Here is a 70352-nt window from a genome sequence, read left to right as displayed (position 1 = left end):
CAGGAACCGGAACCGTCGGACCTAGGACGGGCCGGTTCAGGTTCACGATTTTCTTGAACCGGAACCGGCGGTTCCGAACCGTGAACCGCCGGTTCCCAAACCGTGGTGACGTCTACTCTGAACAACGTCTTCGTCCTCATTTTCCTCCTCTATGCTGTCATTTTCTTCTTCTCCTTCATCGTCATCCTCTTCTTCAGCTTGTACAGGAGGCACGATCTGATAATTCTGGAAGAATGAATCGACCGACACTCGGGCTCCACTCCATTGCCGCACGTCTTGGCTTTGTGAATATGGGCGACGATTCCAGTCGGGCTCAGGCTGTCTTGGAGAATACATGGGACGGTCCCACTGTGACTGAGACTCATGCGCCGGGTATGAAGACCACTGGGGTGGGTCATGCTCTGGATTCAGCGGCTCTGGTGCTACATAGTCGGGATGCGGCTGCTACATCCTAAACTGCTTTGTGAAGCCATGTCCCCCAGTCCGAACACCAGGCACTCCACGACGCCGTGGAACTACGTCTGGTTGATAAGGCATGACCACATCTTGATGTTGAGAAGCCGGGTACTCCATGACATCAGCGTTGTTCGTTGATTCGAGGACATTCCTAACAATTTCTCAAATCTAACGCATCCTTGGGTCCATTTCGTCTTCAGTAGTTAAATGGAAAACCTGCTGAAAACCCTTAACCTAGACAAAAAAAAATGATACAAATATCAATACGGAACAATCTATAACATATGAAAGCAAATAGTTTAATATAACAAACTTACAAATACTCTCATCGAAGAAGCCGACTCGTTCATCCCAGCATTTGGCCGTACCCCAGGCTGAGTCAGGTACGTCACTGTAATCTTGTTGTACCACGCCATATACCCGGGCTCATAGGAATATTCATAGACATCGGTGCGGCGTCTTCGATTGCCTGGAACCGCTCATACCTTAGGCCCCACTCCCCAATATAGAACTGGTGCGTGTTTTCCCAGTTGTTGCCCTTCTTACCACGCCGGTCATTTTTGCCCAAATGATCGGCATTCTTTAGCATCCTGTCAACATATTGAGGTATATCCTGATACCGATTGAACTGTCGCCGCACTCGTCCAGACTCATGTGCCTCGACATAGGCCCAACACACCAAGTAGGTTTCGCACAAAGAGCATCCATTCACATCACTGCAGTAGTCAGGCAGTATGCAATGTGCGTATGGCATCCAGATAAACTACAAAACACAATCCAAACGTCAAATTAACTCCATAATAAATTCAGAAATGAAGTCTAAATTGAAATAATATTCACCTAGCCAGGTCTAATCAGAGATATTTGGTCGCGGTAATGCTCAACCGAGTGTCTAGGAGCATTTCCTATCTGCGTTGTTACTTTCCACCTATACATAAAATTGATGTAAGAAAATAACCCAAGATGAATAAATAAATATTTAGATATATACCTTGCGCCACGTGGTATATATGGCTCGTGCACGACTGATCCTATGAACGAAGGCCTCAATGTGGGCATTCTTTCCCACGCCTATAGCTGCAGAAGGATCATAGGGCCGCCCAACTCTTTCCTCTTATCCATGGAAGCCTCGCGCAGATAATGATAAAGGTAGGGCAAAGCCGCACTTCCCCAACTAATAGTCTTCACCTCTTCCGGATCCTCAAGCGTATTCAACCACATAAATGGAACCTTACACCCCGTGGTGTCTGGTAGAATGAGACCTCCTAACAAAATTAGGGCATGGATACGTGCCCTTTGGATGTATACGTGAAGGGGTTGGCAGCGGAAGCGTGCATGAAATCGATCACATAAATTTGATCTATTTAGCAGATTATTTAGACAAATTCTATTCGCATAATTATCACATGTATCATGCTCATAACTTGAATTAAAACATGCTTTAGTATATAAAATCCCTAAAACATGCTCACTACGGAATTATCCAATTTACCTCGTTGATTCAATCAAGAATCGATGATGGCTTGCTCCGTCTCCACGTGAAGATCTTCAGTACTCGACCTCTGATCTTCTGATTGGTGTCCCGGACTATATACTGATATTTGTGTGGGAAAATCTCACCAGAATACTAGGACTCGAATAATGAAGACAAAACTCAGCTCACGGAGGGAGCAATTTTTGAATTCTCTCTCTTTCTAGAGGGGGGCGAAAATTCTCTCAATGATAATTGTATTTTCTGTCTCCTTTATTCTCCTATTTATATTAAGTCACATATTGTACTCAGTCAGGGATCTAAGGAAGAATTTGGACATGGCCTCACCAAATTAGCTTTTACTAATTAAATTGAACCCACAATTTAATATAAGCTTATATTGGAATATTACAAGCAGCTACTACAGAAGTAATATTGCACTACCTTTCCAAATCCGAAATTACAAGTATTTCGGGTTTCCTTTTATTTGTTTAATTCATTTCCCGCACTTAAGATAGAAACATCCATTAATTAATTAATATCTGCTATGGACTTAATTAATTAACATATTTTATTCTCCAAGAGTGGATTTAGCAAGAAACTCTTATTTATTATTCATAGAGTAATTAAACTCCAACTAGCTAGGTTCCTAATAATAAAACCTTGTTTTGAGCTCCTCTTGTGGATGTTATCAAACGAGACTCTCCTCGCGCACGATTCAACATAATAGCAATCATAGCACCGCTAGATAATGATCACTACTATCCAATATACCTGGATCGGTGGGTTACGAAAAACCCGCACCTTTGGTAAGTCAAAGTAGTAGATACCCAATATCGTATGCTCAATGCTAACGTACATTGTGTTAGGGTTTTGTATACTAGAAATCACCTTTCGAGTGATTGGATACTGTAAAACTCTAACTGTTATTTTCCAATAATGCAACAGATTATTTTTTGTCATAATGTTGTTATGTTTTACATTTAATGGTTGTTTATTGCATATTTAAATGTATAAGCAAACGTAACAAAGTCTAAGTCTTTGTTTTAGTAGACCGGTTGTGGGCGTCGTCCAATTTAAGGTAACACGGTCAGTTCTAAACAAAGAAAAATAAGAATTTCACAACCTAGATAGGCCTAGACTACCTATCGTGAAAGGTTGTAATGTCAGTCCGATTATTTCTAAGTCTTATTGAAATAAGATGACGTTGGTGTGGTATAGCACTGAATGGATCTAACAGCAAGACGAGTCTTTATGCTATCAACTGAAAGACGAGGTCTTGATAATTAATTTCTTAATCAATGTACGTTAGCATTGAGCATACGATATTGAGTATCTACTACTTTGACTTACCAAACGTGCGGGTTTTTCGTCACCCAACGATCCAGGTATATTGGGTAGTGACAATCATTATCTAGCGGTGCTAGGATTGCTATTACGTTGAATCGTGCGCGAGGAGAGTCTCGTTTGATAATATCCACAAGAGGAGCTCGAAACAAGGTTTTATTATTCGGAACCTAGCTAGTTGGAGCTTAATTACTCTATAAATAATACATAAGAGTTTCTTGCTAAGTCCACTCTTGGAGATTAAAATATGTTAATTAATTAATTCCATTGCAGACAATAATTAATTAATGGATGTTTCTATCTTAAGTGCGGGAAATAAATTAAATGCAATTAAAGGAAACCCGGAATACTTGTAATTTCAGATTTGGAAAGCAGTGCAATATTACTTCTGTAGTGGCTGCTTGTAATATTCCAATATAAACTTATATTAAATTGTGGGTTCAATTTAATTAGTAAAAAGCTAATTGGGTGAGGCCTGTTCCAAATTCTTCCTTAGATCCCTGACTGGGCCCAATATGTGACTTAATATAAATAGGAGAATAAAGGAGACAGAAAAGACAATAATTTTGGTTGAGAATTTTCGTCCCCCTCAGAGAAAGAGAGAGTTTGAAATTTTGCCTCCTCTGTGAGCTGAGTTATGTCTTCGTTATTCAAGTCCTAGTACGTTGGTGAGATTTGCCACACAAATATCAGCGTATAGTCCGGGACACCAGTCTGAAGGTCCGAGGTCGAGTACTGAAGATCTTCACGTGGAGAAGACGCAAGCCATCGTCGATTCTTGATTGAACCAACAAGGTAAATTGGCTAATTCTGTAGTAAGCATGTTTTAGGGATTTTATATGCTAAAGCATGTTTTAATTCAAGTTATGAGCATGATACATGTGATAATTACGCGAATAGAATTTGTCTAAATAATCTGCTAAATAGATCAAATTTATGTGATCGGTAAATTCATGCACGCTTCCGCTGCCAACCCCTTCACATTGATTAAGAAATTAATTATCAAGACCTCGTCTTTCAGTAGATAGCATAATGACTCGTCTTGTTGTTAGATCCATTCAGTTCTATACCACACCAACGTCATGATATTTCAATAAGGCTTAGAAATAATCGGACTGACATTGCAACCTTTCACGATAGGTAGTCTAGGTCTATCTGGGTTGTGAAATTCTTATTTTTCTTTGTTCAGAACTGACCGCGTACCTTAAATTGAGCGCAGCCCACAACCGGTCTACTAGAACAAAGATTTAGACTTATGTTATGTTCGCTTATACATTTAAATATGCAATAAACATCCATTAAATGTAAAACATAACAACATTATGACAAAAATAATATGTTGCATTCATTGGAAAATAATTATTAGAGTTTTACAGTATTCAATCACTCGAAAGGTGATTTCTAGTATACAAACCCTAACAATCTCCTACTTATACTCAAAACAGCTTTCGAGTATACAAAACAGTGTGCACACGTCAAATTTCTCCCACTTATACTGAAAGTGAGTTGAGGTCTTGAATGAGCCGAACTCTCATCCCTTCAACGTGGCCCTCGAACGGTTTTACCGCCAATGCCTTTGTAAAGGGATCTGCCAGGTTGTTCTCTGACGCAATCTTGACCACTTGTATGTCTCCTCTCTGCACTATATCCCTTATGATATGATACTTCCGCTCTATGTGTTTGCTCTCTTTGTGAGCTCTTGGTTCCTTCGAATTTGCCACAGCACCAGAATTGTCACAATAAACCGTGATGCTCTTGGGCAGATTCGCAACCACACCTAAATCCATAAGGAAGTTCTTGAACCATACTGCCTCTTTTGCAGCCTCCGAAGCGGCCACATACTCGGCTTCCATGGTCGAGTCCGCGATGCATTTCTGCTTCACACTCTTCCAAATTACGGCTCCACCTCCTAAGGTGAACACATATCCTGAAGTAGATTTTCTCGAGTCCTGATCAGCTTGAAAGTCTGAGTCAGAATATCCCAAAGGACAGAGCTCGACTGCATTGTAAACTAGAGCATAGTCCTTAGTCCGTTTAAGGTACTTGAGTATGTTCTTTACGGCAGTCCAATGTCCTTGGCCAGGATTCGACTGATATCTTGCCACCATGCCAACAGCAAAGCAAATATCAGGCCTCGTACAAAGCATAGCATACATGAGACTTCCAACTGCTGAAGCATATGGAATCATTCTCATTGCTTGTATCTCAGACGGCGTTTTGGGGCACATCTCTTGAGATAGATGGATGCCATGTCTAAAAGGTAAGAAACCTTTCTTGGCATCCTGCATGCTAAAGCGACTAAGTACTGTTTCGATGTAAGGTTCTTGAGATAAGCACAACATCTTCTTTTCTTGATTCCTAAGAACCTTGATTCCGAGGATGTGTCCCGCGTCTCCCATATCCTTCATCTCGAACTGGTTTGACAACCATGTTCGTACTGATGACAACATCTTTTTATTGTTTCCAATTAGAAGAATGTCATCTACATATAAAACTAAGAACACTACATTCCCCTTTTCAACCTTCTTGTACACACAGCTTTCACTTGGACATTTTTCGAATCCAAACTTGCCAACAGTTTGATCGAAACACTGGTTCCATGATCTAGATGCTTGCTTAAGGCCATAAATGACCTTCTTAAGCTTCCAAACCATGTGTTACTTGCCTTTTATGGCATAACCTTCGGGTTGTTCCATGTAGATGGTCTCCTCAAGACCGCCGTTTAGAAACACAATCTTAACGTCCATCTGTCATACATCCCAATCCATATAAGCTGCTACAGAAAATAGTATTTGGATCGATTTGAGCATGGCCACTGGGGAGAAAGTCTCGTCGTAGTCGACACCTTCCTTTTGGGTATACCCCTTAGCCACTAGTCTTGCCTTGAAGACTTTAACTCGTCCATCGGGTCCATGTTTACGTTTATATATCCACTTGCTCCCAATGGCAGTACAGCCTTCGGGTAGGACGGACAAATCGTAGACGTCTTTGTCTATCATAGATTGTAGTTCCGAATCCATTGCTTTCACCCATTCGCAATGATCGGCATCTTCCTGCGCTTTCGCAAAGTTCCAGGGATCTAATACATTGCTGTCTGAGGAGTGATCCATAGATTCCCCCAAACCAATGTATCTTTCGGGCTCATGTGAGACCCTCCCACTGCTCCGCGGCACTACAATTCTTGGAATAGAAGTTGAAGTTTCTGGAATTGTTTGTACACTTGGTACTCGTTCTTGGTTAATGGAATTTGTGACAGAAGTTAGCTCATCAAGAGCCACTTCACTGCTGGGTTTATGATTCATTACATAGTCTTCCTCTAAGAATGTGGCGTGAGTGCTCACAATAACTTTCTTATCTCGGAGGCTAAAGAATTCATAAGCTTTCGTTCCTCTGGGGTACCCTATAAACAAACATACCTCCATCCTTGATCCTAGCTTAATTGGATCATTTTCCAATACATGAGCCGGGCAACCCCAACTCTTGAGATGTGCTAGATTGGGCTTGCGCCCAGTCCACAACTCATAAGGAGTAGTAGATACGGATTTTGACGGTAAATTATCTAAAATATGGCTTGCAGAAAGCAAGGCATGTCCCCAAAATGAAGTAGGTAGCCGTGCATAACTCATCATCGATCGGGCCATGTTCAATAAGGTCCTGTTCCTTCTTTCAGCCACGCCGTTCTGCTGGGGCGTACCCGACGCATTCAGTTGGGATTCAATTCCCGACTCCGACAAGTAGTCCAAAAACTCAGCACTGAGGTACTCGCCTCCACGATCAGATCGTAGGCTTTTGATACTCTTACCATGATACTTCTCCACAAGAGTCTTAAAGTCCTTGAACTTATCAAAAGACTCTGACTTGTGGCGCATCAAATAGACGTATCCAATTTTCGAGAAGTCATCAATAAATGTGATGAAGTATCGAAAACCACCTCTTGCCTCAGTAGACATTGGTCCACATACATCGGAATGAACGAGCTCAAGTACTTCCTTGGCCCTATTGCCCTTAGCCTGAAAAGGCCTCTTGGTCATCTTACCTTCTAAGCATGACTCACATTTATGAAAAGGTTCGTCCTCTAGATCTTTAATAAGATCTTGTTGAACAAGAGAATGGATCCTCCTTTCATTGGCATGACCAAGTCTAAGGTGCCATAAGTACGTTTCGTTCATTGAACTTGAAGGTTCCTTTCGTTTCTTTGAAATTTTCGATGTTGTATTGAGTTCTGATTTGCGATTATTAAACTATGTAGATGTGATTGTGTACAGATTGTTTTCCATGATACCACGACAGATATAAGAACTATCTTTCTTAATAACGCAATTGTCATTAAAAGAAATCGAATATCCATCAAAAACTAATTTAGAAACTGAAATTAAATTTCTTCTAAAAGAAGGTATCAACAAAACATTCTTCAAAATAAAAATATGTCACTACTAAAACGCAAATAAATGTCTCCCACTGCTACGGCCGCCACTTTTGTAGCGTCGCCCAGCTGGCCCTCGATCTCACGATCATGTAGCAGTCTTGTCACCTGCATTAAGTCAGGATCAAAACAAATATGATCAGTGGCTCCAGTGTCAATAACCCAAGTGCAAGTAGACTTCGAAGCCAAACATGACTCGACTACTAAAGCTTGGTGCATACCTGTAGCCTTGCCCTTTTTAGGACAATCTAGTTTCCAATGCCCCTTCTCTCTGCACTTGAAACACTTCCACGTGGGCTTCTTGTTTGCCCCCTTCTTCTTCTTTCCCTTAGCTATCTTGGTCGGTCTGCCTGCCTTTTTCCCGCACTAGGCTTGAAGCCAGAGGAACGAGGCACCGAAGTCATCATGGCCGCCTTAGCCTGGACCATAAGGTCCTCCACCGACTGAAGTTCAGTCAACAGCTCTGCCAAGGTGTAGTTCCTTTTGTTCATCTCGAAGTTGAGCTTGAACTGCTGGAAGCTAGGGGGAAGACTTTGAAGGATAATAGTCACCTGGGACTCGGGATCGATCGTCCCTCCCAAGACCTCAATTTGGTTGAGGTGGCCCATCATCTCAAGGACATGGTCCCTCACAGACGAGCCTTCCTTCATAATCTTCGACATGATACTCCGAAAGGCTTGAGACTTAGCCGTTCGATTCTGAGTACCAAAAAGATTCTTGAGATTCTGCATGATCTCGGCGGCAGTTTCCATGGCTGAATGCTGATGCTTGAGTACTGACGACATAGATGCCAACGTATAGCACTTAGATTGATGTGTAATTTTTGAGTTTAAATATCAAGTGTAAAGCTCACACAAGTTTAATAAATTAACTCTAATATTACAACGATACTGCAAGAATACAGCGTCGAATGTGTACTTCGAGTGTCGAACCACAGGGAGGCGTATGATTATTTAAACTTACTAAAACATAAAAACTTAACAAAGGTTCGATTTTTGGTTTTGAAAGATGTTGACAAAATTACAACAAATGAATAAAAACGGAAGGATTTCTCAAGTAGAAAGACATGTCACTCCAAGTTGCTCAATAGACTTGAATCACTCTACACCTATATCAAAAGCACATATTTGGGATTAATTAATCAACCTAATCGCGTGCACTGAACATGTTTGCGACGTATAATTCACAGTCAGCTGAACACTTGTTCCATGAATTAACTTTCAAAGATATTAAATTCCTGCGAAAGCGCGGGAATAAAAGATTATCTACTATAAGAACTTACCTAATCCATTGTTAAATTATCCTCTGAACAATTCAAATTCAACAACACATCAATTGATTAGTCCATCCAAGTCCATGTTAAAGAGACGATAAACAAGGATTAAACATCTATAACGATAGAGGCCTCTAAAGTGATAGAATCTAACATTAAACACATCAACGATGTCAAAACGTGAATTCAAAGGTGCAGATACGTTCATACAAGTCTAAATCACAACTTGGAGCAACATAAAGAGCTTAGCCTAAGCACATGGTAATAATAATAATTAAAACCGTAGGAAGCTTGCTCTTGTTGAGTGGAATGGAGATATGGAGATGGATCGTCGGATTTTCTTCCTCCTCTCTTTCTCTCCTTTCTTCTCCAGCCGTCAACTCCCTCTCCCTATTAAAAAACGTCCCCTCAACTCCCTCTCTCCTCTCCTTTTTGTTTTCCACCCCTCCTTTTTCTGCCCACTTCTGCAGCATTTTCTCTTTTTTTCTTTTCCTCATGAAACTGCCTCATTTTCCATCATGAAACGCCCGAGAAACTGCTACCCGGCCGGGTAGAATTTTACAATTGCAAAATCACCCGGCCGGGTGGCCAATTTCTTGTACTTGCTGGAATTTTCGCACAACTTTTTCACCATCCGAGTTTCATTCCTTATTTCACCATTCATTCATCTTCCTACACCACAAAACATACTTTTGCAAGCATCAAACTATATAAATCATGTAAAGTTAGGGGAATAAAAATGTACAATTTGATTCACATCAGCCATCTCATTCGCCTTATGCCACCGTCTGCGTGCATCTCTGACTCCTACCGCAGCGTTAGCTGGTGGCACTGGAGGTCGCGGGATTGTGAGTACAAAGATGTACTCATCTGCTGTGAGAACGATGTCCAAATTTTGTTTCCATTCTATGTAATTTTGGCCTCGAGTTTGTTTTCTTTAAGTATTGCAGAAAGAGGATTGAACGACATATTGACGATTTGATTTGCACTGCAAAACATAATATTTACCATTTGTCATAAACTTATGTAAGAAGTTTGATTAGATTAACCATAAAACTTTTTAAAATCTTACAACAGTAAAATTAAAATTTTGTATCCTCCAGAGGAAGTTAATACAATACGCATTAAAATCTTACAATTTTTACTGGTCACAACACCGACGAATAGTCCAGAGACCACAGAGTGGCATGGCCGCCTAATGTTGCCTAAGCAAGACCACCGAATTTAGCATTACAGAATCTCATTTCTACAACACACTCCCATAACAATGCTCATTCGCTGCTAACAAGATCAAGCTATCACATAAATTCTGTGTGAACTTCTGAATCTCGTAGTTTCTTAGGATTATTGTCCCCACAGTGCAGGTGGCGATAATATTGGAAACCACATTCTAGGTCATACTATTTATATTTGAGAAGTCCGCCTTATGAACTCGCTATTTCCTAGGATTATTGTCCCCACAGTGCAGGTGGCGATAATATTGGAAACAGCTTCATAAATTACAGACCAATTGGTGGAGACCATATACAAACGTTGAGTTCGTAATTACAGCTTAGATATTTTGGGTTATGATTTTTATTCAATTATCTTTAGCCTTGAGGCAGATTAAGGCTTAATTAAATTCTGTTGGTATTTAATATGCTGGATAATTGAATCCTTTATATATAATTGGCGTCTTCCATTAAGAAAATAATGTTCCAGTATTTAATTCTTATTCATGTCTACTATAAGATATATCTAAAATAATTAAATTATTTAATTCTTAATGAGACATGAAAAATTAAATTCAAATTATTTTCGTGTTAAAGATTAGGAAGAGAAAATTTATTATTTAATGTATTCATACATATCTATCCTAATTAGGATTCTAGATATATAAATATTAGGAAACTATTAAATTATTCTCATCCATATCATCTAGGAATAAAATAATATTATTTATTTCCATAGATATAGATAATAATAAAAAAATTCCTAAAATCTAGATAAATATTAGGAAACTATTAAATTATTCTCATCCATATCATCTAGGAATAAAATAAAAATTATTTATTTCCATAGATATAGATAATAATGAAAATATTCCTAAAATCTAGGTAAATCTTCCAAAAAGATTTTATTTCCATTAAATAATAATATTTTAATGATATCTTTTAGTTAAAAAAATTAAATAATCATTAAAATAATCTTTCGTTGTTATCTCATCGTACGAGGTTCGCACGAACGATGAACGACGAAAATCCGACGAGTTCTTCGTCGGACCACGACGCACGAAGCGTCTCGGCCACCAGCGCGCCAGCGGCTCGTTGGGTGTCGCCAGCGTCTAGGCCAGGAGCGTGCGCGGAGGCGCGGCTCCTCTCGTCCAGCGGCGAGCACCCGTCACGGCATCTCGGCTTGTCGGGTGCCGACGCTTCTCGGCCAGGCGCACACGCGGTGGCGCGCTCCTCTCGGCCAGCGTCTTGACGCCCGTCTCGGACATTCGAGCCGTCGGGTGGCGCAAGCTCTCGGCCTGCGGCGCGCACGGTGGCGCGCCCGCTCTCGGCCAGCTCCGACCACCCTTCCTTCCTCCTAGGGCTCCAGCTCTCGGCGCCTAGTATCTCGGTGGTTCTCGGACGAACCACCACTTCGTGCCAGCCTTCAAGTCGGCCTTGGTGCGGGGGCCGCCTTGGGGTTACGGTCTCGGCCGGCGTCGCACTCGAGCCCACGCTCGTCTGTGCGTCGCCCCGTGATCGTGATCCCTCGGCTCCCACTCAATCGACAACCCTATTTCATGATAGCGCGTGGTGCGATCCGTCTCGGCGCGAGCGCCGACGGATCGCACGTCTCGTACGATCGAGTAATTCAAGTTCTTTGATTCGATAGTTCTTGAGTTCATCATGCATAATTAATTAAACAAAACACCAAGAACATTCTTCACAATCAAATAATACATACATACATGAATTTTGCAAAATTCAAATCCAAATAATCATAGCCAAAGACTGGCTCTGATACCAATTGAAGGGGTTGGCAGTGGAAGCGTGCATGAAATCGATCACATAAATTTGATCTATTTAGCAGATTATTTAGACAAATTCTATTCGCGTAATTATCACATGTATCATGCTCATAACTTGAATTAAAACATGCTTTAGCATATAAAATCCCTAAAACATGCTCACTACGGAATTATCCAATTTACCTCGTTGATTCAATCAAGAATCGATGATGGCTTGCTCCGTCTCCTCGTGAAGATCTTCAGTACTCGACCTCTGATCTTCTGACTGGTGTCCCGGACTGTATACTAATATTTGTGTGGGAAAATCTCAACAGAATACTAGGACTCGAATAATGAAGCCAGAACTCAGCTCACGGAGGGAGCAATTTTCGAATTCTCTCTCTTTCTAGAGGGGGACGAAAATTCTCTCAATGATAATTGTATTTTCTATCTCCTTTATTCTCCTATTTATATTAAGTCACATATTGGGCTCAGTCAGGGATCTAAGGAAGAATTTGGACATGGCCTCACCCAATTAGCTTTTTACTAATTAAATTGAACCCACAATTTAATATAAGCTTATATTGGAATATTACAAGCAGCCACTACAGAAGTAATATTGCACTGCCTTTCCAAATCCGAAATTACAAGTATTCCGGGTTTCCTTTTATTTGTTTAATTCATTTCTCGCGCTTAAGATAGAAATATCCATTAATTAATTAATGTCTGCTATGGACTTAATTAATTAACATATTTTATTCTCCAAGAGTGAACTTAGCAAGAAACTCTTATTTATTATTCATAGAGTAATTAAACTCCAACTAGCTAGGTTCCGAATAATAAAACCTTGTTTCAAGCTCCTCTTGTGGATGTTATCAAACGAGACTCTCCTCGCGCACGATTCAACATAATAGCAATCCTAGCACCGCTAGATAATGATCACCACTACCCAATATACCTGGATCGTTGGGTGACGAAAAACCCGCACCTTTGGTAAGTCAAAGTAGTAGATACTCAATATCGTATGCTCAATGCTAACGTACATTGATTAAGAAATTAATTATCAAGACCTCGTCTTTCAATTGATAGCATAAAGACTCGTCTTGCTGTTATATCCATTCAGTGCTATACCACACTAACGTCATCATATTTCAATAAGGCTTAGAAATAATCGGACTGACATTGCAACCTTCCACGATAGGTAGTCTAGGACTCTAGGTCTATCTGGGTTGTGAAATTCTTATTTTTCTTTGTTCAGAACTGACCGTGTACCTTAAATTGAGTGCAGCCCACAACCGGTCTACTAGAACAAAGATTTAGACTTATGTTATGTTCGCTTATACATTTAAATATGCAATAAACATCCATTAAATGTAAAATATAACAACATTATGACAAAAATAATCTGTTGCATTCATTGGAAAATAATTATTAGAGTTTTACAGTATTCAATCACTCGAAAGGTGATTTCTAGTATACAAACCCTAACAATACGTACGTAGGTAGTTCATCACCTAGAGGTATCCTCGTCTGATTGATCTGAGCGGCCATCAGCAAACCGCCTTGCTTTGTCTCTGTGGATGTATCCGGTATCCATCCCAACAAATCGCGGCACTTGCTAGTCCAATCTGGATAGCCGACATGATAGTCACGCCCTGTGAAAACGTGACCGTCCGCCCTCAAGCCCCAAATGGCTTGCACATCTTCCAAGGTGATCGTCGCCTCTCTGATCGGTAGATGGAAAGTGTGCGTCTCCGGCCTCCAACGCTCAATCAAAGTCGTGATCAGCTCATTGTCGACCTTCATCGACCTCCCACAATCCATCACGCCTTTGAAACCAAAGGCGTCAAGCCAATACCTAACATCCTCATGAATGTCGACGTCCCAAGTCTTACTTTCTGTCCTTCGGACTTTAAATACTTGTCTTGTGCCCTCTTTCATTAGTTTATTTGAAATGTGATGTTTCTGCATATATAGCACGGAGGGGTCTTCGGGTCTATATAATAATTGTCCGCCTGAACTTGAAGTCTCCATCTAATCTAAGTACATATTCACAGAACAACAATTACAAACTCACATTTATAGTACATCACTAATATTCAACATATTTTCTTAATATTTGCTGTTATATTTTCAAGTAGAAAAATACTAGTAGAATGGGGTTGGTACAAATTACAACTAAAGTGGCAACTTTTGTTGAAATTAAAATTATAAGTGGAAATATTGCTAATGCATCAAACATCAGGGACGTATTCCAAGCACTGTTAGTATTTTTCAGAGTGCCAATGGCAAGCTTCTATTCCAAACAACATTCTTGACTACAATTCTTATTTCCACAATATTCCATTAATAAAACAGCGACCAATTTGATGGAGTATTTGTTTTTACTCAACAAGTATGTTTGCAAAAATAGAACCAATTCATTCGAGATTAATTTGAATTCGGGCTACAGTTAGTTTAAATTTCAGGTTCAAAAATTGTGATAGAACAGAATGAATTTCACCAATAAAATCCATTACAATTAACAAAATAACAAAAGATCGGCTAAAATTGAGCAATTAGTTATAAACCCTAATTTACAAAATTGAGAGAAATCTAAACAAATATGCAAATTAACAACAAATAAGGGAGGAATGTTGAAAGATTGAAGGAAACTTACCGGAATACGAGGGGAAATCGTCGTATTAGTCGGAATCGCCAAGAAATCGCGTCTGTTTTCACCCTTTCTCTCTGTCTCTTGCGTAGAAAATGAAGCTACTGCCTCCGTCTGTCGAATTTAAGCAAATTAGAGACGCATGAGCCTCATGCGTCTCTCCTTAAGACTCATGACTCTCATGCGTCGTTCGTGAAATTAAAAAAAATAAGAGACGCATGAGGGAGATGCGTCTCTCCCTAAGACGCATAAGCGTCATGCGTCGTTAAAAAAATTTTGAAAAAATTGAGAGACGCATGTCCCTCATGCGTCTTTATAACAGACGCATGTCCGTGATGCGTCTCATTAAAAGGAGAGCATGAGGGTCATGCGTCTCTCCCAAACCCGAAATAAAAAAAAAAACTCCAGTACACTTACGGAATCTAAGTTTTGGTCTAGAACAAAAAAAGAAATATCCCCACAATTTGCACTTAATTTGAATTGGGGGGAAGCATCTTACACGAGGGAAAGAAAAGACTAGTCTAAAGTCGCCGAAATCCGGCGACGGTGGCGGCGGAAACGGCCGGACAAACACAAACGCAGAGAGAGAAAGAGGCTGCCCTATGTGTGTTTTTGCAGCGGGAGAAAGGTCGGTGCCTGCACGGTGGTCGTTGAAGGCGCGGTGGTCTCCGACTCGCCGGAGAAGAGTGATGTGTGTGTGTAGCTAGGTGTGATCACACATATTCTCAATTCCCATTTCGAAATTCTTTTTCGATTACTCATTCCGTCTTACCATAATTATCACCTTTTTTCCATTGTCGTCTGTACCACAATAATTGTCACGCTTCATTTTTACTATAAATGATACAAGGTCTCGTATTCTATTAATTCACTTAATTCGCATTTTATTATAAAACCAATATAAAAAAGTGGGTCTCACATTCTACTAACTTTTTCAACTAAATTTTTTTTACATTTCTTAAAACTCGTGCCCACAATAAGAATGACAATTATTGTGGAACGGGGGAGTATTTCTTAATTCACTTTTTTTTCTTTGATTTCACTTTTCTTCTAAATGATTATACATTTTCCTATTAATCCAACACACTAATTCCTACATTTTATTATTTGATTATGTATCCATTTATGTATTCTTCGGATTGTTACAATATAGTACAGTATATGATAAAAAGTTCGATTTGTATAATTGAAACTTGATTAGTTGATTTAGATGAACCGAGAGAATAAAATTAATATATATAATTAAATTATTTTTAGCAATCCAATTCGAATCCAATCCAATTCGAATCCAACACAAAAGTATTAGGTTTATATCAAATCAACCCCATAAGGACACGAGCTCATGTTCCAAACTCATTAACTTTGTACTGTTTGTGTCAGATTTTTGTATTGTATTCAAAATTGGCCGCTCTAATTAGATAGCAGTAATTATTTATATGAAATAAAATTTTTAATTTTTTAAAAATTAATTTTTTCTTAGATTGCCTAAAAAATCAAATGAATTACAAAATAAATGCATCTAGTTTATTAAAGTGCTGGATTGAAAATTAATTAAATTAATAATTTTATAATCTATTTGTGATTGTATATGAACGAATACTAATGCTAAATTTAGAAAAAAACAGAAAACAAAAAAAGTAAGGCACCAATAGATCTTAATAGGATGGATGAATGACGCCGCAAACAAGATGATGAATCGTTTGATAAGTCATGAATGGTAGAATGACGCCACAAACATGACAATTAACCGTTTGATAAGTCGATAAATTGAACTCCGAGCACAATGCTCAGAAAAGAGTTCAAATCCGCATTTTATTGATAATAAACTCTAATTTTTGCTAATATTGATGTGACCTTTATAAGCAAGTAAAATATACTTTTAGAAGAAAAAACTATAACTAGAGAGAAATAAAATCATGTTCCACTAAGAAACTTAGGTAATACCAAATTAAATAAAGATGATCACTACTAAAATACTAACATAAATCCTACTTTTTCACTATTCACCACCACCATTTAGAGCACCTTCGGATTGTCTTCGATCTACTCTTTTGCCATTAAAATAGAGTACGTACTACATATTTCAGCATAGTCTAGTAGTCAATTCGATCTTTTGGAAGCTTCAGTTTAAGCTGGAAATGTCGATTCTCGAACTGCATTAGATTATTAGATATTTACAAGTGTAAAGTTATGATTGTGAATTTCTGGAATGAAAAAAAAAATTTGTATTTCTAATAATTGATTGATCCAGCTGCTCTTCTCTCATGTCAATCTCTGTATTCAACAATTTCATCATAAACAAAGTAGTACATTTGTAGAAGAAAATAAAAAATTGTTAAAATGGTGATTATGAAAGTACAACTAATTATGGTAAATATCATCGGATAACAAGAAGTTGAGAATGAAGCCCATTGCCATCCCGATGAGCCCAACAAGAAGTGTAAATTTGACGGAGAGCCCATAACTGTTTTTACGATTCCTTCTCCTTTTATGTATTTCCTACATATCAAACAACTAATTAAGTATCATTCGATATTAATTAAGAAAAGTCCCATTTATAAATGTCATTCAAATGTCAAGATAAGCTATAGACCTTCTTAGATAGAAATCTCAATTGTTATTGAAAAGTTTTAGTACAAAGCTGATAATTTATGCTCCGTTTCCTCTACTTTCATTAAACAAACACGAATATTGTGAAATGATTTGCAACTCACAAATAGTGTGTATTGTGAACCACCAACTCAATTTTAATATCAAACGCTGAACTTTTAACATACTATATTTAAAGTTGAATTCAAGGCCTATTTTTTCTCGTTTTTGCAAATCTTTATTTGCGGGAATTGTTTCAGTTAGATGTAAATTTAAACTTGATATCTAGGTAGAATAATTTATTTCAATATGTAATTCGTGAGTTTTCGAGACATATCGAGGAGAATGTATATATTTTATAGTTACGTGCTTCATTGTTTGCCAAAATTTAACTTGGGATATAGAATGAAGTATGTATGGAGATAAGTTTAGGCTATATATTAAATTCAAGAGGTAAAGTTGGAAAACCTTAATATTTTGCATAAAAAACTCTATCTCATAATGGATTATTATTATGAGTTTATGACATATATAATGAAAAAGAATAAGTTAGGTGAAGTACTAACCACTTCTTTTTGTAGTTCTTGCAATTGTTTCATGGCGGCATCTCTTTCACTCTTAAGACGCTGATATACCTGCATTGTGAAAAATTTCATATATATTTGTCTGTCCTTACATTAGTTCTGATTTAATATAACTCTACGCCCACAAAATAATGTTTCATTTTTCCATTTCGCAACATCTATGTTCTAAAGTAATAATTTGTTTTTTTTTAATTTGGATAAATGAACCACATTACACTAAATCATTACACGCACATTCTATTATATTAGAGTTTATGAGTTAGGGTTCTTAAAACCTTCAAAGTTAGCCTCTTATTAGCATATGAAGAGAGTATTATTAAAGTGAGATTCATATTCTATCAATTTTTCTTCACCATTCTTATAAATATATATCCATGCAAATGTTGTTCATGGTGTTAAAATAGATTTACATGGATGTTCGATTTTGCACCATGACAACTCTAATTGGTCGAAAATATGAACCTTTTCATAATTACAAAACAGTATATTTTTTGTATGACATAATTAGAGCTCGTGTGCAAAATAAAAAAATATCGAATATCTGAAAATGAAAAAAAAAAATAGTTGAGGTGGTTGTGCATATAAAAATAAAAATCTCACATGATCTCAAGTGATGAAAATAGTAAAGAATAATAAGGGGGAAAAGTCATGTATGTTTGAGATATTCTTATTATTTAGTTTATTTGTCAAAATTTTCATGTGAATTTAAATGATACTCCCTTCGTCCTATAACAATTGTCATTCTTATTGTGGGCACGGATTTTTAAAAAAATGAAAGAAAAGTTGATTGGAAAAGTTAGTGGAATGTGAGATCCACTTTTTTATATCAGTCTTATAATAAAATGTGAGTGAAGTGGAATGTGTGACCTACTTATCATTTATGATAAAAATGAAGTGTAACAATTATTGTGGGACGGACCGAAATGGAAAAGAGTGATAATTATTGTGGGACGGATGGAGTAATGAAATGAATTATGAGTAATAAGAGTAATTGGTAGATTATGTGGTACTCACTCACCACATTGGAATCGAAATTCAGATGATTAGCATCCCCATTTGTGGCGTAGATGACTCTAAGCTTGCACTCTTGTAATGTGTCTCCAACTTCCTTGTTGAACTGTATGCAGAATCAGACATACTTAATTACTCCATAATTACTACTCTAATTATCATTATAGTAAGTGTTCTTACTGTATCTTGAGAAAGCTCATCCACGTGTGTATTTGGAGGTACAATTGTGCTTTGCACCAGAAATTTATCTCTGCATTGCATACTACGAGGATATTCCCGTACTGTTTGAAGGGTCACTAATTCCAAATCATTGTTATGTTAATATACATAACAACAAAATATCTCGTGCAATAATAAAAAAACATTATGCTACTACATAATTTTATTTCACTGCTTTATGATATCATCAAATAATTCAAAATTTCAATGAATTGCTAATTAAATGAACATTAGAGTAAACACCTCTTACAAGACAAGAGTCCCATGGTTGCATCACACCAGTGTTTGGTCGCACAAAATACTTCTTTGGAGACGTAGTTTTTACCTACAAAACCAAGTATTGGACATTAACATCTTTGATCAAATGCATATCATATGTGTTAGTACTAATTAATATGCATATCGATACTCACCTTAAATGCAATATCATGCTCCGTGTTGTTTATCACTTTAAGGTCACAATAACTATGTTTCTCTAGTTCAACTAAATCAACAAAAAATAAATGTCAAATCACGATGTTTTTCTAAATGAGTAATAAAATTTCAAAATTAAACCGTATATGTATAAAATACTAGGATATACTGATCTAGTAGAACAAACGAAGTTGAGAATACTTTTCACTATAACATGAATTTTTATAGGTCGAACATTTTACCAGAAACCATGGAGAAATAACAAGAATTACACATGCACAAACACATAAAATCCATTACACAATGTCATGAATTTTATATTTTTGTACATGTGTTTTCATTTCTCACGTGAAATCCATTTTCTCGTTTTTATTCTACCTATAAATTTTCCAATCTTCTTGTTTCTTCAACAATGTAAGAAGCTCGGGGTATGTAGACATAAACGAAAACCTTATGATATTCATAGTAAAATTGCGAAAATACTTTGAAATTTGAGCTCTTCTGGTTGTACAAAGATGAATTGGCGAGCAGCAATTGTCATCGATGATCTCACTTTTGATGAAGACTCGTGAAATGAAAGATGAGAACCTTCAAAATAAATGAAAACTATTTTAGGAAAAATAGATTTATTCATCCAAAGAGAGAGACTGTGCGGAAAATGAGGATCGCAAAGAGAATGAGTAACAAATTGGAAAAAGAGTAGTTACATCATTTAATTGAATGGTGAAAAATAAATGTGTCCCTCCCAATTCATTTTTCCATTAAGGTGTTTAGATTGGAATATAACTCCGTTTTAATTTGTCGTACCATATATACTCCATATTTTATTGGTAGTAAAATAGATCAAAAATTCAATATCTAGAAAAGTCTTTATGAAAACCTAATATTACAAACTAGGAGTAATCCAAGAAATTTCTCGGTGAAAGATGTTTGATAGCCAATCTCGATTAATCTTGCTTTTGTTGTTCGAATTCTATAATTTTCTTACTCTCTCCAAAATGGAATATGAATTTTCAATTATACGCTTGAAAGTCTCTATGTACCTTATAGAAAGTTGATTGAGATTTTTTAAAGATACTAGTAATTTCATCCCAAAAAATTGTAGTAATATTTTTTTACACTGATAATGTGGAGGATTAAACTAATTATACGATCCGTGTTGTATGCCAAGGACAGACTTTGCATTTCTCGCAGACCGTGTGTTTTGTGGTAACAATTCATGTTGTAACACTCTTTACTTAATTATTTAAAGACTAAAGTCTAATTTTGGTCTCTTACATTTGTCCTATAATTCTTTTTGGTTCAATACATTAAGTTTGTGACCTTTTGATCCCTAACATATTGTTTTGGTACATTTTGGTCCCAAACAAGGTCACAAACTTAATGTATGGGACCCGAAAAGAATTTTATGAAAAATGTATGAGACCAAAATTGAACTTTAGTCCTAGATTATAATTAAGTTATTAAATTAATCAAACATTTTGACTGTTAATTTTAACATAAAATGGTTATTTTGGACTAGAACAATAATTTTGGGATCAAAGGGTACCAAAACAATATGTTAGTGACCAAAATGTCACAAACCTAATATATGAGACTAAAAGAATTTTAGGGCAAATGCAAGGGACCAAAATTGGATTTTAGTCTTATTTAAAATCGAATAAGCGGTGTCACATTCGCAAACTTTGCGTGCAACTACTTATCACTTAAAAAACTTGCACGACTGTCCTCAAATATTGTTTATGACCATCATTGATTTTAGAATGGACAAGTATATCATCGATAAACATTACTCCCTCCGTCCCACAATAAGAGTCACATTTGTCATTTCAGTCCGTCTCACAATAAGAGTCGCATTTCACTTTCACTATAAATGGTAAGTAGGTCTCACATTCAACTAACTCACTTCACTCACAATTTTTTATAAAACTAATATAAAAAAGTGGACTTCATATTCAACTAACTTTTCCAATCAACTATTCTTTACATTTCTTAAAACTCATGTCCACATCAAATGTGACTTCTATTGTGAGACGGAGAGAGTATTGCAATGATGGTTGAAAACCCCGATTCATCAAATTCATAAAAGTAGCTGGTTATTCCTCAATCCAAAAGGCACGTCTTTGAATTCATAATGGTCATTACCAGTCCTAAAAGTTGTTTTAAGAACATCAACATCTTTCCCCTTTAATTGGTACTAGGTGGTAGCAACCTGATCGAAGAACCACCTTCAAAAGTATACTTGCTCCCTCCAATTGATCAAAGGAACCATCAATTTTTGGCAATTTGTATTTATTTTTTAGAGGGAACATCATTTTTGGTCAACGAACTTTGCCAAAGTATCATTTTAGGTCCGTGAACTTTGAAAATATCATTTTAGGTCCGTGAACTTTGAGTTAGTATCATTTGAGGTACTTTTTACTATTTCCAAGTTTTTTTGGACGAAAATACCCTCAATACCTTAAAGTGTATATATTTTTAATAAATTTATCATATACTCATAATTTTTTATAAATATCTTTACAATATTATTTTTGACAAATTTTCTAAATATAATTTGACCTTAAATATTATCACTTAATTTTGTGACATGCAAGTAAAATTGCTTCTTCAATTTTTTATATTAATTTTTTTTTTAAATTGAATAAAGAACTTATAATAAAAAATTGAATAAAGATATTTTCTTGCATGTCACAAAATTAAATGATAATATTGAAGGTCAAATTATATTTAGAAAATTTGTCAAAAATATATTGTAAAGATATTTATAAAAAGATCTTTATTCAATTTTTTATTATTAAAGAAAGTTCTTTATTCAATTTTTAAAAATAATTAATATAAAAATTGAAGAAGCAATTTTACTTGCATGTCACAAAATTAAGTGACAATATTTAAGGTCAAATTATATTTAGAAAATTTGTCAAAAATATATTGTAAAGATATTTATAAAAAAATATGAGTATATGATAAATTTATTAAAAATATATACACTTTAAGGTATTGAGGGTATTTTCGTCTAAAAAAATGTGGAAATAGTAAAAAGTACATCAAATGATACTAACTTAAAGTTCACGGACCTAAAATGATATTTTCAAAGTTCACGGACCTAAAATGATACTTTGGCAAAGTTCGTGGACCAAAAATGATGTTCCCTCTATTTTTTATAGTCATTTTGTTCAATTGGCGATAATATGCTCGGCCGTTTATGAAGGGAATATTTGATAAGAAACACTCAAACGCGAATAATCATCCTAGGATATTGTATAAGGGATATTGGTCTCTAAAACAATGAACTTTGGTCAAATTTTGATATTTTTCACGAACTTTTAAATTGGTCTAAAAAATCACAAACTTTACATTTTGTTTGTTATTTCCCATGGCATGTCAATCACCAAAACCAACCAACTTCCGTGCATATTATATCCTACTTGGCATTTTATCGTATTTGTCACGAACTTAAAAAATAATCCAAAATATCATAAACATTTTACGGTTGCCTACATATAATAAGATTTTTTCCGAAAATATCGTATATGGGTTGCCATGGAAAATAATAAATAAAATGTAAGTTTGTGACTTTTTAGACCAATTTCAAAATTCATGAAATATATCGAAGTCGGAACCAGAACCGGACCGTGAGGCTATTTCACGGTTCCGGTTCTGGTTCGAAAACCGCCGGTTCCGGTTCCGGTTCGGAACCGCCGGTTTTCCGGCGGTTTACACGGTTCCAGTTCGAAAACCGGCGGTTTCGCGGTTTGATTATTTTAAAAATTAGAAATTTGGACATATACAATAAATTGGAACAAGACAATGGATAATTTAAATTGAAATAAGACGAATAAGGTGAAAATGATATCAATTTTATTGAATTTGAGTTGTAACGGACAACGATACATTACAATTTACAATACATATACAAGAATACAACACACAATAATGTAATATAAATTTGAAATTTGGACTTATACAATAAATTGGAACAAGACAATGGATAATTTAAATTGAAATAAGATGAATAAGATGAAAATGATATCAATTTTATTGAATTTGAGTTGTAACGGACAACGATACATTGCAATTTACAATACATATACAAGTATACAACATACAATAATGTAATATAAATTTGAAATTTGAACTTATACAATAAATTGGAACAAGACAATGGATAATTTAAGTTGAAATAAGACGAATAAGATGAAAATGATATCAATTTTATTGAATTTGAGTTGTAACGGACAACGATGCATTACAATTTACAATACATATACAAGTATACAACATACAATAATGTAATATAAATTTGAAATTTGGACTTATACAATAAATTGGAACAAGACAATGGATAATTTAAATTGAAATAAGACGAATAAGATGAAAATGATATCAATTTTATTGAATTTGAGTTGTAACGGACAACGATACATTACAATTTACAATACATATACAAGTATACAACATTATATAATAGAAATGTAGAAATATGGAACAATATATATTTTTTTGTTTAAGCAATGAGAAAGAAAGACAACTTATAGAACTACGGGAACAAGTATAAGTATATAACAATGCGTAATAAGAGTAGCACTTGAGTAATTAAATGGAAGCACAATAGCACAAATGATAAATTGGAGACAAAGAGAGAGAATTGAGAGATTGAAGAGTGAAACTCTTATTAACACACGAGTGGGTGAATGTAAATGAAGATAGATTGGAGTATTTATAGATAAAAATGGGGGGGAAAATGGAAGAATTCGAATTTGAAATCTGAAAAAAAAAATTGAATTTTCGGAAAAACCGGCGGTTTTTTGGCGGAAAACCGTTGAACCGCCGGTTAACCGCCGGATTTCACGGTTAACCGCCGGTTTCCGGTCCAAAAACCACCGGAACCGGTCGGTTTTCACGCTCGAAAAGCTGTCCTCCCTGATGCCTTGGTTTCCGCGCCCAAACTGGCTGTTCCTCCGGTTAACCGGCGGTTCCGAACCGCCCCAAACCGGCGGTTCGGTGACGATTCCGGTTCGAAAAATCTTGAACCTGAACCGGACCGCGACCCGAATTGCGACGGTTCCGATTCGAGGAAATCGCCACGATTCCGGTTCGCCGGTTAACCGCCGGAACCGGAACCGGTGGGCATCTCTAATTTTGGGAACCAATATCCCATTACTTTTTTAGATACTTATTAGTATGATCTTAAGTAATTAGAGAGAGTTCATTCAAAAGGATGGCGGGAAAGCCTCATTTTAATTTCTCTATAAGTTGGCGCAAAACGCTCAATTTCCCGCCCACTCATCCCAAACCCTTGTGCCGATTCCCTCGAAACCGTTTTTGCTCGCTGCCTTTCATTTCATGTGAACCTTCCTCGATCTGGCAACTGATGGAGGCCCACCCGCTCAGCACTGACGCCGCCGCCGCCGCCGCGTGGCAGTCTCTCGGCCTTTTGCTCGCCCGGGGCCGCCCCGCCCATCCATCCGAGCTGGCTTTCCGTTCTACTCCAGATTTCATACGCTTCCTTTGCTCAATTCCCAACTCTCCTCTCACTCTAGCGGGTGATGACCTAGTCACTTTCTCGCAAATCGGAGTTGCCGCTCTCGTCGATTTCTTGTCCAATTCAGATCTGATTTCGAGATACTTGGATTTGCCACAATTTGTGCCTCGTTTGTTAGCAAATGTTAGGTCAAATGCCCTAATGAGGACATATTGTAGAAAAAGGAAGAGGGCGGTAGGGGAGAATGAGGAATTTGTGACTATGAAAAAAGAGAGGTTTTACCTGGATTTAGATGGTACACCGTACACATTATCTCTCTCTTTTAATTTTTCAGCGTTCTTTGTGGTTGAAATGAGCCATTTTTTTTATATATTTTGTGTTTCACTTTGTTTTCATCTAAAAGGGCGTATGATCTACTGTATATAACAGATAAAAAGAGCTCAAACCAGATGGCAATTACAATTCCCCACAAATTTCAGAATGTCATCACTCAAGTAAGTTTGAGCCGATAATTCTGAATTATTAGGAATTTGTTTATTTGGTCCGGCACTTTTGCTAATGCTTAAGTTGGGTAAAGGTTACATGTGCAACGTGGTAATAGGTTATAGATAGAATGAATCAAATGATTCATAATTTCAGTAGTCAATCATATTTGAGGATAGCAATGGAATTATTTGTTTTTTAAGGGAACTTTGGGGTTTGTAAATAATTTATTGCTCAAGGCTGTTTTATGGATTGCCCATTACTTAAAAGTTCCATTTGAAGCTTCTTTTTCATCGTCCTCTCAAATTTTATGTGCTTCACTTGAAATTCAGCACATACAGCTTGCATCTCATAGTTGGCTTGATCTATCATTGGTATTTGCCTGCTGGAACCTTTCATTGATATTCAATGACATTTTGCTGCATCACTTCTCAGGGTACTGAGACATTATCAAGCCTCCCATCACTCTCAGCTTCTGACTTCTGGAAACTTAAAAGAGACATGTTTATACCTGTAGCACATAGAGACTTTGAATTTAAAGCAGCTGAAATTCCGAACATGCTGATGCTTAGCTGTTTACATAGAACGAGTTCTAAGCCTTATTTTCTAGATCTAGGTAGTGTTCCACATAGACACCAAATAATGGCACAAGAATTATCAAATTTCATCCCTTCTCCTGACAAGCTATCACATCCATTGAGTAGTAATTTTGAAGAAGGTGGTGGAACTGGTATAGTAGATCCTGCATCATCCAAGTTAGAAATAGATGAGCAGATGACAGTAACACAAAAAAGAACCGATGCTGTTAATCAAGGTTGTGATTCGTTGACTGAAAGTGGTGCTGAGAAAAAAAAGGAAGTCTTTGTACATGATTCTGGTAGTTGCAAAGGACATATGGAGCATCAGCCATTAGATAAAACCCATAACCCTGAAAAGGCAGTGCCTAAATCCAATAACAAGGATCACATTTCCAGCAGACCAGGAACGGCAGGTCATCTACATAGCCAGAGAGACACTCCGAATCGTTCCAACAAGCATTCCTCTGCTCTCAATCCTAATAGGAGAAAAACTATCTGCCCAACCACAGAGAATCACAAGCGCCTTATTGAAAAAGGTCAAGAGCAATGTAAAAGAGATAAAAACACAGTTTCTACACAGCAAACGAAAAAGATAGACTCTGACCAGATTCTAAATGCTAAAGAAAAGAGGGATGCATCAGTTGAGAATAGGGAAAAGCTTTCCTCCATATCCAATGTAAGCTTTATGGTCTGACCACCATGGATGTATATTTGCTCCCTTATATGTATGCTTCAGAAGAATTAAGATATATACATGCTTTGCAGGATTCTGAGAAAGTATCTTTTCCGGAATTTGAGTCATTTATTGTGGAACAAGAAGAGGGTTCAGGTATCATTTGACTATCACCTCACCCACCCACCCACCCACATTTTTCATGTGTTATAGATCGCAATCTTTCTCTTAATTTTCGCAGGAGGTTATGGTAGAGTTTACCGGGCAAGGAGGAAAGCTGATGGAGTAATATTTGCCATCAAATGTAGGAACTTGCCATTTCGTTGTAGCCTTCTCTATTATTTTCTATATCTAGTCATTTACTTTTTCTTTTAAAATCATACGTCTTGCGTCTTATTGTGTGTAGTTTCTAATGTTGCTGAGCCTACTTTCTGCTCTTATTTGGCTATTAAAGAATTTTTTCAAGTGTAGTCATGCAAAACTAAATATTCTAGAAAATGGTAAAATTTTGCGTGACTGCTAGATAGTGCAAAAGCTTAAACACTTGTTGGTGATTCTTTCCCAGCAAAGCTTTGCCTTTCTTGTTGTCATGAATTGCGACTCTACTCTAGTATAGTAAGATGAAGTAGAAAAATACTTAGAGGTAAGAAGTTATTATTAGTGTATTGCTCTTGTGGTGTTGAAATATGTATTAAAGGAGCTTTGCTTTTAATGAGTGCTCTTAAAACTTTCACAGCTGGATACATGTTTGGCTACTAACTTTTGTTTACTATGGTTTTCCAGGCCCTCATGTCAACGCCAATAAACATTATGTGAATAACGAGATAAAAATGCTAGAGAGATTGGGGTACACGTTATTTGTAATATATTTAATTATTAGCATATCCAGGGTCTTCAGAAATTTATTTTGGCAGTGGCAGTGATTTGTGTATTATACCTAATGACAGGGGGAAAAACTTTGTGATAAAGTATGAAGGTTCATTTAAGAGTACGAGTGCTGATTGTCTTGTTTTACAACATGTTCGGCATGATAGACCTGAGGTATTCGTCACCACTTTAATCCTTCTTTTGTAATAGACCTTGTTCTCTTGTAACATTATCTCAACCTGCAGATCTTAAAAAGAGAAATGAATGTTGCCGACCTACAGTGGTATGGCTATTGTCTGTTCAAAGCCCTTGCTGGTCTACATAGGCAGGTCAGCAAATATGCGAAGATGCATGTATCATTATGTGCAATTGGATTCTTCTTGGAAGGACAAAAATGAAAATAAATTTTGGCCGTTCTTGTGCTTACAGGGAATTGTTCACAGAGATGTTAAACCTGGAAATTTTCTTTACTCCTGCAAGGACAACAAGGGTTACCTGATTGATTTCAATCTTGCATTGGTGAGTCATTGCTCCTGAAGTTTTATTGTCCTCTCCTCTCTCTATCCAACTTCTGTGTCATGTGTTCAACCAATTTGAAGCACTTAACCTGATGTATCACCTTTTAATAATTTTTTATTATATGATCAACAGGATATGCGCAAAAAGTATGGGACAGTCGGTGAGTTTTATTCTTATGCAATCAACTTGGTTTATAGTTTATACTTTTATTAACATGTCAAGTGTAGAGGACCTGATGAAAGAATATTTTTTTCAGTAACTTGCTGAAGGTTCAAATTCATTAATCTAGTTTTTGATTGAAGACTAGCTGGTGGACCTATAGGACATTTGAATTTTCCTTACCCCATATAATACTAAACTGTATTTTTCCTATCTTGTTCAGATAATTCCAAATTTGGCCAAAATTTGGATGATCCTGCCAGTATTGGGCTGACAAATTCTTTGTCGCCTGTGATAGATACGGCACGCATAAACACAGTAAACAAAAATGTTGGAAAACTCCGTAGATTCCTTTTACCTCCCGGGAACCTGAAGAGGAAGGTTGACAAAGCAAAGGTTATCACTGAAGCTAGCAGCAGGAATCTCATTAAAAGTCAGGGTGCTGATGGTTCTGGGATAACTTCTGCCAAGGATGCAACAAGCACTAGAACTGTGTCTGCAGAAAGGTTGAGAGAACCATTACCATGCCATTTTAATATTAGGAAGGAGCTGTTAAGCCTTGCTCAGGAAGCCGTGCAGGTTGGAAATCATGGATCTGCCGATGCTCCCAAATCAAAAAGAAAAAGAGTTGCTGCACCTGCCGGGGATGTAGGTAGAAAACTTTTGTATGTCACTCCAATGCCACTGCATGCTAGTGGAAATGCCATTTGTGGGGCTGGATTACTTAAAACCAAAGGTTCTCTGCCCCTTTATTTACTAATACATGTATTGTTGGTTGGCTTCATTAATTGAAATATCAGAGCTTTTAAACTGATGGCCTCAACTGATATTTATTTAATACTATTATTTATAGGAGATGGGAAGCCGACCAGAGAGGGTCCTTGTGCTGGAACTAAAGGCTTTAAGGCTCCAGAAGTAAGTTGCTTGAACTTTTTTCTTTTTTATTTCACTCTTTACTTACCCAATTGGGTGGTAAAATGAAGCTTACTTTTGTTACTTTAAAACACTTCCCTATGTCTTTATTTTGCTTATGCATCCACTGTCTTTGTCTGGGGAAATATTTAAAGGTTCTATCTTTTAAAACATACCAAACCTTAGGGTTAGTTTAAGCTGCCCCTACTTCTTTAATAAGCTAAGACCAGTGTTTAGAGAGTTGGATGCTAGTAAGAAATAGTTAAGTGAAAAAGTAAAAGCAGGTCTGAGTTAAGAAGTTCTTTAGCTAATCTAAGTTCAGTTTGAGGTGTTTAAACTTAAAATACTGTAATTTAAAGCTTATGCTGCATTAGTAAGTTTCCATTCTTATATTTTCAAGTTCAGACAAAGCCTTCACTGATTCATGCATTCCCTTAATAACAGGCTTACAGCCAACAGTTAAAATCTCATATTTCTTCAGTTTTCTCTATCCTCTCTCTTATGCCCACTGCTGGTGCCAACTTCTTAATCAACCCAGAATCAGATTCATTTCTTTCATTTCCTTTGATTCAGGGGTTATCTTTTTACAATAATTTAAATCAATTAGTATGGTAGTAGCTCATTTAAGTTTAAAGCACAGTCTCATATGAACTGATGTTACTCTTTCTTGCCAGTGAGTTGAATTGGGTTAGTTCAGCTGAATTTTTATGCTGTTAAGCTCTAGAATATCTGAATATGTGAATAAACCTACAACAGGAACTAACCAAAGCCGAAGATCTTTTAGCTTTGCACATATTTCCCTTTGAACTCTTATCATATGAAGATAAAAGGTGCTTTTAAAACATGGTTGTTTTATGATTTTATTGCATCACTACATGGCCAAATCTGTGAATTCACATATTAAGAAGCGACTTAAAAATATCATGGTGGCTAATAAGCCTATGATTTCTCTTCAATCACATGAGGTCCGGAGTATTTCTTGATTTTGCAAAAAGAAAATATATGCAAGTGCATTTAGTGATCATAAATCAGAGAAATTTGTCTTAGAGCAAGATAACACCACTAAATATAGAGGTATGTAGCCTTACTCTCCGCTGAAAGCTAAAAGACCATCATGCTTTCTAGGTATTATTCAGATCTCTACATCAAGGCCCTAAGTCTGATATTTGGTCTGCTGGAGTGACCTTACTGTACCTGTTGATTGGCAGAACACCTTTCACTGGCGATGCCGAGCAGTAAGAACTACGGAACGCTAGCAACTTAAACTTAAATTCATCTGAACTATCATTCTAACAGTTGCATGAACAGGAACATAAAAGATATAGCAACGTTAAGGGGCAGTGAAGCTCTCTGGGAAGTCGCAAAGCTGCACAACCATGAATCATTATTTCCAACGGTACAAATGTACAAATGACTTGTAAGTCTCTCTGTAACAGGACCAGCTCAAGACTTATACGACTCTTTCTGTAACAGGACCTGCTCGATGTAAAATACACGACCCCGATGTGTCTTCAGGATTGGTGTGCACAAAATGCACGACGACGGGATTTCTTTGATGCCATACCAAGTTCGCTATTTGATCTCGTAGATAAGTGTTTAATGGTGAATCCACGACAGAGGATCACCGCAGATGAAGCTCTTGCACATGACTTCTTTGCTCCGTGCCATCAGGCAATCAGAAAGCTGAGGCAGCGAAGGCAAGTACCGGCCGAAGCTTTGGTGAATCAGTAGGGGCATTAAAGCAACTTTTAACAGAGAAACTATAATCTAGTTACAATACAAAGTAGGTTATTAGTTTACATTTATTCTTAAAAGGCGTTGCTTTTTTGTGTAGAGCTTCTACCTCTGTAGTAGTAGTAGTAGTACTTTTCTTTTTCTTTGTTTTGTGCCTTGTAACAAAGGCAATTCCTTATTCATTGGAATTTGTATATATACACTCAGAATTATTCATTATTTCGACCAAATTAAAGAATGCGTCAGTAACCGTTGACTGGATGATGTGGCTGGTTTTGATTGGTAATTGTGCGTGGCATAACAATTGGTTCGAGCGCAATCTACAAGGCGTGAGCATTTTAATAGATATACATCTAGAAATTTCTAGGTGAATTTAGAATGAAATAACTCATCTTCATAATTAATTAAACGTTACATAAACTTTTTGTGAAAATACTAAATAATATAGTATTGCTTTTAGTTATCCCTTAATTTTTATTATGTATTTCTCACTTTTATTTATGAAACAACCTTATAGTAGTGTATATAATTCAGCATCATTATCCCCATTAGAAAGTTAAAAACTTCGTATAAAGAAATCAATTGGTCCCATAAATTTTTTCTTCTTGATTTCAAAAATATAAAAGAAAGACTTCCGAAATTAAAATGAAATGAAGAAGAGACTTACGACCTAAGAAACTGTATCTTCCAGGAGGTTACCTTCCCGCGATATATACACACACGTAAACTTACAATTTCTCTCATCAAATCAGAAAGCCACGACTCTCTCATCAGAACAAAGCTAAGCTAAAATCAATGGATTCATTTTCTTCTTTCTTCGATTCCCAATTTTCCTCGCGTAACCGATGGAATTACGACTCACTCAAGAATTTCCGCCAGATTTCTCCCCTTGTTCAAACGCATCTTAAACAGGTTTTGCTTTTATAACCGATTCTTTGTTTTACAATTGGTTCGTTTTCTATTTGCTATGTTGTTAGCTTTTTATGATCATAGTGTTTCGGTGTATGTACATGCTGTGATTAGGCAGAGACCTAATTAAGTGTATTTCGAATTCCTTATCCCTTTTCCGGAGATTAGGCTCATGATTATGACTGTGATTAGGATTGTTTAGAATCACTTTTGTTTGTCGACCTAGGTTAGTTGCAGTTAATTCCTTTTATCCTTTTTCATAGATTCAATGGTTGAAGATAACGTCGAATTTCGTCATTGTTGATTGCATTCTTATACCTTCTTTGACTGTTTACGGTTGTGCTATTTCATCTGTGGATGAAGTAGATGCTAGAATTTCAAATCATCCGCTGATTAGTAGTTTTGTTGCCAAGAAAATGTGGTGTTTTCACGGTTTCCTTTTTCATGCGAGTTCTTTTAATACTCATTGTGAAAAAGTATCTGTTGATGAATGTTACCTTAGCTATGCTTAAAGTTTTTTGAACATTCTATACTTGTTTGTATGCAGAAAAGAAAATGTGTTTTGGCTTATGGGGTTGCTTGATTTCTTTCAGGTGTATCTCTCTCTATGTTGCGCATTGTTGGCATCAGCAGTCGGAGTTTATCTCCACATTCTTTGGAATGTCGGTGGTATTCTCACTTCTCTTGGATGCATGGGCTGCATCTTTTGGCTGCTATCTACTCCTTTACACCAAGAGGTCTTCCTTTTACAGTCTCCTTTTTTTATGGATATCTTTATCCATTTGTTCATCACTCAAAAATTTTGGTTTAGGTTTTTGGTTCTGATCCTTGCTTTTGATGATTGACAGCAAAAGAAAGTCTCCCTTCTCATGGCAGCAGCGCTCCTTGAAGGAGCCTCAATTGGTCCTTTGGTAGATCTGGCCATTAAATTTGACCCAAGGCATGTATTTTCTAACTGTGCATTTGAGTTTGGAGATGTAGTTATGCCTGCTATGTTATTGGATACCACACATTTTTGCTATTTTCTGGCACTGCTTTACTTCTGTCATTGTTTATGCTTTACCACATGCTCCGTTACTGCATCAGCACTGCAGAACTGTACTGTGTTTGTGTAACTGTAATATGGATTGTTATGGCTATTGAATTGTGAATGTTGACACCTGCAACTTCATCATGTCTGACTGGATCAAGTCTCCTTCTTCTCCTCAGTCTCCAGATATGCAACATTTTATGTTTGACATTTCACCCTAACCTTTCTTCTAAAACAATGGTTTGTTGTGAAGTCACTCGTCTTTGCATATAGTTTTAATCAATTGGAAGATGCATATATGCTCCCTATGCTTTCTAGTTTTTAATAGGGGTCACAATGCTTTCATTTAATTAAGATGAAGTTCCTTTTGTAAAATTTGAGTCCCTCACTAAGTATGTACATTAAGTTCTTTTGGTACCATAGAAGCATGACTTAATTTTTAACGTAGAGAAGTTAATCTTTCTAGAGTCTTGCACCAAAATTTAGGAAAAAGCGAATTAATTTTGAAACAATATAGAGTACAGGTATAGTTTATTAAGGTTACGAATAAATTACAAAGATGAATTCTAAAAAAACTCGGAAAAGTAGACTTTACTTTTCCAGTTTTAAATTGCTTAATGATGCCTTTCCTTTGAGTTGGTACATGGTTTTCCATTATACTAATGTAATCAAAATTATCATCTGCAGCATCTTGGTTAGCGCTTTCGTTGGTTGTTCTCTGGCCTTTGGTTGTTTTTCCGGAGCTGCGATGCTTGCTAGGCGCAGAGAGTACTTGTACCTTGGTGGTCTGCTTTCTTCTGGTCTCTCCATCCTACTTTGGTTGCACTTTGCATCCTCAATTTTCGGTGGTTCCATGGCTCTATTCAAATTTGAGGTATTGAATTGTGTTGTGTATTTGGAGTGGATACAGAAGTTCATGCTTGTGATCCATTGTGAGTCTTAATTCCCTTCACGCTCCTTTGGTGTTGCAGTTGTATTTTGGACTGTTGGTGTTTATGGGGTACATCGTAGTTGATACCCAGGAGATAATTGAGAAAGCACACATGGGAGACCTGGACTACGTGAATCATTCTCTCACCTTGTTCACTGATTTTGTTGCTGTGTTTGTGCGAGTTCTTATCATTATGGTAAGTGTTATTTATGATATTAGTTTGATCTAATCTTGTTTATTTTTCATTTGCTTATCGTGGAACTTGGATGATTTGTTGCAGTTGAAGAATGCATCTGAGAAGGAAGAAAAGAAGAAGAAGAGGAGGAACTGAGTTATCACAGCTTGAAATTATAGGAGAGTAGCTGAACTGGGTTCTTCTTGAAAAATAATACTTTGCTTTTATTTTTTTTGTTTGGTAATGTAGGTTATGACATAGTATTACATTGAAAAAGTCTCAAGACTTGTGATGATGAAGCATGTGAAGTCAATGCCTCTCATCTTTCTCATTACTTGTATATTTTCTTCATTCGAATCAAGTAAGCAGAAACTGGTTTAAACTAGTTGCTCTGAGGTTCATATCTTGTTTAGCTTATGGTTGACATTTTCTTTAACTATGCTCGATTTATATTACAAAATGATTTACTACTATAAAATATTGAAATAAGACGACTTCATCGACATAGCATATGACGTGGTATTAAAGGTTCATTACTCAATGCGTTGTATAGTAATGGTTACTTTCTTGCAAGCTATTATGATGCAGAGGAAAAAGTCGATGAAGAAGTTCGGATAAGAATTAGACGTCACCACGGTTCGGAACCGCCGGTTCCGGTTGGCGGTTCCGGTTCAAGATTTGGATGAACCTGAACTGGCCCGGCCAAGGTTCGGCGGTTCCGGTTCGTGAACCGTGAACCGCCGGAACCCCGGTTCCGGGCAGGTTCGTCCGGTTTGGCGGTTTGATTTTTTTTTTTAATTGTAAATTTGAAATTCAAGTAAAAAATGTAAATATATTTGCATAAATAAAATTAGAATTAAACAATGTACAAATGCAATTTTATTGATACACATTACAATTTCAAAATTACAAATTACAACTTTAAAATTGCAAATTACAACTTTAAAATTACAAATTACAACTTAAAATTTACAAATTACAACTTTAAAATTACAAATTACAACTTAAAATTTACAAATTACAACTTAAAAATTATAAATTACAAAAGACCTAAAGTCTTGATTACAATTTACAAATTACATATTCGAAACAAAGGGGAGAAAAAAAAATAAAGGAAAAGGACTCGAGCTCAACTTAAATTTAAAATTTAAGTTGAGATGCCTACGTATCCTCAATGCTCAATTGCATTTTGGAATCAAAGTCCACGTAGTTCTCTTACCTTGCTTACCTATTTGGCTTGATCGGAGGAATTGGCGGCGCGCTTACTCTTCTTCGTCGGGGAAGTAGTCTTGGTCGGGTTGTACTACTTGATTGTTCCAATCCGGTTCTTGGTCTCTAATTTCGGCGGAGCACCAATCATCAAGTAACATGGTGGCTTCCATGTTTTGCCCGGTGAGTCTACTTCTTCTGTCGTCCAAGACGTTGCCTCCAACACTAAAGGCGGACTCGACGGCGACAGTGGAAGCCGGAACCGAAAAGATCTCCTTGGCCATTGATGCAAGGATGGGAAAATCTTTCTCGTGTGATCCCCACCAATCTAGTACGTCTATTTGTTGGGGAACGGGACCTCCTTCTTCCTCATTGAATGAAAAGTGTGAGTCAAAATATAAGTCTAACTCACTTGTCGAATTTGCCATCCTTCCTCCGCTGCTGAAGCCGTATAGGTCTGCCAATTGGGATTGGGCGTCGGGGTCATCAACTTGGAAGAAGCCAAAGTTATGTGTTTGATGAGGGGGTCTAGGTCTCACTTGGTGGGTACGGTTGTACTTGGCTTCGTAATCGTGAAAGAGAGCCCGCAAGTCGAACTCAAAACTTCTTTGGAGGCTTGGGAGGTGGGGGATGTTTATTTGGAATGTTTGGGCTAGGTTTATGTAGTTGTCGTCGTCCTCGTCAGTTTGCAAAGCTCAGAGTGGTTCAAGATCAATAGAAGCCAAATTGTTGTAATAAAATTATAAAATTTTGAAAGTACCAACTAGTTTCCACTTTGGATCCAAAACTTTGGCAAGCAAAAAAACCGTGGGGATCTCGTTGAAATACTTGAGCCATTTTTCAACCATATAATATAAAACACACATTAACTCAAGATTGTTTGTGGAATTTTTCATTGCAGTTTTAAAACCAAGTGATATGATCATGCAATGTTCTAAAACACGAACGGATGTGCAATAATACACACCCGATAACTCAATAGTGGCATTTCGAAAACCTTTGAATAACTTAAACAAGCTCATGCTTTGATCCCAACAAGAAGATGTTAGATATAAATCATCAACAGGGTAAGTTCTATAAAAATCAACTAAATATTCTATATGCTCCAATGTAGATTGCAACATATCATATGTGGAGTTCCATCTAGTAGACACGTCTAAAGTAAAAGTTGTGTGCCTTATTTTCTTCGAGTGGCAATACTTCTTCCACGCCTTGCCAATTTGTGGCTTCCAGTGGATCAAGGATACAACTGTAGTAATAGGTTGAATATGTCTTTGCCATAAAGACAAAGCATCTTGTACACATAAGTTTAAAATATGACAAATACATCGTTGGTGAAAATACTTACCACTTATCACCGGGGAGCAAGCCGCAATTAAATCGGCTATACTTGCGGTGTTAGCGGTTGCGTTATCAAAACCAACCGAAAATATCTTATTGCATAACTCATACTCATTCAAAACTTGAATAATTAAAGATGCAATTGCTTGTGCGGTGTGTGGGGAAGGAAATTGTCTAAAACCAATTAAACGTTTATTTAAAGACCAACTATTGTCTATAAAATGACATGAAATTCTCATGTAAGAATTTTAATGGAAAGAATCCGTCCACACATCGGAGCAAATATTAACTTTGTGCCCCAAGGTGGAGAGGAATTTCCCAACCTCTCGTTTTTTGTCAAAAAACTTACGGTTGTTAGATCTTTGAGCAGTAGAGGGGGGAATTATCTTTGTAGCAACATTAAAAGCAGTTTGCATAGTAACTTCATATTTTTTGTCATTAAAAAAATTGAACGGCAAATGTTTCATTGCCGCCCATCTTACCATAGCATCGGTAACATTTTTCGGATCATATTTAAATAGCGGCGTACCTGTTTGAGACGATGAGCCGGCGGGGAAGTTTATTTGGCTTTGGGACTTAGTATGCCCATATTCCACGGGGTGTTTTGACTTCAAATGGCGATGGAGAGTACCATATCCCCCACCAATAACAAATGGATAGACTTTATCGCAATAGTTGCAATATGCTTTGAACTCACTTGTCTCCACGGTAGTGGTCGGATCATTAGGATTTGAAATTACCACCGGGACCTTCTTGAAATGTTTGGTGAAAATCTCGGATTTCAACTTGGGAGGCATCTTTTTCTTTTGTCGTCCTGCGAAAGGAGGAGGATCGGCCTCCTCCTCATCATTGTCGCCAACTTGGCCGGTGCTAGAAGGAGGGAATTGATGCGATCCATCATCGCCTTCGTCCAACGATAGATTCACATCGTACTTGAAACGCGAAGCCGAATGTGAATGCCCCCCTTGTTGGTCGTCGTCGGCGAGGGCAAGTAACAAGGCCGCATTTCGATCTTCTTCCTCCTACGAAAATTATACAACTAAGTAAAAATACTAACACAAAAATAAAACACATAGACACATAGATGTTGAAAAATGAAATTATGAATTTAATAAAATGAATTAACAAAAAATTAAAACATATTATAACTTACTTGAGCTCGAAGAGCGGCTAGCCTTCCCACCTCCTCCGCAACTTGTGCTCTAGAAGGGGCACGTCGACGACGAGTATCACTTTGACTTTGATCTTGGGCAATTCCCTTGCCCCGATCACCACCACGACGAGATGAAGACATGATATAAATATTTATGGAAATTGAAAGTGAAGAATAGAGAGTAGTGTGATTGTGTGAAGATAATAACGTGAACAACGTGAGAGTAAAGTATGAGCGCAAATAACGTAAACAACTTGATAGAATGAGGATGGAGAATAGAGAAATTGAGATTGAAAGAGAAATTCTTATTAACACAAGAATGGGGTGAGTAGAAATGAAGAGGAGTGGGGTATTTATAGGGGAAAATTGTGATTAAAAAAAATTTAATATTTGAAAAAAAACGGCCGAACCGCCGGTTTACCGCCGGTTTTCGGTTGGAACCGGCGGTTTTTTCGTCAAATTCAAAATTCAAATTTTTAAAAAAGCCGTTGGAACCGCCGGAACCGGCGGTTTTTTCGGCTGAAACCGGAGGTTTCCGTCAACGGTTTCTGACCAAACCGGCGGCCGTAGGAGCGGTTTCTGAAAAGGCTAGGAAGTAGGCCTGAAAAGGTGTCGGGAGGTGTCGGGAACCGCCGGTTACGGTTCTTCAAATTCTGCAAACCTGAACCGGCCCGGCGGTTCCGGTCCCGGTTCGAACCGCTGCCGACGGTTCCGGTTCGGAACCGCCGGTGACAGTTCCGGGGCCGGTTCGTCCGGTTCGGTTCGGTTTGGAGACCTCTAATAAGAATGTATCAAAATCTGAAAAATTAAGTTTACTTGGGAATTATGAAGCATGGAAAATGGAACAGAAAGGTGGAAAGTCAAAAGTGGCATAGGATAGGAGACTAGGAGTTATAGTATGTGAGAATTTTCAAATGTAAAATAGTCAAAATTATATGACACGAAAATAAATTCTGCAGTTAAATGAATTATGGAAAAATAAGCTTGAGGCTGCATTCACTGTCCATTTCAATTTGGCAGTTAATAAATTCACACATCGCCGCCGCCGCGCATTTGAAGGTTGGTCAGCGTTCGTTTTATGTGTTTTACTGCTTTTGTTTGGTCAGCCGCACATCGCCTCCTCGCTTTCGTTTTTGTTCAATGTTTTTCAATAAGGCTATACATTTTGAAGTTATTATTTTAGAATTTAGAGAGTTAGTTCTATAATTATATATGGAGCATTTTAAGTTTAATAACTTTCTTGGTATAAAGAGATGGGAGAGATTGGCGCTGCAGTTCAGTTTTTTGGCACTCTAGCAGAGACAGTCAGTGCTTGGCAATATTTGTTCATTAATAACTTGTAATTTCAACATATAGTAATGCATTTGAAGCGAAGTAATGTGTTGGAGAAGAGGAGCAATAGTAGCTTGAAATCGGATTGGTTAATACAAATGCACTATTATGATATACCATCAATCTCTCGCCCTCAACTTTACTGCACTGCATTTTTCCCATCGCAGCTTCTGCACCTCTTGCTAATCCTTAAGACCAATACCGCTGCTGCTGCACCCTCTATTTTCTGTCCTAGATTTCTAATATTCTAAGCAAGATTTGTTAGTTATAAAAGTGGGAATTATTTGGTTTAGTTTCTTCCCCACATCATTTTTCCTGTGCCTTTTGTCTGGTGATTGGGCGAAGTCCCTGTTGATGTGAGTATAACTCTGTCATTCAGGAAAAAAAGTAACACATCTCTTTTAGAACATTGTAAACAAATTCAGCTTGTTCAAGACGTGTTTACATTACAGGGTGGGAATACAAGGAAGTTTTCTCGTTAATCAGGAATCATGGTTATAGATGAGGAGAATACTGTCCCTGCCTCAGCTGCTGATTCCATTTCACCTGCTGAGGACGAACCCATGGATTCTGCTATTGATGCAATGTCACTTCAAACAGTTCAGGAATACGAGATCTCGGAAGAGAGCAAACTGGCCAGGGAGAGACAGGAGAAAGCGGTACAGGAACTTCTGATGAAGCGTCGCACTGCTGCCCTGGCAGTGCCCACTAATGACAAGGCTCTCCGAGCTCGGCTTCATCTACTTGGTGAACCTATAACTCTCTTTGGAGAGAGGGAGATGGAGAGGCGTGATCGTCTACGGGCGCTTGTGTCAAAACTTGATTCTGAAGGCCAGTTGGAAAAGCTGATGAAAGCTCATGAGGATGAAGAAGCTGGAAGCACGGCGGCACCTTCTGGACCTGAAGAAGATATTCAGTACCCCTTTGTCACTGAAGGTACCCAAACACTATTAGAAGCTCGGCTAGAGATTGCAAAGTATTCTATTGTGAAGTCAGCACTGCGCCTCCATCGTGCAAGGAGAAAAAAGGATGATCATGAGGAGGATTTGGATGCTGAGGTAGATTGATCTTTGAAGCAAGCAGCAAATCTAGAACTAAAAAGCAGTGAGATGGGTGATGTTCGACCTCTTTCAGGATGCTCAATTTCACGTGACGGGCAGATGCTTGTCACCTGGTAAATTTCTACTTTCAATCAGCCAATTGGCTACTGCCTCTGCTGACAGGACTGCAAGACTATGGAATCTGGACGGGATTGTCCAGAGAACATTTGAGGGCCATTTAGATCGCCTTGCTAGGATAGCCTTCCATCCGTCCGGAAAGTATTTGGGTACAGCTAGCTTTGACAAGACTTGGAGATTATGGGATGTAGAGACCGGTGAAGAGTTGCTTCTCCATGAAGGTCATAGTAGGAGTGTTTATGGATTATCTTTCCACCATGATGGCTCCTTAGTAGCCTCTTGTGGACTGGATACTCTTGCTTGTGTGTGGGACCTGAGATCTGGACGTAGTATTCTTGCTCTGGAAGGCCATGTCAAACCTGTTAGGCTTGCTCTGTTTTGACATTACTTTTCCTTTTTCCTTTACGTGTTTAGCCTAATTTTGTGTAGAACTTTTAAAATGTATCTCTTTTCAGGTTCTTGGTGCCAGTTTTTCTCCCAATGGGTATCATCTGGCTACTGGCGGTGAAGACAACACTTGCAGGATTTGGGATTTGAGGAAGAGAAAATCTTTGTATATATTACCTGCTCACTCCAACCTGCTTTCTCAAGTCAAATTTGAACCTCAGCAGGGGTACTTTTTAGTTACAGCTTCATATGATACGACTGCTAAGGTTTGCTCATACACGCCTCGTATTCTTTGATTACGTTTTTGCCTATCTCACCCTTATCTGGGATCTTTCTTGTTAGGTTTGGTCGTCTAGAGATTTCCGGACTGTAAGGACATTATCTGGCCATGAATCAAAGATTACGTCGCTGGATGTTGTTGCAGGTCAGTTTTAGTCCGGAGGACTGTTGTTTGTAATTTTGTTTTATATGCTTTTCAACCAGTTAAAATATAATGGATTTGCTGATTTTTGGTTATGTCTTGGCAGATGGACAATACATAACAACCGTATCACATGATCGAACAATTAAGCTATGGTCGACTAAAGACGCTGAGAGAGAGAGAAAGGAAATGGAAGTTGACTGAACCCCTACTTTCTTGTGTGTGGTCGAAGATGAGAATGCGGTCAATCAGGATTAAGATGTCACTTGTTAAATTTTGTACACACTTTCCTTATCACTGGCAAAATGATGCTGCATTTGCTTGTGTTTGTTTAATCGAGATTATGTTCCTTCTGTAAAATTTGAGTCCCTCACTAAGTATGTATATTATTTTCTTTTGATACTATAAAAGTATGACTTACTCTTAACATCAAGTTAAATTTTTTCAAAAGTCTTGCACGAAATGTAGGATAAAGTGAAGTAATCAAAAATTTCTTTTGCAGCATCTTGGTTAGCGCTTTCGTTGGTTGTTCTCTGACCTTTGGTTATTTTTTTTCCGGAGCTGCAATGCTTGGTAGGCGTAGTGAGTACTTGTACCTTGGTGCTCTGCTTTCTTCTGGTCTCTCAATCCTACTTTGGTTGCACTTTGCCTCCTCAATTTTAGAAAAGAAGGTTGAGTGTGTTAAATAAATAGATAAAAAAGTAAGAGAGAGGAAAATGTAGAGAGAATAAAATATAAAGTGAATAAAGTAGAGAGAATAAAGTAAGAGAGAAAAGTAAGAAAGAGAAAAAAAATTAACATATATGAAAATGACTCAACTTTGAATGAACTTCCTAAAATAGAAAAATGACTTAACTATGAAGAAATAGACGGAGTATTAATTAAGAACTTGAGAATTAGTACTATGAGGCATGGAAAGGAATGATGGGAAGTCAAAAGTGGCATAGGAGTTACGTGAGATTTTTGAAATTTAAGTCAAATTGTATGACACGGAAATTAATATAATAGAATCTCTTTAGTTTATGATTTTAAATTGTACAAATAAGACAACAAGAAGGCATATTGAAATCTATCAATATCGGCCTCCCTTGAAATTTGTATATATAGTCAGAATTATTTATACAGGTACCTAATAAAAACACTGAGAACTGACAAAAGAGTACGCTATTTTTATTTATTGACAAATAAATATAAATTTTAAAGATTGTGATACAATTATACATATTTTGTTGGTTTGGGAAGTCCACCCCTTAAAGTTCTATTAAATTTTATAATATTAGGGAAGTGATTACTATAATCTTTTTGTTTATATTTTATTATAAAATTATTTCATTATTTTTTTATTACTTTAAATAAAAAAATAAAATCCAATTTTGAATGGTGGATGGAAAAAATTGAGAATCACTATTTCATCCAAATGTATTAATATGCTAGTATAAAGATACTCATATTTTTGTAGAATTATTTTCTACTAGTAAAAAAGAGTTGAATAGAGTAGATTATTATAGAAGTCGTACAAATGAGTTAGAGCATTTCTAATGGCGGCGAGCGGGCCGGCTAGCCAATTTCCGGCACTCGCCGGTCTGCTCGCCGAACCATTGGAACCGGCGAGCACCATTTCGGCGAGCGGTCGGCGAGCGAATTTTAAATTTTTTTTTATTTTCGAAACACTGTATATACGCGATTTGCACGTCATTTTCATTCACACCACTTGTTTTAACGAGTACTATCTCTATCTTAATTTCTGTACAAGATCAATAACGCGAAATGGAGAACAACAACGAAGGTACTCCTGTGACGAGCGGGTCTCAAACTCCCCCGGTACCCGTGGGAGGTGGATGGGGTCCGATGCCCGGGTACTACAACATGTACCCGTGGCAGCAGATGATGCCCGGGATGGCACCCGGGGGGAGTATGCCGGGGGATTTATCGGCTATGTCGGGGTGGACACCCGGGATGCAGATGATGCCGGGGTGGACACCCGGGATGCAGATGATGCCGGGGTGGGGTCCCGGGATGCAGATGATGCCGGGAGGGGTACCGGCGACGCAGGGGACGCCGCGGGGGATACCGGTGACGCAGGGGGGGAAACGTCTATCGCCTCAGTTTTGATTTTTCGACTGATTCTTCGCATACATCGACCCCAACGGAGGCGCAGTTCACGCAATATGAGACTTTCTCCTTAGAGGAGTTGGGGTTTGATCTTCTCGGTGTTTCGGAAACTCCCGTTCAAACTGGTGGAGTAGGGCGGGGTCATGGCCCCGCAAAGAAGAAGGGCAAGGGGAAGGACAAGAGGGTCGGCCAGTCGTCGCAGCCGGTCGAGGACGACCCCTCGGTGCGGAGGAAGTGGACGCAAGCGGAGAACGTCGCGCTTGCCAAGGCGTGGGTGAGTGTGTGTGATGATCCTCTGACTTCGAACAATAAGAGGATCGTCAACATGTGAGCCAAAATTGCTGCAGCCTACATGAGATTTTGCCCGGAGGGGAGGCAGCGCACCGGGGAGGAGTGCCGGAAGGGGTGGGACCGAATCAGGGCTGGAGTCTCGTGATTTTCGGGCTTGTACGCCAACGCCCTCCGCATGCAGAGCAGTGGCCAAACGGAGGATGACTGCAGGAGGATAGCGGAGAAAGCCTTCCCCCAGCCCGGGTTGTATAAGGAGTTCACCTACTGGAACTGCTACGAGGTGCTGATGGACTCCGAGAAGTTCCGGGCAGGTGTCGACGCTGGCTGGCCGAAGAAGCAACGACTGAACTATACTGGTGATTACAGCGGCAGCAACGGCGGTTCCCATGACCTCCCCGAGGATGCTCAGGAGCTCCCGTCCCCTCCATCGTTCGCTCGCTGAACTCGCCCGGTTGGTCAAAGGCGGGCGCAACGGGAGGCGAGGGGGGCGCCGGGGGGTCCCAGGAGGTACAATCGGCATCCCCCCTTGGCCAGTTGTCGGAGGATCTCAAATTATTCGTGCGTCAACAAACGCTCGCTCAGATGGCCAAGACGTTAGCCGAATGGCGGACGGAGACGGACCCCGAGGAGAAGAGTTTTCTTCACGCAATGCTCGTGAGCATGCGTGACGATTTGAAGACCGGGGGGCACCGGGGGGTTCTGGCGGATACGGAGGCGGCGGCGACAGTGACGGTGGCGAGGGGGGCGACGGAGACGAGGAGTGAGGCGGATGTCGTTTTTTTTTAATAATGTATTTTTTTAAATTAATGCATTTTTTATTGTACTTTTTTAATTTAAATAATATTATTGAATTTTCTCGTATCTGTGTCGTACATTTAATTCCGTATTTTGTGTGATTGTCAATTATTTGTTTTATATAATTAGGGGTGATATGGCTAGGCTATTGCTGAGCTATTTGCTTGTCCTGATAATATGGTAGAAGGATTTTTAGTAGTGATGATGTGGCAGGAGGCGTTTGTGGCTGGACTATGACTGGATATGGCTGGGCGAACAACATTGGAGATGCTCTTATGAAGAAATAAGGTCGAGGCTGCATTGATTTGAGAGCATATTTGAGGATCAAGTCCTGAAATAATATCCCAATTTATGCAAGTACTACTTCTCTATTTGTAGTTAGGGTTTATTAGCAATTGTTTTTTTAAACTTTTATCAGAACTCTAAATCGCATTGGCCCGCCCCTCCAATCTTCACTCTCTATTTTAATTTCTCCACCTCCGCCGGCCCCAATCGCCGCGCTCCTCCTCTCCTCAGCTCGCCTCCGGCACCGCACATCGCCGCCGCGCATTTGAAGGTTGGTCAGCCTTCGTTTTATGTGTATTACTGCTTTTTTTCGGTCAGCCATCGCACCGCACATCGCCTCCTCGCCTTCGTTTTTGTTCTATTTTTTTTTTCAATAGTTGCTATATACCTCTAACTGTTATCTATTATTTTAGAATTTAGACATTTAGTTCTATAATCATTTATGGAGCTGGTTAGGGCAATTTTTTTTAGCAACTTGGTATACAGCGGTGGGAGAGATTGGTGCTGCAGTTCAGTTTTTTGGCACTCTTGCAGAATGCAGAGGCAGTCAGTTCTTGGCAATTTTTTGCATTAATAACTTGTAATTTCAACAAATAGTAATGCATTTGAAGTGAAGCTGGCAATCCTCGTCTTTGTCAAACATTGAAGTAGTAATGTGTTGGAAGGGAAGAGGAGCAACACTAGCTACAGCGCAAGGCTTGAATAATACAAAAGCACCGTTATCACATATCAATCTCTCGCCTTCAATCTCACTGCATTGCTTTGCATTTTCCCATTGCAGCTTCTGCACCTCTTGCTAATCATGAAAATCATCCGCAGAGTGTTTACATAATTAGGAGATCGAAAAGTTTATTATTAACTTTTGACTGTCCATCATTTTTTTACAATACAAGAATTTTGTTAATGACCCATCGAAAAGTTTATTTGAACTAATTTTTAGTTTTAGACTTATTGGCATTTCATGTCATTAACATTCACAACGTATGTGTGATAACGCGTATGTTTATTATATACTCCGGTTTGACCAGTTGAATTGTGAACCGATAACTGTGCCGGTTTGTTTACCGGTCTGGTTTTTAAAACATTGGTAATTGCTGATTATGATTTATTGTTTTTTTTAGTTTTTATGGCTGCTCAGTTGAATTGAAAATCCTTAAGACCAATACTGGTGTACCCTTTATTTTCGGTTTTAAGTTTCTAACATGCTAAACGAGATTTGTTAGTTATATAAGTCGGAATTGTTTGGTTTAGTTTCTTCCCCCATCATTTTTCCTGTGCCTTTTGTTTGGTGATTGGGTGAAGCCCCTGATGATGTGGTAAATGGATGTATAAATCTGTCACTCAGGAACAAAACAAACTCATCTCTTTTAGAACATTGGAAATAAATTCAGCTTGTTCATGACATGTGTTTATGTTTCAGGGTGGGAATACAAGGAGGTTTTCTCATTAATCTGGAATCATGGACATAGATGAGGAGAATACTGTCACTACCTCAGCTGCAGATTCTGTTTCCCCTGCTGGGGATGAACCCATGGATTCTGGTATTGATGCAATGTCACTTCAAGCGGTTCAGCCTGTAATTGCACCCACTGCTCCAACCACTGTTATACCTCCTATTGCCCCACTACCTACTGTACCTCACTCGGTTCCAAGACCATTGGCTCCGATACCTATCCGCCCTCCTGTTCATAGGCCTCCTGTACCAAAGGGAGACTCAAGAACTAGTGATTCGGATTCTGATGAGGAAGGGTCAGGTATGAATCAAACTGCTGCTGGTCAGGAATACGAGATCTCAGAAGAAAGCAAACTGGCCAGGGAGAGACAGGAGAAAGCAGTACAGGAACTTCTGATGAAGCGTCGCACTGCTGCCCTGGCAGTGCCCACTAATGACAATGCTGTCCGAGCTCGGCTTCGTCGACTTGGTGAACCTATAACTCTCTTTGGAGAGAGGGAGATGGAGAGGCGTGATCGTCTACGGGCGCTTATGGCAAAACTTGATTCTGAAGGCCAGTTGGAAAAGCTGATGAAAGCTCATGAGGATGAAGAAGCTGGAAGCACGGCAGCACCTTCTGGACCTGAAGAAGATATTCATTATCCCTTTTTCACTGAAGGTACTCAATCACTATTAGAAGCTCGGCGAGAGATTGCAAAGTATTCTATTGTGAAGTCAGCACTGCGCCTCCATCGTGCAAGGAGAAAAAGAGATGACCCTGACGAAGATTTGGATGCTGAGGTAGATTGGTCTTTGAAGCAGGCGGCAAATCTAGAACTAAAAAGCAGTGAGATGGGTGATGTTCGGCCTCTTTCAGGATGCTCAATTTCACATGACGGGCAGATGCTTGCCACCTGGTAAATTTCTACTTTCACTCAGCCAATAACTGTTGAGCTACGCAAGTTCTCCTGGTTGTTAGCAGTTGCTGAAATTATCATTTATTGTGTTATGTCTTTTATAATATTTTTTATTATGCACAAACTCCATGGTGGAAATAGAGAAAAACTTTTGTTTTGTAAGTATGAGCACTTTTTTACTGAATAGCAAAGCTCAAGAAAACAGCATATAAGGTTTTTGTTTATTCTTCTCCACTTACCATGATGTTGCTGCAGCCTGCACTGTATTATCCTTTGCTGGCCATCTTGAAAAGATCCTTTTTCTAGAATTTCAGTTTAGTTTAATGTAGCTGAAAATGCATTGAGAGTTTAGCTTTGTTGAATTATGTACTCTATTTGCATCTTGTGGTTACATGCTGGGATTTATCTTCTCCCAACTTGGTCTCTTATGACAAGATCACTGATTTGTTCCTTCCCCATTCTTTCTTAGTTCTCTAAGTGGAGTTGCAAAGGTCTGGAGCATGCCAGAAGTAAAGAAGGTTTCAGCTCTAAAAGGGCATACCGAACGAGCTACTGATGTTGCATTCTCTCCAATCAACTACCAATTGGCTACTGCCTCAGCTGACAGGACTGCAAGACTATGGAACCTGGACGGGACTGCCCTGAGAACATTTGAGGGCCATTTAGACCGCCTTGCTAGGATAGCCTTCCATCCGTCTGGAAAGTATTTGGGTACGGCTAGCTTTGACAAGACTTGGAGATTATGGGATGTCGAGTCCGGTGAAGAGTTGCTTCTCCAAGAAGGTCATAGTAGGAGTGTATACGGATTGTCTTTCCATCATGATGGCTCCTTAGTAGCTTCTTGTGGACTGGATTCTCTTGCTCGTGTGTGGGACCTGAGATCTGGACGTAGTATTCTTGCTCTGGAAGGCCATGTCAAACCTGTAAGGCTTGCTATGTTTTGACATTACTTTTCCTTTTCCCTTTACGTGTTTAGCCTAATTGTGTGTAAAACTTTTTAAATGTTTCTCTTTTCAGGTTCTTGGTGCCAGTTTTTCTCCCAATGGGTATCATCTGGCTACTGGCGGTGAAGACAACACTTGCAGGATTTGGGATTTGAGGAAGAGAAAATCTTTGTATATAATACCTGCTCACTCCAACCTGCTTTCTCAAGTCAAATTTGAGCCTCAGGAGGGATACTTTTTAGTTACAGCTTCATATGATACGACTGCTAAGGTTTGCTTATAGATGCCTCTGTATGATTTGTTTACTTTTTTACTTATCCCATCCTTATCTCAGATCTTTCTTGTTAGGTTTGGTCGTCGAGAGATTTCCGGCCTGTAAGGACATTATCTGGCCATGAATCAAAGATTACGTCGCTGGATGTTGTTGCAGGTCAGTTTTATTCCGGAGGACTGTTGTTTCTAATTTAGTTTTATCTGGTTTTCAAACAGTTAAAGTATAGCGGATTTACTGAATTGTGGTTATGCATTGGCAGATGGACAATACATTACAACCGTCTCACACGATCGAACAATTAAGCTATGGTCGACTCAAGACACTGAGAGAGAGAGGAAGGAAATGGAAGTTAACTGACCCCTACTTTCTGGTGTGTGTGGTAAAGGATGAGAATGCAGTCAGTCAGGATTAAGATGTCACGTGTTAAATTTTGTACACACTTTTCCTTATCTCTGGCAATATGATGTTGCATTTGCTTGTATGCTACTGCCATTTAATCAACTTGAATTTTGAGCTTTTGAAAACATAAAAAATTGCACAAAACTAACTCAACAAAGCTCATGAGTTTATACGATGTGGTATTAAAGGCTGCCTGTCTTTCTGAGTGTTTTCTATTTAATTTGCACTGATAAATAGCCTTTTTATTCAAATACGGCGCACATATAAATATATATACACACACACAGATTGCAGAGTAGAGGTAAACACCAAGTAGTAGGTACAATATCAATATATATATTGTGTCTTATATAGAGAGGTTGTAGTAGGATTAGTTGAGTTGAATGGCAGCGTCGTATGTGAGGCCGGCCTTCCAATCGGCGGCGATCACACTCGAAAGCTGCACCCACTTCGCCTCTGCATTTGCAGTGGCCACAATCTGGAGTCGTAAGCTTATCGCGGCCCCCAGCGGTGGGCTCTGCGTGTCCCAGACTGCTCCGTATACCCTTCGCATTTCCCTCCAATCCTTGCAGTCTTCCTGCCATATTTGGAGCGCAGTGATATCGGTGGTTCCCGATTGGTAGATAGGTATGACGGCCAAGTAGTGAGGGTAGCTGCTGCGCTCATGAACTTTGATCACCAGGTTGGAGGAGTAACGGCATGGGACCCGCCGATACTCCACGTCCACCACGCCGTACGCAAACAGCTCCGCGGCCATGTTCGGCTTCGCAAGGTTAGCATAGGCGCGTGTGCTCAATATGAAGTCTGTGTTGTGCCCCTCGCCGTAATCAGTCGCCACCACCTCCGTTCCTTCGTCGGTGCAATGTGCTGCAATTTTGCATCTAACCTGGAAGCAATAAGCGTCTTATCAACTGAGATACGCTTAGTCGTAAACTAAATATCTTAATTTGAGAGAGAGAATTACCTGGTAGCAGGCACCACAGCCAGTGCCATTCCTGTAAAGCCTTGAGACTCCACTCACTTGCCCATTGTATACTGTTCTACCATATTCTCCGTATCCACATGCTCCACCTTCAATTTTTTTTTTCATTTCAGCATATAATGTAAACAATATTTAAACTTGTGTAATAAAAGTTGACGTAGATAGATAGATGGATGGATAGATACTCGGATTTCCGTAGCATTCAGGGCTTCCGTAGTAGGTTGCTCTTGTGCTAATGAAAGGATCATCAGCCAAACAGAAGGAGGCAGCAGCTACTACCAAAACAGCTGAAAACATAAAGTAGTAATGGTGTGATGAACCCATTGCATGCATCTAATGCCTATCAAATTTTGAAGCAAAAATAACTCTTTTTTTGTTTGATAAATTATTAATATGAGTGAATAAAATCCTTGGCGAGGATCCCATATTTATAGCTCAAATCAAGGTAGGGAGGAGAAGACACTTGGAAATTCAATTTGTAGCAATTGTTTATCAAGGTAGTGGAAATGAACCAAAGTGTGGCCCCTTGATTGGAGAACAGTTCATAAACATAAACACCTTTTTGTAATGACATATATTTAGTGCATTCACTAATCATGCTTGTATATGTATGATATATCTAAGGAGAATTGATATTTTGATGTAAAAGTAATGCTTCTAGGCCACTTTGTGTCCCTCTGTAGGGATAGTTTATTCCCCAATTGTTCTTCTAAATACTTGTTAAATACTAGTTCCATCATTACTTTGTATATCCAGCCTGTGGCAGCTAAGTTTAAGGTCACTCCAGAAAAGAATGCTTATGAAATCTAAACAAAGAATGGTAGATTGGTAGCTTATGGCTGATAATGGGATTGGGGGAAATGATATTAAGTGGATGAAGTTTGGAATTCATAGGAGATTGCCAAAACATAGTTGAATTGCTCGGTCAGCTTAACTATTGTAGATATATATGGTGGAACAAGGTTAAGTTGCCAAATCATACTTTAATTGTACTTCCTAGCGCAGCTCTCTGTCTATGTAATATAGGAGAAAGTGCAAAGCTGTGGGCAGTCCATCTCAATCCTGATCAGCTTATATAACATTGATTTTTGTTATTTTATGTTGTCAAGAACAGCCTCATTCTGTAAACTTAGATACAACATAAAATGTAAGTAAGTATATACTAAACTAATATACGTAATTACACTACAACTATACCTACCGTGATTTCCAGCAGTTAATACATAGTTTTATAGAAAGTACTCCTTACGTCCGCCAAAGTTTGTCCCATTTTACCATTCCCGTCCGTCCCACAAAGTTTGTCTCATTCGAAATCTTACCAAAAATAGACATTAAATACACCCTCCATCTCCTCAACGTGGGACCCTTATTTTACTACACACCTTCATTTAATACAAAGTCAAATAATTTCTTAAAATCCGCGTCGAGTTAAATTGGAACAAACTTTGGGGAATGGGGGAGTAATTGTTTTATCGATGAAATATGAAGAACAAAATAAAGAAAGGGGCCATTCACTAAAGTTTTCTCAAAAACCCGAGACTTTGGGGAAAGTTGAACCTTTTGCTTCCAAAGACACAATGAGTCAATTTGTCAAATTCTTAGGTATATTCAATTACCACTCACCAGCGACATGATCATTATCAAGAGATCTACATCGGCTTAGACTTATTCTGAAATCATGTAGAAATGAGTCGTTCATCCCTTTAAAATGTCTCATAAAAGAAGTTATCCAAGAATATATAAATAAGATTAGATCATATCTTTATCAGGTTGCTATGAAACAAGGATGAATATAAGTGGGGTTAATTATATTTTGTATCCCAAGCCTTCACAAGATAATAAATTGCCAAAAAAAACAACCCAATCAATCGGTGGTAAAATTGCTACTGCTAAAAACATTGCCCAATCAAGTTTAATTTTTCCGGAACTGTAAATTTTGGTAAATTTTATACAAACAATAAGTTGGTATGCTTTTGATATTACTACTTACTCCCTCCCTGTCCGAGAATAGGAGTGTCATTTTTTCATTTTGGTCCATCCGCGAATAGGAGTACTGGTTCATAATTACCATAAATGGTAAAGAGGTCTCACATTCCACTACTCATTTCACTCACATATTATTTAAAACTAATACATACAAGTGAGACTCATATTCCACTAACTTTCTTCCACTTATTTTTCTTAGCATTTATTAAAGCTCGGGCCGGAATTGAATGAGAGGTGTACTACTTAAAAAATAAAAATTGTTCAAAATTGATGTATGCAAACGCAATCACTGAAATAGATACGCTAGTACAGTGCACCGTACAGTTCCCCCTCATCCCAGCCTCTACTAGAAGATTTGGTCCAAACACATTTTTTTGTTGGGGTACTCCAATATTTTTAGATAATCGCAAATTAAACTTCAATCTTTAGAATCTCTTACAGATTAGAGCAAATATGACGATTCTAGCATATTAGACTCTTCAATATTTTACTCTTACTCTAGAATTGTAATTTATAGATTCATCAAATATTAAAACTATAAATTGATTGAGGACGTCTGGAATCATTGCTTTGGTTGTTCTCTCATATAGTCAATTTTGTCGCCGTCAAACGTTGAAGACGCAGTTCGAACTATCGAAAAACTATTCCTCCGCTGAGATCAGTTCACTTATCATAACTATACTCCCCCATAACGAATTAACAACATAAAAACACTAATCAGTGTTCAACTTTAAATTTCAATTTATATTAGAAATAAGTCACTTATCCCTTAAAAGGCGGGAGGGTTATTCATACTTATACAGAGATTATCAGTAAGTCGATGTGAGACAAGATTTAAGAGTTTTAACGCGCCCCTCACGTGTGGGCCGGAATGACACATCGGACTTCCATCACGTGGGTAGGTACCCTCACCCTTATAAAGCCTTTTAAAGAGTGAGTGGTCAATTTCTAATATGGTATCAGAGTGGGTTCATGTTGATGATGGATTTTATCTCTTTATTTCTTCTCTTGCCTACCCACATGATGAAAGTCTGATGTGTTATTCCGGCCCACACGTGAGGGGCATGTTAAAACTCTTAAATCTTATCTCACATCGACTTGGTGCCTCTATATAAGCATGGATAACTCTTCCCCTTATAAGACCTTTTAAGGGTGAGTGACTCATTCCATTTCTAATAATTTCAATTCCAATTTCATATAACCAAACAAAAAAAGGCTAATTTAAGTTCATATAGAAAGATTAGAATATACTCCTTCCGTCCCCAAATAATATACACTTTGGGATCGGCATAGGTTTTAATGTAAAATTAGTGAAGTAAGAGAGGGGTAGAGAGAAAAGTAAATAAAGTATTGTTAGTGGAGAATGAGTCTCACCTCATTAGAGAGAAAAGATTTTTCAAAATTAGAAAGCGTATATTTTTGTGGGACGAATTAAAAAAGAAAGAGCGCATATTGTTGAGGGACGGAGGGAGTAATAGTTTTTAATAGGTTAAGGTGGGTAGAAAAGGTAATAGTAGTTGAGCAACAATAATTGAGCAGTGGCACTGCAGTAGGTAGTGGGGCAAGTGCTGAAAGAGGGAGACACGTTTAGGAAAGCTAGAACACCCTTCCCTTATAAGCCCTAACCAAAGCAAAAAAGAGAGAAAGCGATTTGTCTTTCAAAAACTAAACACAGTGCTTTCCGTGTCTACGTGTGTCTCTGCTCTTAAACCTTACCTCACACTCCTATTAGGGAGGACGATGAAGCTCTATTGTGGTTGCTGGTTGGTCACATACTATTATGGCCATCCATTTGTTACCATCTTGAATAAACACTCAATCTCCACTTTCCTTTTCAAATCCATTTCACATGACACTCCCATTTTTTAAATGCTACTTCAAAATTTACTAAATTAATCACTTACCACTTCAGAAAATGGCGTTTAGGGATATAGCTCGCTAAACACGAAAAATATGATTGCTAAATGGCATTAGCAAGCACACATACTCCACAAATTTTGCTGCATTTATGTAGAGAGAAAGGCATTAATTACAATATGAATTTTGTTGTAATACAATCAAGTAGATAGGTAACTGTTTTTCAGTAACCCAGCAACAGACATTATCTAAATGTTAGCCTCTAAATAAAATATGAAAGAATGAAATATATATGACAACTGAGACTAGTTCATTACCTAAGAAGCTGTAAAAATCAAAGGAGCTCTAAAGCAAGGTGGGAAACTTGGCATCAAGAAAGTCTCTCAAGGTTTTGGCAGCTTTGTGACCTCCCATCAACACCGCTAGCTCCTCCGTTGGAAGTAGGGCAACTTCTGCCAAGCTTTTACACTTATCCATTATCAACCGATAATTGGAATCTGTTACCCCAGGAAGCCGTCTAAGGAACTCAACCGCTGATGTATTAAAATTTTCAGCTCTGACAAACAAGATCATACCCCATAATCATAACTACATCCCAAATAATGATGTAATCCATCCCTATTTTTCAAATTTATTAACTCTATTCAAACCTTTAGCAACTGTATCAATTCTATCTCAATCTTTCTTACTTGAATTTATCAATAGTTTTTGAGATAATTGTTTCTAAAAAAATTAAAGTGAAAGATGCTGAGGGTATAACTAGCAATAGCATGAATAGCTTACTAGGAAACTAACCAATAACAAGAACATAAGAATCTCACCTGATATCATCCTCGATAATACCATCTTCAGATGGGACACCAATTCTAATTGCCTTGGCCTCATCAGGTTCATCCTGATTCGCTTTGAGAGTAGCGAAAATTTCAGCAGTAGCATGCAAGCTACGCGACCAAACAATGCGCAGACGAGGAAAATGGAGAACGAGCAGCGACAACTTGGATATAATGCTTGTTGGTGTAACATCATCACTTATCTCATTTGCAGACTGCACATGAAAACCCACTGTACTTGGTAAACAAGTTCAAGCACTTTCGAAACGATAAGAGCAATCTTATTACTAAAAACCTGAAAGGAAAAGCTTTTATCCTGTGAGAACTCGATCAGGAGGACAGGTATACGATAGTAGCGCGACATCATTTCCACCTGGTGATACAAACGGCCGGATGAAAAACTCATAAAGAGATCTTGAATACTCTTACGCTCAACACATATCAGTGGGGACAGAATGTAATCTCCAACTTCCAAAGTCACTGGTATAATACGCATGCCTTTCTGGTGGAGCACATTTGGAAGGCTGCTCATAAATTCCCTCATGTCCACTATGATCTAGAAGAAATTGCAGAAAGTTATGGACTTCAACATGGGTTAAGTGAAAAAATAAACAAATGCACCTACCTGCATTTCTTTTTCTACTCCTTTCTTTCCACCAGCTTTTCTGGTAATCATGTTTTGGGCAGTGACTGACTGGGGCTCTAGGGAAGAATTTATCCCCAGAAACTGGTCGTCCTGAATCGTTATCAAAGAAACAATCAATTAACGTAAAAACCAACAACTATATCCATTTGCTAAGAGATCCATTTGTAACCACTAACCATTGAACTATATGACAACTATGTTGTCTATACACATATATAGTATACTTATAATATTATAGGTTTCTTACGGTTCTTTTGCTATAGCAAAGTTGCATTAACCCTAGAATCTCTTGTGTAATAGGGAAGTTCAATGATCATATATGTAAACAGAGGGATATCGGGGGTCTCATGGGGAAAGGTGGTGAAACACTAAGTTCCTATAATAGGTACGGGGAGGTAAGTCTACTCTAAGCAACAAGTGCAATGCAGGGATTATTGGAAGATAGGCCAAACACCTTAGTGTACTATAATTGTTGTTTAGCTACTACTTTTTGTTGCATGCACAAACTATCTGCTCCAACCACTCCTGAGTGTAGGAAGGAATGGATTAAGGAGCTACTAATTAAGCCAAGAGTTGAGTTCCTGCTACAACCATTCGGAAGTAAAAGTGTTAAGATCAACCTTCTAGGCAATACAACACTTTTCAGTATCACTCAAGAATTCTTTAAATATATAATTCTAAGCTATAGTCCATCATTCATAATGGCCCCTAAGGTGAGCTAGCAAAGGTAACTTCTCAATGTTTGATATATACTCAGGCCTAAGATATAAGCACCTGACTTAGCTAAGAAGATAATGCAGTCTATATTTTACAATTATTATATGACGTGCATGCAAATTTTCCTAGCAACAATCAACAAAAGTATCCTCAGTTTGCAAATGTAAGGAATAGAAACTTTGGATCCTGAAAGGCACAGCAGATAAAAGCATTTAACAGAATTAAACAATGAAGCACGAGTAAGACATTTTAGTGTTAACGGATCAGGGAGGAAATTAAGGAGTGCGTAATATCAAACCTGACCAACAGATACCATCATTAGAGACTTCTGTCTGATCAGTGATTCAAATGCTCCATTTTCCCTACGTATACTTGCCTCAAATTTCTGAACTTCAGTAGAATTTTCATAAAATAGAAAATAAACTTTTAACCTCTTCGAGGGATTCTCAGATTTGTACACTTCAATTTCTCTAACAAAAGCAATGTCAGGGTGGTAAAGAATTATGATAGAGGGCTGCAAAATATCAAGCATGTTCTTATCATTCTCCAGGGCGTGAAAAAACACTGATGATAGCTGGACATTTTCTGGTTCTTGAGCATGCTTTCGTAGAATTCTTCTGTCCAAACACTCACTCTCAGATGCATTTTTAAGAACATGACCAGCAATAGGATTTTGCACTTCATCATGTTTTAGGGTTGGAATCTTAGATTGAACACCAGTATCAGATTCAGGATCAGGTTCGCTAAACGCAGGTTTTTTCTTTTTTCCTTCACTTTTCCCATGTTCTTTATTGGTTCCACCATCTCTGACGCCACTATTCCCTTTTGCCAATTTACTTATTTCATGTGCTGCAGCCATCAGTGCATCATTTTCTAGCTTGTTTATGCTACTTACGTCAGCTTTCTGTCCAGAAACAGAGGGAATAACTCCATCAAGAAGTCCAATACCTTTGGGTGCTTTTGGTTTCTTTTTTTTGAATTTTGGTAAAGCCTGTAGCTCCACTTTACTCAGCAAATATTTTTCCCATTCCTCTCGAATTACCTTCAAAAGAAGCAAACAAAAAAATATGGCTATTGTAATCAAATGCTGCACAGTAAAATAACAACACATGGTAACACACACAATTTAAGGCCATGTTTGACAGTCCCAACAAACATGAACATGTTTTAAGAGTCAGTTGAACCAAAAAGCTGCGGAAAATCTTTATGATGTTCTTGACCACAGCATGCAGTGAAAAAAGTATATTTACAAGAAGGCAACCGTGAAGCTGGAAAATGAGCTCAAAAGTATTCTGAAGATAAAAATCAGTAAATTTTTTTTTAGGAGAAAATAACATCAGTAACTTATTTAGACACTTGACAATAGACACAACCAACAATCAAGTCAAGGATTGCCAGGCGGAAAAATGATTAGGGAGAGGCAAAAGATAACTAGACACTGAATATAAATAATGTTTGAAAACCTTATGCCTGCCTTTTGTAATGCAATCTTGAAGCTGAATGCATGAATGCTCATCTTTGCAGGCCACAAGTATATTTCCATTTTGATCATCTTCATTCCCAACTACTGATCCTTGTCCGGAAATTTCTTGCTTCTGTCTCTCTTCTTGTATTTCCATGAAAATATCCTGAGAAGGAAGCCAATTTTTTTAAAAAGGATGAGTACAATCCTTTTCAACATAATGGAAATAATTCAATCCGACCACCACACCACCAAAATCAGAAATTAGCCTATTTAATTTATGCCACACTTTCTTTCATTTTCCATGCAAATTTTTTCCCACCAATTGCTAACTAAATCATGCAGCTTTTGTTATTTTCCATCTGCATATACACATGTGGAATTTCAAGAAATTCCTAGAACTTTCCCATGCAAATAGTGGAATGTCCCAAGAGTCATGTGGTGGGCTCAGGACGTCAAAAATGGACTCTGATGGAAATTGACAAGGGGGTTATCATTATAGCTTAGAGGTTTAGTGAAGAACACATTCTGATGGAAAAACACTCTTCAACTCAAAATATGTAGTGTTTGATTAACATGTCAACCTTTAATCACCAGATTCAATAACTTCAGATAATTTCCCTAGCAAAAGAGTGAAATCACAAAGATTGGGCATAGCTTGAGGGCATTTATTCATAAACAAAAAACACAGAAATCAAAGAACTCAATGATAAATGGAAGTCGCTCACTCACTTGTAACACCTTCCACTTTGGTGGTTCCTCCAAGATTTCCTCCAGCACTAAACCAGTAGTTGCAGCTGTTGGATAGTAAACTCATTCAGATGAAGTATATAGACACAAATCAGTTAAAATCCTTACTGTTCATTTATTAACAGCTAAACATTATCCAATAATGCCCATACTTAATACTTTTGGAGGACAAGGAAACGGAATATTTCCTTATCCAAATATTAAAAATATCATACACCATGTGATGAAAACGAAATCAAGCAACAATATTAAGAAATTCAATCGATAAATAGGTATTGATGAAGCAAAAAATCACCATCTTCATCCTTGTTCCCTTCGTCTAGTTTTCTCTTCTTGGTTGATGCAACCTTACCCAATCCAATCGGTTTCCCACTACCTGACCTACCAAAATGATAAACCCGCTTCTTTGCATACTCAAAAATCTTGTAACTAGACTCAGCAAAGATCCAAACAGATCGAAAACTCTCAGAGGCTCTAAGGGAATCCAGATACTTCAGGTAAGTAACTGCATCATACCTATTCAAATGCAATGAGACATAAAACTCAGAAAGCCATGCCTATAAGCATTCAGGAACAAATTTACTAGAACTGGACTTTAGTTTTACTTTAATCATAGTTATGAACACAAACTCGTTCAGCAGGAGAGAAACATATAGAGGCATGCTGAATTATTCAAAGATTTTACATGCTCGAAGTAGATCATAAACAAACAAAACAAATATTATATCAATATCCAGGGTTTATTGATGAAAGAAAACCTGCTGTCTTCTGCATCAAGCATAAGAGCAATTAACTAATTATTAAGAGTGCTCCAACTTTTCAAACGACTAATATCAATTTTCCATTTCAACTTGCAAGGTTGGATAAATGACAAGTTTTACCCACGCATTGGAGTGGGTAGGTGACTAAAATTTGGTAAAATTGAGCTCGATTCCAGTTAAACTTCAAGTCATTAACAAAGTAGGGATAAACATACTTCATGGATGATAAACATTGTCTCAGATTTCCTTGCATTTGGAAACTCAGCATATGAACTAAAACTTGTTTCCTATTCGACTCTGGCACCCCATATACTTTCAAATCTATCAAAATCTATTTTTTATCTTTCTCCCGAATCTAAATATTAATTTCAAGATTTAGTGACTAGCTAAGGAGTAACGACCCAAATTCCTCTTCCACAAATGTGTTTATCACAACTATACATTTTAGTGCAGCTTTTAGGAATGAGAAAATTATCAGAGGAATGAGATAAGAAATAATCTTACTCCAATGAGGCAGTCATCCCTTAGGAATTATTTTTCACATGCATAATTGTAGATTAACACTGTCTAAGTACCTCTCAGTCATCTTAACAACAACTGAAAGGACACTGCCATGAATAAAAAATCTCAGACTTCCACGGCAGCTCAACTAATTCTAGTATCTTTCTGTAAAAAAAGAATGTAATTAAAGCCTGTAGAACATAGATATCAGCACAATGTACCTTGCGAGATAATCCAACAGCTTCCGCAATGACTTTAAATCTGAGACTAGTTGTTTTGTTCTCTTTCCTAATGTATGCCATATAGGATCCAGCTGCCTCCTCACAATTTCATCAAAAGACTTGAACAACCCGTTCTCCACAGTCAAATCCTCCACATCAACCTTGTTAGTGTTCCTCATCTCCTTTAAGCAAGCATCCATCACTTCTATTACTGCTTTTTGAATCCCAATCATGTAAGTCGACATAGGGACACGAATGTCTATAACCTCTGGAGGGTCCCTTTCCAATTGCTGTGAAACATAAACCTAAATCCACCCCCAATAATTTTTAGAAACACTAAGAAACAACGAACTGCATATAGAGTATAGAAGTAAGTTTCATTTTGTACATTCTAGATCACGAATTAGTAATTGCACCTAATTTACTATGTGATTGTTATAATGAAAATGATCGAAATAACTCTATGCTGATGTGAAGAAGCATCATTGGGATATGCTACACGCATAAATGAACAACGGGAGACCTATTTAAAGGCATAAGCCTTTCATTTATATTACAGAGACTATTATCAATCAGAAAACTTAGCTGACGAAAAAATCCAGCAATTTAGATTGATAATAATATGAAAGCAAGTTGCTGTGTTGTCACGTCAATTAACATATTCATTAGCAGAAATATGAAGCCTATTACCTGAAACCTAGGCCAGAGATGGAGTTTGCGGAGATGAAGGCACTTGAGGATGCGTTCAGCTTTGGCGAAGCCGGAAACCATGGCCTGAGGGCAGTCGGAGAAGGCTCGAACATAGAGAGTACGATTCAAGGAGCGCAGAATCCGAACGATGAAAGCCTCAGTTGAAGTATCGGAGAGTGAATGGGCATTGAGGAGAAGAATTCCGGCGAGGGCAGTGGTGGGGAAACGGCGAGTGAGCAAATCGACAATGAGAATCCGAGCGGTGATGAAGAAGATGCCTCCGGAGGTGTACAGGGAGAGGCGGTGGGGGAGGGAGAGGTCAGCGGTGATGGAGGGGAAGTGAGAATCGGCGTCAATGGAGGCCTTCTGGGAAGGAGAGGCGTTGAGGATGAGGACGGAGCCCTGGGAGGCGTCATGGAGGGTGAGGAGTGTAGAGATGAGTTTGGGAAGGCCGAGGCCGGCGGAGAGGACGACGACGCCGCCGGTGGGCTCCTCCAGGAGATCGCTGATTATGTGTTGGTGGAACTGCACCATCGCTGGTGATTAAGTGACTCGCTCCAATTTTTAGAGTCAGTTTTGGTTTTTCAAGGTAAATTTAAACTAAGCGATACTAAAAAAAATTAAAAAAATAAAATACATTGCGAGACCCTTTATTAAACTATAAATGAGGGGTGTTATATTAGTAACTATTCATAAATTTCTAACTACAGGGTGTTATATTAGTAACTATTCATAAATTTCTAACTACAACGAATGAGGGTGTTATATTACTAACTATTCATAAATTTTTAACTACAACTAAATGATAAACATTTGATCATAAATATCAAGGCACAAGATCATTCATTTATGAGTATCAATACAATACACATAAAATATCAATTATGGATATTAATGTCAATTGACCAAAAACTAGTTATAACTAACTTTCAAAAAATATCTACAAATTTTAAATAATCATAATTATCTCAATTTAGTTATTTATTTACACAACTCATATCAAATTAAAGATAATTTTATAAGGATTCTAACGAGATTTCACTTGCATATGTTCCGGTGTCAAAATTTAATTTTTTTTAAAAATTTTCATATTTTTTTAAAAATAGCTCAATGTCAATGTAGCTATCATAATATGTCAACATAATACATATACAATGTCAATGCTAAATTGTGTTGGCATATTCAATAAATCGTATTGATATGTTTAATACAGTATATTGACATTTTGATCAAAAACCATAATTTTGATAGTTTTTCTATCTTTTTAAATTTAAATAATAATAAAATGAAATTACACATGATAATTTATAGACCACTATGTTTTAAATCAGTTGTAGTTAACAATTAGAGATAGAGTTAGCAATTAGAGATAGAGTTAGCAATTGATAACTTCCCTGAGTATACAGAAACACTTTATTACTAAATTAGTTATTAAACAGCTAAAATTATAAAATTAAATAAATTTAAAATAAAAAAATATGTACATACATGTTAATTATAGTATTTTGGATGTCTACTATAAAACAATTAATTACTTTATGACCAATTTTCGGCGTCAATGGAATGGACCTATGCCCATTTAATTAATACTTTACCAACATATACAATATGCAATTAATTACTACAAAACATTAAAATAAGAAATAATTAATTCACAATTTATGATGTTCAATATGTTAAAATCATGTACCTACACAATAATAATTTCATAATAATTCATTAATTTTACATTAAATTTTATTTTTATAGGATAAAAGAAGTACTACTATAAACGTTAAGAAAATAATAATAATAATAGAAAAAATTTCCTTTTAGAACCCTTTCTTAAAAATAGAAATTTTTTATTTAAGAAAATGAGTCCCCAACAATCCACTAACACTAAATCCACTATTATTTATCTTACTTTACCTATTTTTCTCTACATTTTTACATTAAAATCTATATTATTTTAAAATTTTCTATTTTTTAAGAAATGGATGTTGTATAAAATATAAATTGTTTCAAAGAGGTCTCAAATGTAGAAGCTACAACTACCGACATTTAGTTGTTGGCTATGGGCATATAACTTCTGGTCTTTATATTGTACTATTTTATAGAGTATTTTACAAACAAACCATCATAATCATGTTACTTTCCTTTTTTGGGTGACAAGTGGATTTAAGGTTCCCCGTATGCACTCCCATACACACTCAAAACATGCATTTAGTATGCTAACCCTAACATTATTTATTATTTATACATACAAAGGGAGAGAGATTTGAATTTCAAAGTTTGAAAAAAAAGTATTCTTTATACTTATAGCAATAGTAGTTTCCTTTTCGAGTTAGATCTTTACTTGAAGTTAAGATTTAATTCCAGATGTTACTTGAATGTTTCATGTTTGTTTCATAGTTCTGTTTTAATTATTAAATTTTCTTTCATACACACATGTTCGGTGTTTTTGCTCTGGTCATCCGGTAAGTTTGGTTGAGGAATTTTTTAGGTTGAGACTAAGTTGCTTTGGGGTCTAAATTTACATTTACAGTTGAATAGTTACATTCTTTGTTTTTGTAAGACACTAACATTGTATTGCAATATTTAGCTTGATTTATATGCAAGTTTTAAAACTTGTCCATTTGGAATTAAATAATGTTTTGACGAACTGTGAAGAGGTACAACATTAATCAACCCTTTATTTGTGGTGTGACATTTATCAGTTCTAATAATATCTCCCTTCCCTTAAATAATGTTTTGAACTGTTAAGAGGGACATTTATTTGTGGTGTGACATTTATCAGTTCTAATAATATCTCCCTTCCCTCCTCCCCAACTTCATGTTCTAAATAATATCTCGGTTGTCATTCTAGATGCCGGCGACCTTGGTTTTGCACACTTTATATTATAAATTAACTTTATATTTTATCTTTTTAAGTAATTTTTGAGGTGGGAGAAATGGAGGTATATAACATGCAAAGTGAACCCTCGAAATTCCTTTTAAAATGATTTATTTATCTAATTGAAATCAAATTAAGTACATCAACAATTTTTTGTAAATTTAGTTTAGATTGATGGACATGATTTGACGGCTCGAACCTTAACTAAAACTCTGGAACTTATATACAGAAAATGTACCTTGATAAAACATTTTGGAATAAATTCTTATATCACCTAAAAAGATGTCTTTGGAGCTCTTATAATGCTTATAACATTATAATCCAAAACTAAGACCAAATTTACACTCTTAAATTTTGAGATGAGTGAATGAGATTAAAGCTCACGATTTTCAATAAATAATAGACAAAATATCAACAAAGGGTAAGATCGTCATTCTGTTATCATATGATAATTTTCTTGGTTTTTTTATGTGTATTACAAATATCAGCACAATTACATGAACACAAGTACACGAAAATATCAACACAATGACATGAACACAAGTACACGAAAATATCAACACAATTTTATTGATATTTTTCATGCATTATATTGAAATTTTTTGATTCAATCTGTTATATACAAAAAAAAAAATATCAATTTGATCACAACCCGACATCTTTGTGCGTGGAGTATTTGATAAGAGCGTTACCGTACCATATTTGTCAGCTGAATTCCACTTTTACCCTTTCTTAAATGTCCAAATTTTCTAAATTTCGTTCATTTTCTTGCGCGCAATAACAATAGACTTTCCCCAAGCACTTGCAAGTGGATTTGTAATTGTTAAATAACAATAGAAGATATTAGGCGAGGACATTATAAGCATATATAAATATAAATATAAATATAAATATATATATAAATATAACGCCACTCGAGAATAAGAAAATTGTTATGGTTAATACAGAACACAAGACCACTACATTCTACAGCCTCTCTTGTAATACACTCAGGTCTACTAGTCTAAGGTCAATCGTTAAGACAAACATTCCAATCAATGCAACACGTTGAGTTCTATTGTTGCACGAATCCTTCTTGGTAGGTCAGTACACATACTATCGATTCTACAAATGTTGAAGGGGTGCGGGGGTAGGAGAAAGGTGATAAATTCCACGCAGCCACAACCTCATCAAAAATCCAAGGCAGCAATACCACTGAGAGCCATATCACTTCAAAGTTGTCAATGCATGCTGTAATCAGAACTTAATATATCCTCTAGACTAATGGTTCACAAACGGGTAGGTCGCATCAATAATTATGTGGCAACTTCATCGACCTCTGAGTTGAAAACAAAGCTAGGAAAAGTCGTAGTTATATCCCTGCAGACCATGAATCACATTAATTGTCCGCCTTGATAGTTAGGGAGATTGTGGATAGATGGCAGGCAATAAAAGATTACCTCAGATATGGGAGTGTCATGATCTTCAACAACGAAGGGTTTCGAGTCACAAAGTTGTGCCATTCTGACTTGTCTATTTTTCCATCCTGGTCGATGTCGGCTTCCACAAATGTCTGCCAAGGATTGCATTAAAACAGCATGACAACCTAGAGATCTCGATGTGGAAGAGGGCAGTGCAGTAGTAGGAAGCACAAGAATGTCACAGCAATGAACTTATGTAAATTATGTGATACTCCACTTACTTTATCTAATATCATCTCAATAGTTTCATCAGCGAGCTTCATCTCTGACTCACATAGAAGTGCAATCAACATTTGTTTAACCTAAAAAAACAGGAATTATGAAAAATCCTGGGATTGGATACTCACACTGCATACAGGAACCAAAACCCCAATAATGAAAGTTGTCTAATCCCTTGTAGTGAATGAATTATCAAGAACTTAAACAAGGCAATAAGAAAAAGTCTAGATTTTGCAGAGGAATCAAGATTCAAAATGCACATGCTAAAATATAAAAAGAAGAATGACGCAAAGCAGCATTTATGTTGTACGAGTATATCAAAGTTCCACGCACAACAGCTATCAGTTTACCACTTTAGCAGCAACGTTAGTGTTATTTATAATAGGATAAAGAGATATAACTATGTAGGCCACGGGCCACCAACTGCAACAGCAGTCCATGCAACAATGCTGTGATCACCTAAAATTGGTTCTCCAGACAGGTGTAAAAATGTATGATTTCATCCATAATCCAGAACTTAAATATACTCACACATGATAGGCGAAATTCAGTGAGGCGAAATCCAGTGACATTACATTTATATATATATATATATATATATATATATATATAATGGAACATGTGTTACGAGAATAATAAAAGGGTCGAGATGGTTCGTAGGAAGAAGAATGGGTGAACATGACAAGACAACAAAAGATGGGAAAGCAATGTATATTTGCCAAACAATATTTGTTTTAGACCAGGGTCTCTTACCTAATACAAACAGGTTCCCTTGTATATATAATGCAGTGCTTAAAAAAATGTAAAATTCGATGATCTCTTATTAGAGGGAAAGAAATGGAAAAAAATCTAAGCACTCAATTGACAATTGAGCTTCTCAAGTTAGGGAAAACAATTATGTAGATCTGGTATTCATAATACAAAGACTTAAGCCTTTGATGACAGTGAGCCAAAATGGAAAGATAATAGTAGTATACACAGAAAAACAGATCCAACTTCAGTCCAGAACTATGAATCATCCGTCACTTTTGACTCCATTTTAGCATGAGTAATATCTATAAAGCTGATCATATGTAGGAAAGTACAAAGGATGCAAATAGTTACAAATAGTTACCTCTTGGCGTTCGATATATCCAGTCCCATCCATATCATATAGCTTAAATGACACTAAAATGCCCGACCCAAAAATGAAGAAAAGAAACCAGTTAGAGCTACTTATTGATTGAAAATGGAAAAAAGAACAAAGAGGGGAAACTATGTCAAAAGAAGTGTCACCATACAATTGATTTTGTCCTCTTGTGGAGCATTTGGATGGAAAACATTGAGTAATCTAACAAAGTCCCCAAAATCAATTACACCTTTTTGCTTCACATCGAATAGATCAAAAATCTGCAAGTAAGAGATGGAGATTAAGAAAATAAAATAGCATCAAAGAGAAGCAAGAGAAGCATGCAGCAGATGATACCATCTCAAAGGCATATTGAAAGTAGTATCCGTGAGGGTATTACTACAAAATTTTGTCAAAGATCCTCCAACTTCATAGTTTGTGCTTTCTATATCTGAATATTAGAGGCTTGGTACGTCATATTTTATCTATATTAAAAAAAATCAACTTCCTTACAGCTTTTACATTTAGATATTTAAAAGATCATGCATCATAAATGTAAAAGTAGAAATTTCAGGGCATGTAAATAAATTTAAGGGCCTGTTACGAACCAGAGATTATTTAGAAAAACATTTTTTTCTTCGTTGAACCCATAGTTTATCCTAATTCCTCATTGTCATCCTGATCCTTTGCTGCCAATTTTAGAATTTTAACAAAATAAGAACTGACTACTCAAAAGAACCTACTTAATCAACATAGCCTCTAAATATTACTATAAGTCTAAGCAATTCAACCTAAGAATCATAAAGCTCAGTTTTTCTCAAAATTTCCTCTGTAAAGATCCTTTCCTGGACCTATAGGAGCAAGCATCCAAGTATTGATATAATCATATGTTACAATCTAAAATATTCAATTAGTACCCACTGGCCAAAATATTGTGAAATAACCAGCTCGGTCACCTACCCGATTAGCGAAGAGATTCTCCTTTTTCCTATTCTTGAACAAAGCCAATTGAAGTTCTTCCTGCATATATACACATAAATGAAATGGGGTGTGTACATATCTGCACAAGGGAGGACAAAAGGTTCTGATATGCTCAGTAGTTATGCATTATTTCTTGGAAGGACTAACAAAGACGTGGAATTATAAGTGACAAGGCCCTGATATTACAAACAGAAAAGAAAGCAAGAAAAGTAGAAGAAATACTTTTCGTCACATGGGTAAAGGAATACTTTTCGTCACATGAGCAATTGAGTTCATTAAATAGGGGAACATATTATAGCACAACATATAAAACATACATAATGCCAACATATCACAAAAGGATCACCTTTTTTAGAACTACATAACATGATCGTGACAATTTTACAATTAGCTGATCGACTCACGATTAAGAGATAGAACAGAAATGATAGATATATTAACTCCCAGAGGACTAAAAAAATTTTCCATTTATAATGATTTTTTATATTATTATATTCTGCTAATCTATGACCAGTAGAAATCATATTACTCTCCTATTAGGAAATTACTATGAATGGTGCAGTCTAAAGTTTAAGACATAAAACAAACACAGAAAAGAGAGTTGGCAAGGTCAACATCTGTTGGAACTTACCTTATTAATAAGCCCGTCATCAATAACAGAACTGCTAATGCTCTTAAACAGCTCAAATAATGCTTCAACCTCACTCACACTAACTGCAAAGCAAGAACAACGCGTAAAATTTTCCTTTCTAACTACAGAGAAACGAAAATACCAACGTAACTGGAGGAACTCATGAGTTTTTCAAGCACAAAAGATAAAAGCATGTAAACAAAAGAAATGTGAAGCTCAAAATCAAGCACTAAACAAGCATCAGTAATTTAGAGATGAATCATGAAACAAATCCAAAAGATGACACGTTTCCATAGTTTCAGACTTTCAGGCTTTCAGACCATAATGAGGAGAAAGGAACAAAAACTCTGAAAAGAGAGAGAAATTAATGCTTTTAGAAGAAATCGTGTATTCATCACTACTCGAACACCCAATCATGGAGCAAGCAAGAGAGGAACAAAATGAGTATTAGCTGACTCCCTTAATGAGACTCCTATCTGCATATTTAATGAGACTCCTATACACATATATGGTATTTTTTTGATAGAATATATATAATATTTTACGCGACCGGTAAGTAATAATTGTGCATAATTTTTTGGCAATGATTATCAAATTAGTAAATTTTCCATAATGACAGCAATATTACATGCCTTAGCCACAAAGCCATTCTCACTTATAATGGAATAAATTAAGATTAACAACTTAAAGCAATCTAAAGACATGGGAAAGAGAAGTTACTTACAAGCCGTTTGCGAAGCAAGTAGAACAGGGTCTTCATGTCCAGGAAACTGCTTTCTTGTTTTAGAATGAAAACAGCCCATCTGAGGGAATAAATCCCCACAATGCTACAACACATTATCAAAATTCACTTAACCTTTCAACAGGTGAAGAAACCATGCTAGCAGAGAATCTGCAAACTTTAACTTAACAACCAAAGATTTCTCCCAAGAAAGCAAAAACCAACAGGCTAAGTTAAGCTCCCAATAGAGATTTCAGAATACCGCACTTCCTTTAAAGAATAAGCTACCAAACTTGGCAACAAAGGGTAAACGATTCGCATTACAACATAAAACCTAATTTAAGGATTCCAAGCAACAAAACCCTTGATTATATACACCTTCGGCAAATCATACCAAAAAAATGTATACATGAATAATAAGAAGCTTCGCAGTTCCTCAACAAACAGTTAAATCGAAACATTCGATCGACGTTGGACCAGTTAAGCAACAGGCAAAACAGATCACTCACCGACTAAATGGAAAATGAATCGGCAACGGAATCGAGTCCTAAAAGTGAAAGCTCTCGAGAGGCAATATGCACATCAAATAGTAGGTATTGAGAAGTTCATTGCCTTGAGATGTAAGGCGACACTATTGGATTTGTTGGTGAGGGAACCAAAAACGGAAAAGCAGTAGAAGAAAGTAGACATGAACAAGAAAGGTAGGGTGAGTGGAGTGGACGCGCGAGCAGAGGAGCGTGGCGAGGGCATATGCAAATAAAAGGATATTCTTATTTGAAAAATTGGTCAATTATGACATCGGATCATTGTCATAAAATTCACTCCTCCAACTAGGAGTATTTAATAGCAGCATCCGAAGTGGCGGACGTGCGCGTGGAAGTCAGACTGGCGCGCGGGACATCCGCTATTGCGAACATGTGACGTGGATACGGACGCCCGCTCTGGACACCGCAATTCCGCGCCCTTCGCTGATGTTCATCGCGACGTCTGGGCGGACGTCCGCCACGGCGTGGACTCCCAGGACATCCGAGCGGACGTCCCGTTTTTTTATTTTGTTTTTTTAAGTCTATATATACGTCTCGTTGAACTTCATTTCATTCGCACCACTTGTTTTAACAAGTTTCTTTCTCTAAATTTCTTTTATATATTCGTAACGGCTGGTAGTGGTAGTGGTGGGCATTATGAACACATGATGCGGCTGTATTCAAGCGGCCTTGGAGCCGGCGGTACCTCGACCCATCCCATCCATCGACGGATGGGATATACCCGATGTGGCCTGTCTTTGTGAAGACAATCAGATGCCCAACGGATGAAAAGAAGATATACTTTGCGCAACGTCAGGAGGCAGCTCGCAAGGATGTGGAGCGGGCATTTGGTGTGCTCCAGTCTCGATGGGGGGCAGTAAAGGGTCCATCACGGCTGTGGTATGTTGACAGCATCGTCGACATCATGTACGCATGTATTATCATACACAACATGATTATCGAAGATGAAGGTCCAGCGCTGACTGATTGGGTCAATGATGATGTTGATGCTGCCGGTCCAAGCCACGGCGTGGCCACTGGCAATGTACGCATGAGGATACCCCATGACGATGTCGATCGAGTCCGTGCATTCGCCGACATCCGCCAAAAACAAGCTCATGTTCGACTCCAGAACGATATAATTGAAGAAGTATGGCAGCGGAGGGGTCGTCGTTGATGGAGTTTTTAATTGTTGAAATGTATTTTTTTATTTTGGTGAAATGTACTTTTCTTTTTTTAATTTTTGAAATTTTTATTCCGTATTCGTTTCGAATTTTTAATTCCGTAAATTGTTTAATTTGTGAATTTGTAAATTATTATTAATGTGGGAAGTCCGTCGGGATGTCCTTGGGGATGTCCGCCGCTATGGAGTGGGATGTCCGTATGACGTTGCATCTGCAGTGGGAAGTCCGTATGACATGGCAGATGGTGTTTTTGGGATGTCCGCAGGGATATCCGTCGGGACATCCGCACCACTGCGGATGCCCTAAGGAATTCAATATATATATATATACTTATTAAAAAGATTCTCTTAGGTTTAGATAAAAATATAGGCAATTCTCCCGACGATTAATCATCGACAGTTATATGATTCTATTATTAGTTTTTTTAAAATGAGGTTTTTGGTTTTGTTTAAAAAAAAATTGCTACTACCAAAATTGATTTGGAGCTCGTTACAGTGGTGGATCCGGCATTTAGAAATAAAATGGGCGGACATCGCTATTTTTTTTGTCTTCGGGGCACGTCGTAGCACGGAGTGGGTGGACATGAAAATTTTACGTCTAGATAAATAAAAATTAGTCGCATGGAGGGGTAGTCGACACCCCTGGATCCCAAAAGGGATTACATACTCGTACATTTCCTAGTACACCACTAAAAGGTTAACAAGTGGATTTAATTTTATGAAAATTAAAGTTATTTTCAATATAACCTCTTTTCCCGGGTAAGGAAATTTAAACTACACCAAATATCAAAATCATACTCCCTCCGTTCCAGCTTAAGTGAGACGTATTCTTTTTTGGTACATTTCAATCTAAGTAAAATGTTTCTATTTTTTAGATATAATTAACTCACTCATTTCTCATACTTTAT

The 70352-nt window shown here is 37.5% G+C and overlaps 7 protein-coding genes and 1 pseudogene across 8 annotated transcripts; 4 read left to right on the top strand and 4 right to left on the bottom strand.

The window, feature by feature from the left end:
- Positions 1–16872: 16872 nt before the first annotated feature.
- On the bottom strand, positions 16873–19991 carry LOC121771244 (vesicle-associated protein 2-1-like). Its single transcript, XM_042168024.1, has 7 exons — positions 19901–19991; positions 19417–19487; positions 19247–19328; positions 18965–19080; positions 18792–18890; positions 17756–17824; positions 16873–17099 (listed from the first exon to the last, which is right to left on the bottom strand). Exons 1-7 carry the CDS (start codon positions 19956–19958, stop codon positions 16962–16964), a joined length of 633 nt encoding a protein of 210 aa, XP_042023958.1. The 5' UTR covers positions 19959–19991; the 3' UTR covers positions 16873–16961.
- Positions 19992–24724: 4733 nt separating this feature from the next.
- LOC121769931 lies at positions 24725–31062 on the top strand. The gene is made up of 15 exons (XM_042166715.1): positions 24725–25197; positions 25332–25396; positions 25821–26639; positions 26729–26792; positions 26878–26940; positions 27420–27483; positions 27584–27677; positions 27749–27832; positions 27933–28022; positions 28155–28182; positions 28405–28917; positions 29035–29096; positions 30219–30328; positions 30402–30489; positions 30567–31062. Exons 1-15 carry the CDS (start codon positions 24792–24794, stop codon positions 30822–30824), a joined length of 2808 nt encoding a protein of 935 aa, XP_042022649.1. The 5' UTR covers positions 24725–24791; the 3' UTR covers positions 30825–31062.
- Positions 31063–31486: 424 nt separating this feature from the next.
- LOC121772387 (bax inhibitor 1-like) lies at positions 31487–34257 on the top strand. The gene is made up of 6 exons (XM_042169470.1): positions 31487–31739; positions 32330–32473; positions 32585–32676; positions 33454–33640; positions 33738–33893; positions 33978–34257. Exons 1-6 carry the CDS (start codon positions 31623–31625, stop codon positions 34026–34028), a joined length of 747 nt encoding a protein of 248 aa, XP_042025404.1. The 5' UTR covers positions 31487–31622; the 3' UTR covers positions 34029–34257.
- Positions 34258–38723: 4466 nt separating this feature from the next.
- On the top strand, positions 38724–41326 carry LOC121770918 (annotated as a pseudogene).
- A 3103-nt stretch (positions 41327–44429) lies between these two features.
- LOC121770009 (U4/U6 small nuclear ribonucleoprotein PRP4-like protein) lies at positions 44430–48490 on the top strand. Its single transcript, XM_042166801.1, has 6 exons — positions 44430–44647; positions 45797–46725; positions 47195–47648; positions 47743–47940; positions 48018–48099; positions 48203–48490. Exons 2-6 carry the CDS (start codon positions 45836–45838, stop codon positions 48298–48300), a joined length of 1722 nt encoding a protein of 573 aa, XP_042022735.1. The 5' UTR covers positions 44430–44647; positions 45797–45835; the 3' UTR covers positions 48301–48490.
- A 72-nt stretch (positions 48491–48562) lies between these two features.
- LOC121770010 (expansin-like B1) lies at positions 48563–49901 on the bottom strand. The gene is made up of 3 exons (XM_042166802.1): positions 49510–49901; positions 49307–49413; positions 48563–49228 (listed from the first exon to the last, which is right to left on the bottom strand). The coding sequence occupies exons 1-3, from the start codon at positions 49655–49657 to the stop codon at positions 48713–48715; spliced, it is 771 nt and encodes a 256-aa protein (XP_042022736.1). The 5' UTR covers positions 49658–49901; the 3' UTR covers positions 48563–48712.
- A 3420-nt stretch (positions 49902–53321) lies between these two features.
- LOC121770008 (DNA repair endonuclease UVH1-like) lies at positions 53322–60319 on the bottom strand. The gene is made up of 10 exons (XM_042166800.1): positions 59746–60319; positions 59056–59360; positions 57868–58088; positions 57555–57619; positions 56824–56988; positions 55659–56402; positions 54623–54733; positions 54293–54553; positions 53989–54212; positions 53322–53723 (listed from the first exon to the last, which is right to left on the bottom strand). The coding sequence occupies exons 1-10, from the start codon at positions 60277–60279 to the stop codon at positions 53513–53515; spliced, it is 2841 nt and encodes a 946-aa protein (XP_042022734.1). The 5' UTR covers positions 60280–60319; the 3' UTR covers positions 53322–53512.
- Positions 60320–63486: 3167 nt separating this feature from the next.
- LOC121769881 (calcineurin B-like protein 1) lies at positions 63487–68459 on the bottom strand. 2 transcript variants are annotated; one of them, XM_042166644.1, is made up of 9 exons: positions 68247–68453; positions 67741–67843; positions 67017–67099; positions 66365–66424; positions 65577–65685; positions 65411–65463; positions 64299–64379; positions 64057–64169; positions 63487–63976 (listed from the first exon to the last, which is right to left on the bottom strand). In XM_042166644.1, exons 2-9 carry the CDS (start codon positions 67817–67819, stop codon positions 63913–63915), a joined length of 642 nt encoding a protein of 213 aa, XP_042022578.1. In that variant the 5' UTR covers positions 67820–67843; positions 68247–68453; the 3' UTR covers positions 63487–63912. The 2 variants fall into 2 exon arrangements, with proteins under 2 accessions (XP_042022578.1, XP_042022579.1); XM_042166645.1 differs by lacking the exon at positions 64299–64379 and having other exon boundaries at positions 68247–68459.
- Between the last annotated feature and the right edge of the window lie 1893 nt (positions 68460–70352).

Source organism: Salvia splendens, chromosome 16 (genome assembly GCF_004379255.2).
Source record: "Salvia splendens isolate huo1 chromosome 16, SspV2, whole genome shotgun sequence".
NCBI classification, from domain to species: domain Eukaryota; kingdom Viridiplantae; phylum Streptophyta; class Magnoliopsida; order Lamiales; family Lamiaceae; genus Salvia; species Salvia splendens.
Note: the sequence above shows the minus strand (reverse complement) of the source record. Positions and strands in the feature narration are given on the sequence as shown.

Excerpts from the sequence above, each read along its gene's own strand:
- LOC121771244 (XM_042168024.1), bottom strand. The coding sequence starts at position 19,958 with ATGACAATTGCTGCTCGCCAATTCATCTTTGTACAACCAGAAGAGCTC. Across the intron at positions 18,891-18,964 it reads ATGAGCTTTCTCAAGATACA|TTCAACAAGGAAGTTGGAGA; the intron begins GTAAGAACACTT and ends TTCTGCATACAG. Across the intron at positions 17,825-18,791 it reads TGAATTTCGATTCCAATGTG|GTATATCAGCGTCTTAAGAG; the intron begins GTGAGTGAGTAC and ends TTCACAATGCAG.
- LOC121769931 (XM_042166715.1), top strand. The coding sequence starts at position 24,792 with ATGGAGGCCCACCCGCTCAGCACTGACGCCGCCGCCGCCGCCGCGTGG. Across the intron at positions 25,397-25,820 it reads TTCAGAATGTCATCACTCAA|GGTACTGAGACATTATCAAG; the intron begins GTAAGTTTGAGC and ends ATCACTTCTCAG. Across the intron at positions 28,023-28,154 it reads TTGATTTCAATCTTGCATTG|GATATGCGCAAAAAGTATGG; the intron begins GTGAGTCATTGC and ends TATGATCAACAG.
- LOC121772387 (XM_042169470.1), top strand. The coding sequence starts at position 31,623 with ATGGATTCATTTTCTTCTTTCTTCGATTCCCAATTTTCCTCGCGTAAC. Across the intron at positions 32,474-32,584 it reads CTACTCCTTTACACCAAGAG|CAAAAGAAAGTCTCCCTTCT; the intron begins GTCTTCCTTTTA and ends GATGATTGACAG. Across the intron at positions 33,641-33,737 it reads TGGCTCTATTCAAATTTGAG|TTGTATTTTGGACTGTTGGT; the intron begins GTATTGAATTGT and ends TTGGTGTTGCAG.
- LOC121770009 (XM_042166801.1), top strand. The coding sequence starts at position 45,836 with ATGGACATAGATGAGGAGAATACTGTCACTACCTCAGCTGCAGATTCT. Across the intron at positions 46,726-47,194 it reads GGGCAGATGCTTGCCACCTG|TTCTCTAAGTGGAGTTGCAA; the intron begins GTAAATTTCTAC and ends ATTCTTTCTTAG. Across the intron at positions 47,941-48,017 it reads CATATGATACGACTGCTAAG|GTTTGGTCGTCGAGAGATTT; the intron begins GTTTGCTTATAG and ends CTTTCTTGTTAG.
- LOC121770010 (XM_042166802.1), bottom strand. The coding sequence starts at position 49,657 with ATGCATGCAATGGGTTCATCACACCATTACTACTTTATGTTTTCAGCT. Across the intron at positions 49,414-49,509 it reads TGAATGCTACGGAAATCCGA|GTGGAGCATGTGGATACGGA; the intron begins GTATCTATCCAT and ends AAAAAATTGAAG. Across the intron at positions 49,229-49,306 it reads GCTGTGGTGCCTGCTACCAG|GTTAGATGCAAAATTGCAGC; the intron begins GTAATTCTCTCT and ends TATTGCTTCCAG.
- LOC121770008 (XM_042166800.1), bottom strand. The coding sequence starts at position 60,279 with ATGGTGCAGTTCCACCAACACATAATCAGCGATCTCCTGGAGGAGCCC. Across the intron at positions 58,089-59,055 it reads CTGTTGGATTATCTCGCAAG|GTATGATGCAGTTACTTACC; the intron begins GTACATTGTGCT and ends GCATTTGAATAG. Across the intron at positions 56,989-57,554 it reads CAAAGTGGAAGGTGTTACAA|GATATTTTCATGGAAATACA; the intron begins GTGAGTGAGCGA and ends CTTCCTTCTCAG.
- LOC121769881 (XM_042166644.1), bottom strand. The coding sequence starts at position 67,819 with ATGGGCTGTTTTCATTCTAAAACAAGAAAGCAGTTTCCTGGACATGAA. Across the intron at positions 66,425-67,016 it reads ATGACGGGCTTATTAATAAG|GAAGAACTTCAATTGGCTTT; the intron begins GTAAGTTCCAAC and ends GTATATATGCAG. Across the intron at positions 64,170-64,298 it reads TTGAGATGATATTAGATAAA|ACATTTGTGGAAGCCGACAT; the intron begins GTAAGTGGAGTA and ends AATCCTTGGCAG.